Source organism: Balaenoptera acutorostrata, chromosome 9, assembly GCF_949987535.1.
Source record: "Balaenoptera acutorostrata chromosome 9, mBalAcu1.1, whole genome shotgun sequence".
Taxonomy (NCBI): domain Eukaryota; kingdom Metazoa; phylum Chordata; class Mammalia; order Artiodactyla; family Balaenopteridae; genus Balaenoptera; species Balaenoptera acutorostrata.
In genome coordinates this window covers 34718803-34790891 of record NC_080072.1, presented here as the reverse complement: position 1 = coordinate 34790891, position 72089 = coordinate 34718803, and the positions used below count along the sequence as shown (strand labels likewise).

At 35.5% G+C, this 72089-nt stretch overlaps 1 protein-coding gene across 1 annotated transcript; it reads left to right on the top strand.

The window, feature by feature from the left end:
* Positions 1–33230: 33230 nt before the first annotated feature.
* LOC130708875 (zinc finger protein 343-like) lies at positions 33231–69836 on the top strand. The gene is given in 5 exon segments (XM_057553250.1): positions 33231–33350; positions 33471–33671; positions 68185–69293; positions 69372–69523; positions 69526–69836. Coding segments are annotated over 5 exon segments (1893 nt in total).
* The last annotated feature ends 2253 nt before the right edge of the window (positions 69837–72089 follow it).

Below are 72089 nucleotides of genomic sequence, written 5' to 3'. Positions count from 1 at the left end.
AACCAACCTGAAAAATAGGGTTCTTTCTTATACAAATTTACAATCTCTTATTTGAAACACTTGGAGTGAGATAGTTTTGGAATTAAGAGTTTTTCTGATTTACAATGTAAGAAGAGGCATATACCATATTTAAGAGAGATCTTGGATATTACCCTGTAATCAAGCATAAATAATATTAGTGCAATAAAAGGTATGAATATTCTCAATAAATGGGATAAAAATCATAAGTAGCTCATGTAAGCATGTTTCAAAGCTATCCATGAAATGATTTGCAAAATCTTTGGTTTTCAGACTTGCAGATTAGAATTGTGAATTTGTTCCATCTTGGGACAGAATACAGAGCCAGCTGACTATAAAACATAGATCATTTATGTCAATTAAGTTTTCTGAGAATCAGACACAAAAATGGGATAGGATGTACAATATATTTATTGGAGGAGACACCTGTGGAGGATAGAAGGATGGAAGCAGGAGTAGGCAGAGTCTCTAGATGGTAATGTAGGTCTGACACTTGTGAAAAGAGAGAAGGAAGAAAGTGTTGAATAGGAAAATCCTCAGACAGCAGTACAATTCTGAGAAAATCTTGGTGAGTCCAATCAGGAATCCCTAAGTCAAAGGTATTCTAGAGAAATACCATCAGGCAGAAGAGCATGCTTGTCGTCCTGCACTGCAGTCAGTCACTGGCTGGAAACAGCCCTTAGGACGTGTGGCCTGGTGTGAATACCACAGTGGATGCAGAGACATGGCAGGAGGAGGGTGCCAATCAGCTATGCTCCTTGCAGTAACTCCTATGAAGGGAAATCTAAGTGGGGCATTTCCATGGCTACTAGAGCTTATAATTCTGTCTCAGAGAGAGAAAGTCCCAGGATCAACATAATATTCCTGTAACAGCAGCACTATTATCATCTCCATTTTACAAAAGAGGAAACTGAGGCAGAGAGTTTTTAAGGAATTTACTCAAGTTCACACGTCTAAATGAGTGTCAAAATATGGACCAGACAAAGAAAAGTCCAACATATGCATGAGAAAGAATATCCATGAGAGACTGTGAATCATCTTGTGCACCTCTCAAGAAGCTGTTTGGATGCAGATGTATATATTTTACAAAAAACACTCTCCATCATAATTAGAGCAAGTGGGGAACTTCCTTAAAGTATGCAACAAAAGTTAAAAAAATACTGAAAACTGTTTCCCTATGAGAATGTCCTTTTTAGGAAATAAAATTAATATAAATATCAGGAACAATTCTGAGTTAGTTACACAATTGTCTCTCCTTTCCGCCTCTGTACCATCTACTGCATCACACCCTCCCTCCAATCCACAAAGATTCTTGATCTCTTGAGATCTAGTGCTTCCACTAGTGCATTAGATTTTCCACCATCCACTCTTTTTTTTTTTTTTTACATCTTTATTGGAGTATAATTGCTTTACAATGGTGTGTTAGTTTCTGCTTTATATCAAAGTGAATCAGCTCTACATATACATATATCCCCATATCTCCTCCCTCTTACGTCTCCCTCCCACCCTCCCTATCCCACTCCTCTAGGTGGTCACAAAGCACTGAGCTGATCTCCATGAGCTATGCAGCTGCTTCCCACTAGCTATCTATTTTACATTTGGTAGTGTATATATGTCCATGCCACTCTCCCACTTCGTTCCAGCTTACCCTTCCCGCTCCCTGCGTCCTCAAGTTCATTCTCTACGTCTGCATCTTTATTCCTGTCCTGCCCCTAGGTTCTTTAGAACTTTTTAAATTTCTTTTTAGATTCCAGATATATGTGTTAGCATACGGTATTTGCTTTTCTCCTTCTGACTTACTTCACTCTGTATGACAGTCTCTAGGTCCATCCACCTTGCTACAAATAACTCAATTTCATTTCTTTTTATGGCTGAGTAATATTCCATAGTATATATGTGCCACATCTTCTTTATCCATTCATCTGTCGATGGACACTTAGGTTGCTTCCATGTCCTGGCTATTGTAAATAGAGCTGCAATGGACATTGTGGTGCATGGCTCTTTTTGAATTATGGTTTTCTCTGGGTACAGGCCCATTAGTGGGATTGCTGGGTCATATGGTAATTCTATTTTTAGTTTTTTAAGGAACCTCCATACTGTTCTCCATAGTGGCTGTATCAATTTACATTCCCACCAACAGTGCAAGAGGGTTCCCTTTTCTCCACACCCTCTCCAGCATTTGTTGTTTGTAGATTTTTGATGATGGCCATTCTGACTGGTGTGAGGTGATACCTCATTGTGGTTTTGATCTGCATTTCTCTAATAATTAGTGATGTTGAGGATCCTTTCAACTGTTTGTTGGCAATCTGTATATCTTCTTTGGAGAAATGTCTATTTAGGTCTTCTGCCCATTTTTGGATTGGGTTGTTTGTTTTTTTTGATATGGAGCTGCATGAGCTGCTTGTAAAATTTGGAGATTAATCCTTTGTCAGTTGCTTCATTTGCAAATATTTTCTCCCGTGCTGAGGGTTGTCTTTTCGTCTTGTTTATGGTTTCCTTTTGCTGTGCAAAAGCTTTTAAGTTTCATTAGGTCCCATTTGTTTATTTTTGTTTTTATTTCCATTTCTCTAGGAGGTGGGTCAAAAAGGATCTTGCTGTGATTTATGTCATAGAGCGTTCTGCCTATGTTTTCCTCTAAGAGTTTTATAGCATCTGGCCTTACATTTAGGTCTTTAATCCATTTTGAGTTTACTTTTGTGTATGGTGTTAGGGAGTGTTCTAATTTCATTCTTTGACATGTAGCTGTCCAGTTTTCCCAGCACCCACCATCCACTCTTCAGCAAAGCATTGCTTCTTCAGTTGTTCTATCTGTTCCTTGGATCATCATTTCTTATCCACTTCATATCTATTCACTTCCATGTCTTTTATATTAAAAAAAAAAAGTTCTCTGACACTTTCCAGTTACTAACTTTTCTGCCCTCCATTGTAGTTATATGTCTAGAAAGTTTTCTGTCTTACATTCCCCACCTCTTTTCCAGTTCTCTCTCTTGAACTCCTTTAAAACAGCTTTTGATCCAATACTCCATACAAACCATTCTATTTAGAGGCATTCTGAAACAACAATGTGAATACAGAACACCAACACAAAGGATTTTACTGTCTGGCAAAGGAGATGTTCATTTATCTGTCGTCTGCATTTAGAGAGCCTGCCTATTTAAAACAAATATTTCTTAAATAAATATTTTATAGTAAATTTACTGAAAGATAATAGAGAATATTCACGGTAACATATGTGGCAGTAATATATTGGAAGCACATCTAGTTAGAAAAGGGATTTTTCCCACTGAACTTTTGAATTAGTCCACATAAAAAACAAAAAGAAATAAGATGTTGCATACCTGCTTCAAGACTTCAAATCTTTATTCTTCATTCCTGTAGAAATTAAACATTATTAAATGTTATTAAACATTTAAATATTAAAACATCTTTATTTAAAGCAAACAATGTTGTTAACATTCAGGTACTAAAAGAGGTTTTAAAACCTTTATATTATTGACAGTGGTCAAGATAGCCACATGAGTTTCTGTAAATTCATTGACATCTCAATATATTTAGTTGGCCAAAATGTTCGTTCTTTTTTTTTTCCATAAGCTGGCTCTAGTAGCATTTAGTTGTCTTTAACTTCATTCAAAACAATTATGTTAGATTGTAAGTAACAGCTGTCATATCAGCGTGCATTTAAAAAAAAAAGACTTATCAAAATTGGTGAATTTTTGTGTAGCCATTTTAATATTGAAGATGGAAGAAAAAAAGCAACATTTTTGGCATATTATGCTTTATTATTTCAGGAAAGGTAAAAATGCAACTGAAATGCACAGAAAGATTTGTGTAGTGTATGGAGAAGGTGCTGTGACTGATCAAATGTGTCAAAAGTGGTTTGCAACGTTTCGTACTGGAGATTTCTTGCTGGACGATGCTCCACAGTCAGGTAGGCCAGTAGAAGTTGATAGCGATCAAATCAAAACAAACAATAATTGAGAACAATCCACATTATACCACACAGGAGATAGCTGACATACTCAAAATATCCAAATCATGCTTTGAAAATCATTTACACCAGCTTGGTTATGTGAATTGCTTTGATGTTTCAGTTATACATACATTAAGCAGAAAAAACCTTCTTGACCATATTTCCACATGCGATTCTCTACTGAAACGTAATGAAAACATTCCGTTTTTAAAACAAATTGTGACAGGCGATGAAAAGTGGATACTGTACAACAATGTGGAATGGAAGAGATCATGGGGCAAATGAAATGAACCACCACCAACCACACCAAAGGCTGGTCTTCATCCAAAGTAGGTGAAGTTGTGTATATGGTGGGATTGGAAGGGAGTCCTCTATTATGAGCTCCTTCCGGAAAATGAAACAATTAATTCCAACAAGTACTGCTCCCAATTGGACCAACTGAAAGCAGAACTTGATGAAAAGCGTCTGGAATTAGTCAAAAGAAAACGCATAATCTTCCATCAGGATTACACAAGACCGCATGTTTCTTTGATGACCAGGCAAAAACTGTTACAGCTTGGCTGGGGAGTTCTGATTCCTCCGCCGTATTCACCAGACATTGCACCTTCAGATTTCCGTTTATTTTGGTCTTTACAAAATTCTCTTAATGGAAAAAATTCCAATTCCCTGCAAGATTGTAAAAGGCACCTGGAACAGTTCTTTGCTCAAAAAGATGAAAAGCTTTGGAAGATGGAATTATGAAGTTGCCTGAAAAATGGCAGAAGGTAGTGGAACAAAAGGTTGAATACATTGTTCAATAAAGTTCTTGGTGAAAATGAAAAATGTGTCTTTTATTTTTACTTAAAAAACCGAAGGCACTTTTTGGCCCACCCAATAGATTAAATTTACTTTTGTAAGTTGATGCAATTGTTTTGGAAAACAATATGTCAATACACAGCTGGAGCAACAAAGGTATTCATACTCCTGACCCTTGTAATTACAATTCTAAGAATTCAACATATATAAATAAACAATAAAAACAAGGAATGACCAATATTTTATTGAAAGGTTATCTGCAATAACATAAACGTTAAAGATAGATAGATGATAGATAGATAGATAGATAGATGATAGATAGATGGATCTAGCAATCTATAATGTCTAGCAATTAGCATATCAATAGAAAACAAAATAAACACCCAATAAAAGGGAGATGTTGGTATGATATAAGTATATGGTTTATAACATGGTGATGTCCCTTATGTCCTTATGATACAGAAGAAATGTTCACAATATGGTTTAAAAAGCAGAAAAATAATAACGTGTGAGAATAATTGTAATAGAATGAGAAAATTATGAGAAAATTGTGAGAAGAGGAAAATTTCCTCTTCTCACAATCTCCTTTAATGCTGCTTTATTTTATTTTCAATAATAAAAAAACCCACCTTTTTATAATTGTTCAGCTTTGGCACTTCAATTTAAAGCAATTACAAATGATTTATAAAATTGTGCACACACAGGGCTATTTCTATCTTGGGTAATTTACGTTATAGTAACATTTTACCTTTTAAAAAGCTTCAAGAGAGAACATTCAATGCTCTTAATTTTGGGCTTGACCGTAAGATTTACTTTGGACAATGGAAAGAGGCAGAAGTAACAAGGTGCTAATTCTGAGCCTAGGTCTTTAAGAGGCCTTGCATATTTCCACTTACCCTCTTATGCTTCTTCCATTGCACTGAAGAGCATGCCATGGATAGCCTGTGGGAGCCAAGAGAATGACAGTCATGTGAGGCAGCACCTTCTAACCTAGTCATCAATCTGAAAATTGAAACAGAGCCTCCAACTTTAGCCCATCCAAAATCATCCAATCCTCATGCAAACCTGCAGAGAAAAGAGCAACCCTGATTCTAAGATTGAGTTGCCCCAGCAAACAAATATGTGAGTACAAATTATAGTTAATATTAAGTCACTGAGTTTGGGGGGGTCGCTCATTACCTAGTGCTAGTGTAAATAGCTAACCAATACACATGGGTATTGCATGCCACACAGGAAAACACAAATCATAAAGAAAAAAAAAAGCACCTCAAAGAAGAGTGAGCTTACAGAATGGGAAAAGCAAAATCAATAGAAATAAATCATATATTTGACACATGGGAGGTAGGTAAAACACCTCCAAAATTATGGGTGAGGCAAATCATGTGCTGCTATAATTGCCCTCCTGGCTGTTTTAGGTTTTTGTGAGCATTCCTCTTTTTTTCTGGATTTTAAAACTCAGCATGAAGCTGAATCTAAAAAATGAACACTTGCAGTGTTTTTTGTTTGTTTTTTAACAATAATGAAACATGACAGTGTAAAGTAAATTCCTTACTTCAATAGGCTTTCACTAGCTGGAGCAGGTGGAGAGAGGAATTATTAGTGGGCAACAAAACAACCTATAATAAGATTTGTGAATTTAGGTGGTTTATCAGTGAAAAAGTTTCTGAGTTAGTAGAAGTGGTCTTTTGGGTTTTATGAAAATCCTCATATAGATTTTTTTTTGTTTTAAATAACCAACTCGTTAACTTTTTAAAAAGTTCTTCAATTAAAGTAAATGTTCATTGAGTGAATGAATACACAACTGAATAAAATAAACTAATGAGCATCATCCAGGAAAGGTGATCATCAGAAAATCTTTGAATGTAGGAGAATGCAGAACCTAACTCTACAAACCAATACACAGTAATAAAATGTCTATTAAAATGGACTTTTCTTTGTTTCCCCATTAGAGTATTACTAAGACTGCTGTGGCTTTACTACAATTTTGACAAGAATTCTAAGTTTAGTCACCAGTCCATGAAAACTATAACTGTGTATGGAGATGTAGTATTTAACTAAAACGTGATTTAAAAAATAAATTTCTTGGAAACCAAACTTTTAGGTTCCCAGATAGTCTGTTGTAAAGTTTCTACATTTAAATCATGTAATTATTTTGTTGTTTTACAGGGTTTTAAGGAAAACTTCTCTTATGTTTTAATCTTTCCAAAGGAAGGGATTCTGTCACATTGTTATGATATTCAAGCAATCCTAAAGAAAGTCTCCTATATAAATTGATATATCAAAAATACAGTTGAAAAGCCAGGAGAAGATTTTTAGAAAAGCAGAGGTTGTCAGTGAACACAACATTTTTGTCTTTTCTTTTTTGAATAATTTACAATGTTTCTCATTTTGTATTATAACTAAAAATTATCTTTGGCCAATATTATGTTTTTCAAGGTAAGTTCTGGTGAAGGAACCCCCGCCAAAATGCAAAAATATCTGGCAATGATTAATCAGTCTTATAAAAATTTATTTATGTCTAAACAAATAATGTTCATAATAGCTCACAAAGGGATAATTTTCTATTTAGCAAAAATTCCTCTCTCCTTTAGTAGAACATCTTAGTAAAAATACCGGCATTTTATTCTCTTTATACTGTTAGTGGAATGGTCAGTCTATAAGTAGCTTTAGTATATTTTTTACTTGTTTTAAGTATCATAAAGTGAAATTACGCTTACAATTTTTCATTCTATATTTATTAGTTTTGAGGATCTTAGTGAGTTTGTTAATGTGTTAAAAATTGCAAATGCAATTTTATAGTAGTTAATAAAATAGGAATTTTATTGACATAGCTATTCTTTTTTAATGTCAACAAGTTTTTTATTAGGCTATTATACTACATTATGGTTTTTTCTCATTGTAAAAGAAATATACTTTCATAATAGAATGCAATAAAGAAAATAAAATCACATAATTCTACTCATACACAACTCAATATTTTGAAGTATTATAAATGAGCATATAATCATCATATTTAGAATTTCTTATACAAAATTGGTGAGATTGGTATTCTTCAACATCCCTGCCATATCTGGTTCTGATGCTTGCTTTGTCTCTTCAAATTGTGTTCTTTGCCTTTTGGTATGCCTTGCAATTTTTTCTTGATAGCTGGACATGATGGCATTCTAACTTTCTACCCTGCTCTCAACATTACTGAATTCAGAAAATAAATGGTCTACTTCCAAAATCAATGTAATTATGTTTCTTCCTTTTTAAAAGAATTTTATGAATTGAAAGAACCTTTATTAATTTATATTTGCCTAGTGAACGCAATCAGATCTCCTTATCCTTGCATGTAAACCTATCCTCAGTCTGACACTCATATATACTTTCCACCTTTATTTTACAAAATTGCATTTGAGGAACCTATTCTAACCAAGCTGATTCACTTATTTCTCATCACTACCCTAAAATATATCCCCTGATTTTGCTCATGTTTCTGAAATTCCTTTCACTTTCCTCTTTACAAGAATGTCCAGTTGTATAAATCTCATTTGGTTAACAATACACAGGTTATTTTCTTTCCTTTTTATTGAGATCTCAAGCTCCTAGAGGGAAATATTCCCATCCAGTCTTACTAGTGGCCAGAAAGCTGATCAGAAAAGAGTTTGTAATTTGTAATTCGGTTTGATACAGAGCAAATAGTTTAGAAATTATCTTATCTCTTACATACAATGAAAATGTCCTAGAAAATGTCCTAGGTTGACAGTTTGGCAGGGAGTGACCTAAAGCCGTTAAACCATAAATGTGTACAAAGTTGACCAAGAAACGCAGAAGGCTGCAAATAATGAAAAAGAGTTTATTTCGGGTTGTAAGATTGCAATTCAGGAGGTACTAATGCAAGTAGCAACTCAAATGTGCCCTGAGGGAAATAGAAAATGGTGGGGGTTATAAAGGCAACAAAGACATTCCAGAGAAGTTTTATAGGTTATTTTTACAGAACTACCATTGGTGCCCGTAGGCATCCAGTCATCTGTCAGTAGCAGACTTTTTGCTAAGCTGCAGTCTCTAGGGAATAAAGAAAACAAGTTCCAGGTGGTCTCAGAATGGCTGGGTCGAAAGTTTATATTGTGTCAAGGTGTGGACCTGTGTAGTTTTCACTTCCCTAATGGCCTCCCAGCTTCATTTTAGATTCCTTTGACTTAAGTTACTCCATTTTGTTGTTCATAGGCCACAACAACAAATATTTGTTCAGCACCAATCATGTACCAGGCACAATGTGATGTCCTTAGCGAACAAGGTTGGTAGTGAGGAGAAGTGATGAAGTGCCATCCAGCCCCTAAATATATGGGTTAATTGCTAATCATACAAGAGTCCAGGTTGGCGCGACTACGTTGAAAATATTATACAGATTTTCCTCATTTTGGAGCTTACAGAGGAAAAACCTACGGATTTCAGCACAATATTGTCATCCTATTTTCAGACAGAAAGAAGAAAATATATGGCAACTCTGAGAATTGTCTCCTTATTTTGTCAGAGTACATTTGCAAAAGGATAGTTACTTTCCATTTATATTGAATCGAATACATTTATTTTATTTGGTAAGTCTCAGATAAAATAATGTATTCTTGTGGCTGATAATTTAGTATAAAAGATACTTAAGTGGCTATAAAATAGTTCACTTGTAAAAAAGAAAGAAATCATAAAAACTATAGAAAAGGAAATGATTATGGGCAAGACAAAAATGATAAAGGTCTTCAAGCATTCCAGTGAAAGGGAGGAGAAAGATGGCTATAAAAAATAGGGTTTTTAAGATAGCATAATGTCTGGAAGTTTCTTTATTGTGACTTAAAAGCTGCAGTGGGAGGGAGGAGTAAGAAAAGAGAATGCCTTACAATTCATAACAATTTCCCAGTTGTTAGTAGGAGAGAGATGAATGGAGTTCCTTCAAGCCAATGGATCTACGAAAGAGAAGAAATGAATGATTACCAAGGGAGCTTCAAGGAAGTCACCTACTAGGAGCATGGAATTGCCAAGCCTCAAACCTCACAAGGGTTCTGGTTTGGGGGAAAGTAGAAATCTCCCCACTTAGTTTTCATTAATGTTCTGGAATTTTTACAGTGCTATTCATAGACCCAAAGACAATAAGCAATTTGTAAAATTTTTGTATTCAAAAGTAATCAGAGCTTTTTATTCTCTGCTTGATAATTAAAGTTTTATAATCCTGTGTTATATTTTCTTCACTTTAGTGGCTAATCTGTTCCCTATTCCAATGTGTAGAGGTTCTTTCCATACCAGCAAGCAATTCTCGGACACTCCCTGGTGTCCTCCTATAATTCAACTCAATTCTGATACTATCTACCTGGAGATAGCCTGAGATCCCACAGGCTAAAGGCTCAGTTCCACAAGACTGCCCCCACTTCAGCCATAAGTCAAGGTTGTCACCTGTCCTTCTGACCAATCAGCTATAGATCAGAAGTTCCAATGACCCCCTCCTTGGGTTTGATTAATTTTCAAGAGCCACCCACAAAACTCAGAGAAACATTTTACTTACTAGAGTACCAGTTTACGTTAAAAAGATATAGCTCAGGAACAGCCAGATGGAGGAGATGCCTAGGGCAAGTTATGGTGAAAGGGTTTAGACCCTCCATGTCTCTCCAGGTACCACTCTCCCCAAGACATGGAAACAACCTTAGTGTCCACTGACAGATAAACGGATGAAGAAAATGTGGTATATAAACAATAGAATATTATTCAGCCATAAAAAGAAGGAAATTCTGATATTTGCGACAACATGGATGGACCTTGAGGGCTTCGTGCTAAGTGAAATAAGTCAAGCAGAGAAAGACAAATACTGTATGATATTACTTACATGTGGAATCTAGAAAAGCCAAACTAAGAAACAGAGAGCAGAATGGTATTTGCCAGGGAATACTTTAGTTTGTCATCTTTAAGCCTTACAATAACTCTTAACATTATTTGATGTGATAATTATTAAAACAAAGGGTTAGTTCTGTTAAAGATAAGTAGCTTTCTCAAGGTCACAATTTTAACATGACAGATGCTGGAACCAAGTCCCAGTCAGAAGCACGTGCCTTTCTCACTGTTCCCGTGAATAATGAACTAATGGTACTTTTAAATCCACTAAGCAAAGACCTATCCAAATTTTTGTTCAATGCCTATTTGTCATTTGGATACCCAACTGTTTTATGTGAATACACAATTACTAGAAGAACTCCATTAAATTATTTGTTTAAATTATTGTGGTTTATATTTCTTATAATCCTAATGCACATCCTATGCATTTCCAAAGAGTTAACATTAATCATCAGAAAACCTTTGTAAATATTACTATATTGGGCTTCCCTGGTGGCGCAGTGGTTGAGAATCTGCCTGCCAATGCAGGGGACACGGGTTCGAGCCCCGGTCTGGGAAGATCCCACATGCCGCAGAGCAACTAAGCCCGTGAGCCACAATTACTGAGCCTGCGCATCTGGAGCCTGTGCTCCGCAACAAGAGAGGCCGCGATAGTGAGAGGCCTGCGCACCGCGATGAAGAGTGGCCCCCGCTTGCCACAACTGGAGAAAGCCCTTGCACAGAAACGAAGACCCAACACAGCCATAAATAAATAAATAAATAAATAAAATTTAAAAAAAAAAAATACAGAACGCCCAGTTAACTTTGCATTTCAGGTAAACCAACATTTAAAAAATATATATATTACTATATTGTCAGTGAGAAATTATCTGTAAACCGCAGACAGACATTCCAATAAAAGCTGAAATGGAGTATATACCTCCTCTTCATCAAACCAAAAGACAATATTGACTAAATTCCAGGCTGATATTGAAGCTAATGGTGAAAAAGAAGCTGTAATTATTTGCAACCTCATTTATTTGCTTACATAGACATAACTGTATTTCCCATTCCACTCATTAGACTGTAAGTCACTTGAGGACAGGAATTGTCCTTATATCATTTTATCTAGAGTTTAACATATTGTCTCGCACAGGTATTAGAAGTTTAGTAAATAAATTAAATAAATTAATATTATTTTAGATACTTTTATAATTTAACTTGATTGAGGAAAATCTATAATACTCTATGTAATAATAAGTGTTTTCTTTATTGACCCTGCTAATATTAAGATTCAGAAGCAAAGAAGTTACAATTTTAATTTACCTTAGTTTACATTTTCCCTCTATTCAGCTCAACCTTTTTTTAACTGTTATTTCCTGTGCTATGGAAACAACATTTTTTCAGCCCTCTGTCCCGTTCTTACTTTGCCCTTATCAGGACAAGACTTTTAATTCTTCTTTGTTATAATTCTTCTCCCTTTTCTTCCCCCTTGTATCTAGCATTCTCAGAATAAAACACCTATTTTTTGCTGGTCCAAAGTATAATAGGTATACTGGCAAACACTGGTTTGTCAGACAGATCCGGATTTGAAGACCAGTTTTACTTCCTCCTGGTTGCATAACCCTGGGAAAATTACATAGAGTTTCACTTTAGTTATTAACCATTAGATATAATACATGAGATTCAAGGTATTTAGCTCACAGGAGGTCAACATTTTAAGGATAAATGGTGAATATTGTATTAATAGCTATTTCACCCAGTCTGGTGGAAAAAAAGTTCAATATATTTTCCTGTATACTATTTCTACTGCTATAATTATCTGTCTTAATACTCAGTTGATACTAACTTTGCCTTGATCATTATATACTGAGATTTTTCAAATGCACCTGTTAAGGATGAAATAAACATGGCGACTCAGGTTCAAGATTCTTTTCTATAACAGATGTTATGACAAAAGAGTGAAAACAAATCACAGAGAAGTTTCTGCTTTGTGGGGATTATTCCAACCCAACCTATTCTGATGACACAGGCAATCGCAAACTGTTATGGGCACAGATGTGGATTGCGGACTTTTAGCACTGTGATAAATTCTGTTCTAGATGTCTAACCCAAAGTCTTTCAATTAGCAGATATCCCAGCAAATCAGTAACACCTTCTGTAGTGCAATTACAATAGTTTCCAGCTAAATCCTTCTTTTTTTTTTAACATTTATTACCATGGCCCATGTGTACATAGGCTCCTCAAGGCTGAGTGGCCCACACAAGATAAGCTTTACATCTGCCTTTGGATCATCTGATTCCACATGCGTTGTTCACCCTTCACCTGCCGTGATCCAGGAACCTGCAGAAAAATATCATGCCATGATTTATCTCCTTCATGTGTATGTCTCAGCTCTGCTGCTGCTGCCATCACTCCTGCCTTATACAGCATCCCAAATACGATGAAAGAAACAGCTGCAGAGATGTTAGTTGTCACTTCTGAGGCAGACATATCCTAAGTTGAACCCTAATGAGTCACCCCCATCATCAGTCATGTCCCTGTGTATTCCCCACTCCTTGAAGGAGGTCAGAATTTGTGACTTACTACCAGTAAACAGAATATGGCAGAGGTGATGGAATGTCACTTCCATAATTTCATTATATGACTCCACCTTAGTGGAGGAGAGAAAATTCTCCCGCTGGCCTTGAATAAGCAAATGGTCATGTTGTGAACTATTTATGGAGAGGATCACTTGGCAGAAAACTGCGGAGGCCTCTAGGACATGAGGGAAGCCCCTAGCTGAGAGCTACCAAAAAAACCCCAAAACCGAAAAACAACAAAATAAAACCAGGGACTGGGACTTCCTTGGTGGCACAGTGGTTAAGAATCCACCTGCCAATGCATGGGACACGGGTTAGAGCCCTGGTCTGGGAAGATCCCACATGCTGAGCAGCAACTAAGCCCACGGGCCACAACTACTGAGCCTGCCTGCTGCAACTACTGAAGCCCGCATGCCTAGAGCCCGTGATCCACGACAAGAGAAGCCACTGCAAAGAGAAGCCCACACACCACAACGAAGAGTGGCCACGCTTGAAGCAACTAGAGAAAGCCTGCGTGCAGCAACGAAGACCCAATCAATACAGCCAAAAATAAATAAGTAAATAAATTAAAAAACAAAACAAAACAAAACAGGGACCTCAGTTCTACTGCCATATTGAAATGAACTCCACCCTTGGGGACTTCCCTGGCGGTCAGCGGTTCCAATGCAGGGGGCGCGGTTTCCATCCCTGGTCTGGGAACTGAGATTCCTGAGTGCTGTGTGGCGTGGCCAAACAAAACAAAACAAAACAAAACAAAAACCTCTGAAATGAACTTTCCCCAAAATTTGAAAGAACTTGGGAGTGGATCCACATAAAAATAAAGCAAAAGACATTCTTTTTCTTTAAGCTAGCTTTTTCCTTTTAAAGCAATCATGAACTATCCCATTCAGTGTCTATTTCTCTAATGCATCATGAAATAAATATCTATGGTTTTTTTGGGGGGGGAGAAAATGTCAATAAAGGGATTGATCAGCCTCTCCAAAGCAGATAAGAGGAACCTTCACTTAGACATAAATTATGATTTATCTCCTAATCATTTAGTAAATCTTTAAGATGTTGCAACTGCTGTAATAATTTTCAGGGAAGACATCACATTATTACCCTGGGCATAGGCACAAGATGGCAGACACCATCAACACTGATCTATGGAGCTGCCTCTGGAACTTGCGTATAGTTGCGAACACTAATGTCACTCTTTGAAGAACAGACTACATGTTTTGGTTTTTTATATCACTAACTTTTGATTCAAATTTTGCAATGCATGTGATTGGAGGAGCCTGGATTTTATTTTTGAGGCTTTGTTTCAAGAGAGCCCAGGAAAGTGAGTACCTGATATTTTCTGCTTCTTTAGTGGGAAACAGACTTCACCTCATGAGATGGTTATTTCCTAAATATAAAAAGGGGTTGAATTGTGAGTGGCCAAAACATGATAGATATTCATGCAGTAGACGAAGATCTTTTTCTGCTATTCTTAATTTTTTCAGAATTTATCACTTGCTTAAATTAAAATTATCTGAGTTTTGACTAAAAACACACGTGAAGATGTAACTGACTTACAATGCACAAGGAAACACATTCAGAGATGTTAATAAGTTGCCTAAGATGAAAAAGATAAGGGGAAAGGTCAGGATCTAATGCAGGCTGACTTCAAAACTCAACCTCTTTCAGTCTTCCACATGTTTCTATTACCCTGTGGGACCAAGGACATACATTTATGGAAAAAATGGCTATGATTAAATATAAAATCCATATTTAGTACATAATCAATGAGAAATAAGTTCATAATCTTAATTTCATTGCCATCATTATGAAATCAGATGAGCTGAGTGTGTGCTGAATTTGTAGCCCACTCCTTTAGACACTCAAGAATCTCCAAACCCCCTTCCAGCAGAACTCCACTCAATGCCTTTTATGGAACTGACAGTCACATGTCTTGAGTTGAATAAATAGCCTATTATTGTAGTGTATCCTGTGTCTCCTGGGTCTGGGGTTGGAGAGGATGATGTAGCAATTATGGTATTCATAAAGGCATTCAAACTCCCTTGCAGAAAGATAAGGAAATCCATAAGAATAATTAGTGCCAGTAGCTGTAGAAGTGAAAAAGGTAATGAGGCAGCAAGATCACATTTGAGAAGTCACATGTCACACTTGCTTGGGACTTCTTGTCCCAGTGGGTAATATAAGAAAGCATCTTGTTGTGTTTTCATATGCAATTCTGACTACAACATAGCATCTTTGCCTTTTTCTGCGGGTTTAGGGGAAAAAAAAACTCTTCTCCCCATCCCCACATTATGCTATATTCACTCTTTCAGGCCCAAGATAGCACTTCTTTGTACTCTTATAGTTTTACTTAGATTTTAGTCATTTATTTTTTCACTGTAGCTTCATCTCTCTAGAACTATGGGACATAAGTTCTTAGATTAGTAGGGAGAAGATATGGGGTCTGTCTTAACTCAGGCAGCTATAACAAAATACCAGAGACAGGGTAGCTTATAAACAATAGAAATATATTTCTCACCGATCTGGGGCCTGGAAGTCCAAGGTCAAGGTGCCAGCATGGTTGGTTGAGGTCCCTTTTCTGGGTCACAGGTTTCTCACTGTGTCCTCACCTGGTGGAAGGAGCAAGGGAGTTCTTTTGGGCCTCTTTTATAGGGACATTAATCTCCTAATTACCTCCCAAAGGCCCCACCTCCTAATATCATCACATTGGGCATTAGGATTTCAACATGCAAAATACATTCCATCCTAATGGCAGCAAAAGTCTTAACTCATTCCAGCATCCACTCAAGTGTCTAAAGTCCAAAGTTGAGATATCAACTAAACATCATCTAATCAGATATAGGTGAGACTTAAGTTACAATTCATCATGAGACAAATTCCTCTCCAGCTCTTAATCTTTGAAATTAAACAAGTTATGTGCTTCCAAAATACAATGGTGGGGCAGGCATAGGACAGACATTCCCATTTCAAAAGGTAGAAATTTTTAAGAAGGTATGACATGTCTAAACCTCAATAAGGCAAACAACATCAAATCTTACGGCTCCAGAATAAACTTTGTTAGGTTATCTGATGCTCTGCCCATCAGGCCTATAGGATGGGACCCTAATGTCATCAGCCCTACAATCTGTTGTAAACTAATCATTCGCCTGATAGGCTTGTGCCCTGTGAAGTGATAAAGTGAGTGAATCTACACAGTTGTAACACTGGGAAGTGAAGTTAGTTTTTGGTGAGCTAGTCTGAGAGGAAAGAGATTCTCTTCTTGGTACCTTCAAGATCTGCCATATCCTGTGGCAATCACTGCATGATGGGCCATGGCAAGTTTTGAATACTCTAACTTCAATGACAAGGGAGGAGAGACCTGGAATCTTTGAACAAGAGTAAGTACTTGGATTTCTGCTTATATCAGGGGAAAATATTCATTGATTAAGACATACTGGATTCTTTTTGAATCTGAGTATAAGTGAATTACAGGTTCAACTGGAGTTTCCCATCTGAACCAGAGAAGAAGAAAATAATTCATAAGTTCAGACTTATTTCTCAGTGGTTGGCAGAGATTCTGCTCTTCAGACTGACTTTCCCCTCTTCCTTAGTCACAATAAGTGATTGTGTTGGTTTGCAAGGTCTCTGAGCTAAATACTACAAGACAGGCTACGTGACACAAGTTTTAAAGTGCTTCTTAGGAAAAAGCTGAAGAATCATGAGAAAAGTGGTTTCATAAAGGTGTATGGTTCAGTTAAAAACAAAAACAGAGTAATTAAGTGGAGGTATATCAAAAGCACCACAATCACCTTTAGCCCTAAGACATCTAGCAAACCCAGCCCCAGGGAAGAAGGCTCTCAGATCAACAAACTACAGATGATGTTCAACAATGAAGTCTCTAGCCGCATACACTGCTTCCTATCTATATATTTCTTATGTGAATTATATTACACTCAGACACATAGAATACTGAAAAATATTTCAGAATCTTGACTTTGACTCTAATTTGGTACTGGAAGGAAATCACTTTACTTTTTAATTCTAAGTTTTTGTATTTGAAAAATTAAGGAGTAGAAGGAGAAAAGGATGGGTGGAAATAATACAATATACTTTACAGGGTTGTGAGAATTAAATAAAATAATATATGAAAAGAAATTAGTAGAGTCAGTCATATAATAACATCTTCATAAATGATACATATCACTTTTAAAATCATGGTGACTATTATGCATTTCCTATGAACAATGCAATCAGTACATAACCACAGGATAAGCTCCATGCCCATAGAACTCACTCATTTATTCATTTTTGAGCACTCACTAGATGCATCTCTAATGGGGATTAATGAATAGAACGTGCTTCCTACTACCAATCAGTCTACCAGAGGAGAAAATATTCAAATAAATAATGATAATGTATTGTGATAAAACTACAATCAGGCAAAATATAAAGTTCAATGAAAACACAGACAAAAAGGCATGAAGTGAAACTCTGGAGAGGAGTAGCGTCTTGGTATACTCCCACTTTTATACATGAGTTGTGAAATGTTGAGAATATAGGGCAGAAAAATATGGTAGAGAAGCAGTACAACAGCAGATCCTCCTCTCTTTCCTTATCTTTCTCATCTAATTACCCCTTGTTGCCTCTGCTTTTAGTGTTATATCCAAAAACATCATTGCAAAGACCAATGTCAAGAAGCTTTTTTCCTGTGTTTTCTTCTAGTAGTTTTATGGTTTCACATTGGTCTTAGGTTGAAGTCTTTAATTCATTTTAAGTTGATTTTTGTGTATGGTGTGAAATGAGAGTTCAATGTCTTTCTCTTGTATGTGGATATCCAGTTTTTTCCAAAACCATTTATTGAAGAGATTGTCCTTTCCCTATTGATTGTATGTTCCTGGCACCCTTGTCAAAGATCGGTTGACTGTAGATGCATGAATTTATTTCTGGACTCTATTCGGTTTCATCGATCTACATATGTCTGTTTTTATGTGAGTACCATACTGTTTTAATTACTATAGCTTTATAATATATTTTGAAGTCAGGAGTGTGATACTCTCAGCTTTGTTCTTCTTTTTCAAGATTATTTTAGCTATTCAGTATCTTTTGTGATTCCATATGAAGTTTAGAATTATTTTTTTCTGTTTCTGTAAAGAATCTCATTGGGGTTTTGATAGAAATTACATTGAATCTATAAGTCACTTTGGCTAGAATGGGCATTTTAATAATACTAATCCTTCCAACTCATGAACATTGGTTGTCTTTCCATTTATTTGTGTCAATGTTTTGATCACTTTATCATTATATGATATCTTTCTTTTTCTCTTGTGACAGTTTTTGACTTAAAGTCTACTGGGGCTTCCTATTCCACCATCTTGCTGATGTAACCCACCAAAATATTCTAAATTTCTGATCATTTATCTTATTTATTGTTTATATAATTTATTTAGTTTCTTATCTTCATGGTTTAGATGAATAATTATGGAGAAGTACACTGGATAAAATAATTGGTCCATTGATTTTCTTTTTAATGTTTCTTATTAGCTCTCATAGGTGTAGTAAATGACTTCTCTTTAATTTCTTCATTTCTAGATATGCAATAAAAATACAGTAATCCAAATTTAAAAAGCTAAGAAATTAAAAGTCTGTGTGGATAGGTTAGTCATCATTGAAATTAACATTTCTGATTAGTTCAAATAAATTTTTAATTTTGAATTTGTACCTTAAAGAAATAGTTGAGAAGAAATCAACTTCCTTATACACATAGCACTCCTATTAAGCCTTGATGCCTCTGTGTGTGTGTGTGCACACACACATGCAGTTGTATGTAGAGGTATGTTGAATTTATCTTAGAAAATTAATAGATGCATAGCTGAATTAATCTTTAGCAAGTTAATAGTTATTTAACCTTACCTTTTGTAGATAATATATTCTTATTATCTGATCTTTTAACCTCTCCCAAACTTACCCTTTTCCTCCAAACGATGAAAATAAAGTTTTTCTTCATGTAAACCATGATAACTCAGAACAAACAACCAATTTATTGAATATTTACCCATGAGGAATCTAAAAAGATTTATTTTCTTGGAGGAAAAAAAGAAGAATACCCTACAATGTACATAAAATTTATATAAGCATGCACACCTGTTATTCAAATTACACTATCAGAATTCAATTTCACAATAGCTTTGAAGACTAATGTCTAGGAATAAACTTGGTGAGACTAAACAATACTATAAACAGTTTTCATTTACTACATGGTATGGAGGGAATTGATGTTTTCCTTTGCCAGTGATGTCTGAGATTAATATGAAGAGTATCAGCCCTGTTCTCAATTGCCTGAAGTCTCTGGATATAGTAAAATAGCATGCTTAAATATTACAGGAAGCAACACTACATTCAAATGTATCACACTAAGTGGAAAGATGTCAAAAGATTGAATGTAATAATTTTGTCTTATCTGAATTAAATGTCCTTTAAAATGACATACATAAGATGCAGTAAGCATGAGTACACTGCATAGACTCAGTTTTGCAGGCAAGCTGATTAAGTGCACACTGCCTTTGAACACTGAATAGATTTGAATCCCAATAGTAACTCTTACTAGCTATGTGATTTGGGCACATTTATTTATCCTTTCTGAACTTTTGTTTCCTTAACTCTAAAATGAAAATAGTAACATTGACTCTATAGGGTTGTCATGAATATTCAATAGCATAATGTATACAAATTCCACAGTACAGGTCCCAGTGTTTAGTAGGGGCTCCAATAAATTGCAATTGTTATTTTAATCTGTAAGATAAATATAAGTAAGAGTTAAGTATTTTACAATTCATAAGACATAATAAAATTATTTGGGGAAATAATCTACACCTTAAGCTTCTTTTCCTTGGTATCTGGAAAATCAATTCTATATTTTGATCATCAGGGTCATGGGAAACCATGAGAGGTTTGCAAAATGAGAGAAGAAAGACCATTCCCTCATGAAACTCAAAATCTGAGTTAGAGTTTTACATAAATTCTCTAATACACCGATCCATAATTGAGGTGTGGTATTTGGATAAATGAATGCTGGCAGAATGATCTGGTATAGTTTTACTTTAACAACACAGAGCCAGCCTGTTGAAAGACCTCTGTGATCGATAAACTCCTGCACTAGAAAAAAAAAGCCTGTTTTACTTACAGGAAAAAAAAATCAACATAAAGGGATTGCTGTGTTCTGCTAAAGATCCATAAAATCTTCAGTGTGTCTTATTTAAGGAGAGTCATGTGTGCTACATTTAACTGCATTTGCTATTCGAAAGACTAAAAAGAAATAAGCTTAAAGAACAGATGACAGATTCGTGCTCCAGTGAAATCAGGCAAAAATCTCAGTCTCATGAATATAGCACCCTAGTAAGAAAAATTGTACTTTGAGGACTTTATATGTTGGAGTTGAAGCACATGATGAGAAAATTTATGTTTGGTGTTAACTGGAATAAATAACAGTTATGTGGCTTTCATTGAAGCTGAAGTGCTTTTTTATTTTTCCAAACCTATAAACATACTGCTCTTCAGAAGCAAAAGATCATGAATTTGGGATTTGAGAATGACATTAATTAACTTAGAGAAAAGAACTAGATAATTTTAGAAGTGTATAATACCAAAATACTTCAAGATTAAAATTTGGACTGTAATTTAAAATGAGATGCTTAGCCAAGACTTTCAACTATTGAATTCTTTTTAGTCACTCACCTCAGTTTCAGTCACTTAATAGCTTTGAGCAAATATTAATTCTCTCTTTGAGTTTTAATTTATCATCTGTGAAATGGAAATATATCAGCTCAGTTAAATTCACAATGCTTTTTAAATATCAGAGAAGGTATTAACATCCATTTAGGAGCTGATTGCTATCTTCCTTAAAGATATATAGTCAGCGTGCTCTGTAAGGATCTTGCAGTTTCACAGGGAGACATCAAGATCTGGAGATGGGTTGGGGTGAATGGTGAGCCAAGTCATCTGGAACACATATTAAAATGTTAAATGTACCAATATTGTCCCGGAGGGTTTATGTCACACAAAGTCATCAAGAGTTTTCTATCAATATTCAGAAATTAAACTACTATATCCAGCTTTTTAATCAGCCCTGACTATGTCTGTGACTGGTGGTAAGTAAAGAGCTCATTTTACTTTTTCATTTATATGGATAGCTAATTTTCCTAGTGTCATTATTGGCTAGGCTTTCTCTCTGTTAATGCCATCTTTTTCTTAATCTTAATCCTTTTATGTACTGCTGAAGAATTCTTCTATCTTGGACATCTCATTTGAATTCTCACAGATCCAGTTTCATCTACAAACTGTGATGTGAGTTATAGTAATCTTTAGGTCATTTATAACATCTAAAATTCAGTAATTCTAACTTCTCTGTATTTACTCTTTATTTTCAAAATGGAAATGTACGGAAGAGTGGTATAATAGTCTAAAATTGGTCCCCCAAATTCATACGCCCTCAGAACCTCAGAATGTGACTGTATTCAGACACAGAATCTTTGACAAAAATGAGGTTATTAGGGTGGGCCCCAATATAATATGATGCACGTCCTTATAAGAAGAGAAAATTTGAACACAAACATATACAGATGGAAGACCATGTGAGGACACAGGGAGGAGACGGCCATCTACAAGCCAAGGAGATAAGTCTCAGAAGAAATCAACCCTGCCAACACCTTGATCTTGGACTGCTAGCCTACAGAACTGTGAGATAATAAATTCCTATTCTTTAAGCCTTCCAGTCTGTGGTACTCTGTTATGGCAGCCCTAGCAAATTAATATAGGTGGCAGTCTTCAAATATGCTTAAAATGTGTTTTTCAAATTATCAAGTGGTATATAAATGCAAAGCAGATATGTTTAATGCAGTGTTGATAGCAATCATGAAACTACTGCAATATCCGGCCATCTGTTTTGTCTCTTGCTCTATATTTATATACAATAAAAAGAGAGTAATTAGATTATGAATATCTTTCCTAAATGGATTCAAAACATTAGCATATCTTTCCTGAAATGAAGTCTGAAAACTGGAAACTGAATCTCTCCCTTTGGGATTTTGGACTCTTTCCTTCTGATTCATGTCCTCCTATCATTACTGCTGTGCTATAGTCTTGAGCTGCCATAAAGAACCATCTTTCTTTGTTTTCAGGTGATTTCCCTGCTGACTGGAGACACCCTTTATTTGTGGCGTTTGAAAAACCTTCCATCCCTTCCCTTTATAACTCCACTCTGAGTGACATTTGATTAGTGCTCGATTTTACGACTGAAGTCCTGGGCATGTGCAGATCAGGGTTGTCTTTGCTGGTGATAGTAAAATGGGTTGGAAGCTCATCTAATAAAGTATTTGTAGAGTTTGGAGGGTCTCCTGAAATGTTCCTGGATTTTAGTCTCAAGAAAACCTGTAGTTTAATGCAAATTCCACCTCTGTAGTGCCTGTAAACCAGTTACTTGGCTTCTCTGAGCCCCAAAGTTCTTATTTGTAAAATGAGAATTAAAAAAATTTCCATTTGGGGGTTATGATGATTAAATTAGAAAATGAATTTGAAAAAACTTAGCTGATTGCTTTTTTATGGTATATGCTTGGTAATTCTAAAAAAAATAATTCCCACTCATCTTCATTCTTTAGTCTCTTAAAATTTTAATTTACTTTAAAATTTTCTTCATAGCTTTCATCAGTAATTAAAATTATATTAATTACATTTTTTAACATACATTATCTCAATCTCCTATGAAATCTCCAAGAGTGGGGACATTGTTTTGTTCTTTGCTATATTCTCAGTAACTTGAAGTGTCATTTATTATCTTCTAAGTAGGTATTTTAAAATAAAATAATAGAAATATCATTCCCTAATTCTTAGAATAACTCTTTGAACCAAAGAATATAATATGATTATAGTTTGACTGTTGTCTCTCTGGTTATTACTAACATATCTAAAAGACCAGAATCTGTGCTGACCCATATTCACAAAACCAAGAATAATGAGGATCCAGAAAGACACTATAATGTCTTATTCTATTTGGCATTCCATATGCACTGGCATACAATTATGAGCTAGTTTAAGAGTTCTCATGTAGGGAAGAATAATACCATGGAAAAGAAACTATAATGTGTTCTAGTTCTCCATTTTGATTTTTCTTATATAATTACACTCTAAAATCATTGAATTTTAAACCTGGAAGGACCATGAATTTTTGTTTTCTCAATATCACCAATATTGTTAACCATTCACATGTTTATTGACCACTTACTTTATACTGATAGAGGAAAATCAAAGAAACACTTTTTTGTTGCCTTATTAAAGTTTATATTCTCTCAGAAAGATATAGTTTTCAAGGAAGAAATTTTTCTTTACCTTTCTAGGTTCTTCTGGATGATGTAAGACTTAAATTGATTAACAGGAGAAAATCAAACAAAAGTTTAATAACATGTGTAAATGGGGAGACCCAGGAAAACTGAGTAACTTGCCAAAATGGCTGAAAACTTCACCTTAAATACCATCTTCATCTAAAACAAAACAAAAAAGATGTTGGAGGTAGTGATTTGGAACTTCAAAAGGGAGGAAGGCAATTCACATAAGAGGAAAAAGCAAATGTTTGGTACATACATGTTTGCTGGGACAAGCAGAGACAACAAGACACAGAGTGGACCCTGATCTCTATGACGTGCTCAGTTTCTCTCACCATACCACCGAGATCGTATTCTTTGCAGATATTTCCAGTTGTAGCTCTATTCTAGGAACAGGACCTTTATCTAAATTCTTCTAGGCAGTTAAGAAGGAGTAACAAGAAAACTTCCTAAATCTTACGTTTCTTAAAAATAATCAGCCTAAATTAATCTTCATGCCAAAGAGACACATTTTGGGGTGCCAAATTTTGCTCCCCTACATAGTCATTCATTTATCTAATATACATTCATTGAGTTCTTACAAATTTGGAGGCCAGGTTTTTCTGCTAGGTGTTTGAGATATGGAGATTAAAAGACACTGTCTCTCTATGCAAAGAGCTCACAGTCTGAAGAAGGAACCATACAAGTAAGCCAGATATTATTCCACCACCAAATGGAAACAATGATCGAATACACTAAGTATTCTATCTGAATAGAACTAAATGGGGAAAGGACATTCCAGACAGAGGAATCACCATGTGTAAAAACAGAGAGATAAGAATGAGTATGGTGTGTTTGTTAAGCTGCAAGTAGCTTTGTAGGACTTTAAAAAAGTCTGTGCTCTAGATAGTGATAGCCGATGAGTCTGGAAAAATAAAGAGACCAGATCTTGGTCAGTCTTGGTGCCAACTGAATCATGATCTTATGGCCTATGCTATGGAGACATGTAGAATGGGACATGATCAAGTTAGTATTTTAGAAAAATCTTAGCAATGTGGGGAGAAGGATGGAACAAGCCATGAAATTACAGGCAAGATGATGACATAAACTCTCAAATAAGACAGATGATTTAAAAACAAAACCACAGACAAAATAATATTTGAAATTAAATATACATGTTTTAAAAGACCATATTTGGCAAATAAATTATGGAATATATTTTCCATATTTCCCCCTTTGTTATTTCTTTTTCTTTGAATCAATTCAGTTTGATTCCAGAGACAATAATTTCTGTAACATAGTACATGTTCAATTTTTATATTTCCTCATTTAACTTTCAAATGAAATTTAATAGATATTGATGCTATGGCTTTGCTGAAAAATTGACTCAGTTAATAGGAATAAGATCCTGTGCATCTACCAGATTAACAGTGAATCTATATGTAGATGCTAAAGTTCCCAAGTCATGATTCTTTCATTTCACTGTCAAAATGTAGCATGCCGAGGTACATATCATATCTCAAACTTTTATATATGATGTCTGGTGCATAAACATTATATGTGAAGTAACAAATAGTAATAAAGAAGGCCTGCATAGAAGTAGATCATATCTACAACTATTAAAATAGCTAAGGCACCAAATAAACTTCAAATTATACTAACAGACTCCTTTAAAGAATCACTCCTGAAAACATTATTGAATACTTCTGCAAAAATGGAAGAAATCTACAATTAAGTTGGCAATATAATAACAAACTTTTTTTCAAAGTATGCAAAATAATGATCTGCATCACATAGATACTGTATCAACATATAATTTGTGTTATATAACCCAAAGGAATCATCATTAATCTGTGAATGCATTTCTGATTACTTTTATATTATAGTCTTAGAATTATTAGCCTTCACAAAGTAGGTTTTTATTAGGATGAAGGAAAAGAGCTAATGAGGTAATATTTTCTATGAATGCTACATAAGCATTTCAGATTTGAAAAAATTCCAGTGCTATAGTAAAGAGTGCACAATATTTTATTGATTAATTTTATAATGTTAGGCAAGTTATTAAACTTCTTTCTCCCACAGTATCTTCATCAGAGAGAGTATAATTTGAGTAGATTTGATTCTTTTTTAGTTGTGATTACATATGAATTTCTAAAATTTATAGTATTACTTAGATACATATTTATTGTGTTCAATATTACATAAGGAAGTTTATAGAATAAAACCGTCCCTTGAAGAAAGCTCAGAGTGGAACTTAGATTTTCATGATTTGCAATATTTATGTTTTGAAAAAATTACTCTGGAGGTACTGTTGAAGGTGAATTAGATTTGGGATATCTAGAGGTTGAAAGACTGGAGACTAATGAGGAGATTATTAGAATATCCATCTAAGAGTTGATGAATGTCATTCTAATTATATACCCTTAAAGGGTATACCCTCATCCATCACACATAGTCTGAATAAAAGTAAGAAGAAACAGACATCAAATTTTAAAAACATTAAAAAAAATACAGCAGTCAAGAGTATTAGTTCAGAATTGCAAAATATAAACTTAGATGCTGTTGAAAAACATACACAAATTCTAAACCAGTAGCAGTCTGGGTCCCAGAAAGAAACAGATGACAAATTCAAACTGGATTATTTTGGTAAATTTAAAAAATATTATTTTCAATGGTTTGGGAGGTGATGGAAGTAATCATAGAATAAAATCATTGCTCCCAGGCTAGGAGCATGGGTAGAAAGCAGTTACCCGAATTCAGAGGTAGAGCTACATGGATAATGGGACAAAGGACACCTTTCAGGGAAAGGATAAGGGGAATAAATATCCCAATCTCACTTTCTTCTTGTCCCTAATTGACTGGAGGTGTTACCTAATTGCCTGGACTTTACCAGAAGCTAGATGGCAAGGAGGTCTGATATTGTCCTTAAATGTCAGACTCCTGGAGCACAGAGCAACGTAGGGAAGGTGGATAATGTGTATTAAGGGTTAAAAGAAAAACATCCAGTGAAAATCATGTAAAATAGTCATGGGAAGTGGATATTATTAGGAACATAGTCCTCTAGTAATTAAGGAAAGTACAGATGAGCATTTGCTTCTGTTATATTGCATTTTTAAGATCACAGCCATCAATAAATCAGGCTACCACTGAATTCCATGTGCCTGATACTTAGGAGGTGTACAATGAATTTTTCATGAATGAATTAATGGAACTCTTAGGGAGGAAATTTTTTCTTCCACCCTTTTAGGTTCTTTTGGCTGATCTAATAATTAACTTGACATAAGACAGATTAACAGGAGAAAAACAAATTTAACTTCATACATATGGAGGCTTCACATACACATAAAAGTCTCCCAGACAGTCAGATTTGAGGCTTATATGCCATCCTGAGCTAAGGCGAAGGGGTTAGGGGTCTGGGGCTACAAAGGGAAGAAAGACAATTCACAGGAAGATGGGAAGCACAAATGTTTGGTAAACAAAGGTTTGTCATGCCACGCAGAGACAATGGAACACAGAGAAGACTTTGAGCAAACAGGTCCTGCTAAGCTTCCCCCAGCTCACCACAGCTACCTCACACTCTGCGTAATTATTTCTGGTGGTAGGTCTCCTTCTGGACCAGGCCCCCTATCTAAATTCTTTCAGTCAGTTAAGAGGGAGAATAAAACTGGGTTTATTTGTTTGCCCAATGAAGGAGAATTCACACCTTGAAGAACTGCAGGAGTGTCTTCCTTAAGAGTATGTCAAACAAGACTGGATTTGAACTTATGTTTTAAGCTATTCTGTGGATTGATGCTGTCAGGAAGTAGGGGTAATTCTATGATTTGATATCTTTGGAATTCTCATCTAGAAGTAAAGAAGCATAAAGTAAATTTAAAGCTGTAATTTATAAAGAAACAGCAGTTACTCATATATGTAATGAATTATGGAGGTTTGGTGCTTTTTTTGGGGGGGGTTTAGACAATTTTCCTGTTTTTTGATTGTATTCATACATGATTATTGTGTAGTCTTGCTTTTGTCTTTCTTCATCATGGTCACAAATGGCCTTGACTAATGTGCTATCTTTGACATTGTTATGTTCAACAGCAGTCCACAGCCTAACTTGTGTGCTAGACCAAGTCCTGGTTGTCAGAAGCTACTTTCCTTGTCACTAGTGAGTGTCAGAGCCAACCCAAATACAGACCTCTATGGAGCAGTGGGTAATAAAGGAATTTTGGGGGGTGTATGTGAACATGACTATCTCTAACTGCTGTTATCAACATCATCATCATCAGTAGAGATTATTAGTGCACATATACTAATAATTAGTATGTATGTACTAGCAGTATACTTAGAGATTTGCAATCATTGGCTCATTTCGTCCTCACAGCAACCCTATGGACTAAGTGCTATTATCAACCTCACTTTGCAGACCATGAATCTACGTAATCCAACCACATAGCTAATAAGTGGCACTTTCTTCACTCAATCACCCTAATTTACTCCCTCTCTAAATTCAAATTCTAGCTCCACCAGCTGGGTAAAGTCTTGAAGTGTTGTAATTTCTCTGAAATTTCACAAATGTTAGGAGGCTTAAATTACCTTTAAGATATTTAGGAAATGTGGAGGATTTGGTACACTGCTTGCCACAGAGAAGAATTCACATACGCTGATTCACGGTCCTTTCCCTTTAACACAAAATATTTTCAATAATGCTGAGCATTTATGCTTTCCTAAGACACACCACCCTAATCAGAATATTATAAAAGTAAAATAATCAAATTAATTAATCTCAATAGTACATACTTTTTTGAGGGAATAATTTATTCAGTACTTTGTGCTAATATCTAAGAAAGGATTCAGGAAGAAACTTAAAAGCAAAAAGCAAACAACTTTCTGCCATCCATAATATTGAAGTAATTGAATTATCTAAGTCTGTTGGCACTATGACTCTGAACTCAATTTCACTCTGTATTCTCCGTCTAAAGCTTTTGTAATCTCTCTAGGAAAGAGGTATCTATATTACTAGCATACTGTTTTGAAATCAGCTGTAAAAAAGATCATAGCATTTCTCAAATAGAAATTGAATGAAGAGGAAATTCGAGCCTACTTGTTTAAATTTATTTATAGCTTTTAAAAAATAATTAGTTCATGCTCAAATAAACAAAGAAAGGGGGGAAAACAAAATATTCCAGGTAGCCACTATGTTGTGAGTTGCTACATGTTATTAATTCTTGTAGGCCCCATGACCCCTAGTACAATGCTTAACACACAGGAGCAAGCACTCAATAAAAAGGATGCTGGCAGAAGGGTTACAGTAGTTAGACTAGTAAATTGGATCTCATTGTTCTGTATCACAATCCCAGCTCACTGAACATGATTCAGGGTGACTTTGGGATATTACTTTAACTCCCTGTGCATTTTCCATATACTATAATACTACTTGCTTTTATGTCCTACATACTTTGAGTGTCATAAAGACCAAGTTTTATTGTCAATAACATTTGTATTCAATTTTAACCAAAAGCTCCTTCAATCGGTTCTTTTCATAGAAATACATTCCCTATTTGAACTTTCTGATTTTTCCATGAATTGGCTAATATCTCAGTATAATCCCAGCTAGCTATTTATGGTCAGCCTGATTTCCTTAGACAGCATGGAAATGAAGTACAGTGGATGTAAATGTAAGACATATAATCAAAAAATAAAGACCTGATTTAGACACGGACTTAAACGTTACATGGACTTTACAACCACTTGATAGGCTAAAATACAATAAAGGGAAATGTGCCTTTGATAATCCAATGAGGGAATGCACGGAAACATAAGAAACCCCAATGCTTATAGTCTCAAACTAAAGATCATAAAAACAAAAACTAAACTGCTAGATAAGACTTAGTATTGTAATTGAACTTTGAGGACTCTAATTGAATGAACACAAGGTTTGCCATGGCAGTGAAATCACAAGTTATAAAGAGTGGAGAAAAAGTGAAATGAATTAGACATTACTTTCAAATTTCACAGAAGCCTGAAAGAATAGAGTAAAATGGAATTTTCAATGTGGTCTGGAAAATCTTCAAAGGCTGATAGGATATCTTACATGGGCCTTTGTATTATAAATCTGCATATATTATATCTCTTCGGATCCTCATAAAAGTCTGTGCCTGACCCTATCTTTGTTGTTTGAGAGAACATCTGCCAACTGGCCAGGCTTGAGACACACATGTACCTCTAAAAATTGGCAGTGATTTTAACCCAATTTAAAACACAAGAGGATCTAATGTACAGCATGGTGTTTATAGTTAATACGGTACTACATATATGAAATTTGCTAAGAAAGTAGATCTTGAGTATTCTCACCACACATACAAAAAAAAATGGTAACTATATAAGGTAATGGATATGTTAATTAACTTGATTGTGGTAATCCTTTCACAATGTGTATGTATATTAAATTGTCACATTATATACCTTTAAAGAATCGCATTTTACAACCTAAATTATACAATTTTTATTTGTCAATCATACCTCAATTAAAGGCACAGAACAACTAACAAAAACAAAACAAAAAAAAGTAAAAAACACAAGGACTAGGAAAGGTGAGGATTATTTTTCCTCAAAGGAAAATCAGTGTTTATTTTAGAAGTAAGATAATGGACACTGGACAGGCAAAAGAAAAAAAAAATATTTTAAGTGACCATTACATATATAATTTATATTTATATTTATGTATATAGTGTATATATTTATATATTACGCATATAAAAACATATAAATATATATGTTAAAATGTAAATATGTGAATATACACATATATGTATGTATGTACGTATATACCCACACATACAGTACACTAGCTCACTTCCTTATTTCTCAGCTAAGACTATTTGGGGATCAGGCATTTGGTGACAATGATGTTTTTGTGAAGGCACCTTTGGGTTGGACTTTGCTTGAGACTTCAGCTTTCACTTTAATAGTATGTGTAGAGTCATATTTGGATGATCTGATTTCATGAGTCATATGACTCTCACACTGTGACTCAAACCCCTTGCATATCTTAGTATGGATCTGTGGAGTAAAGACCACAAAGGTCCATAGCACACATTATTTTATTTCTAGGTTTTGTGAATGTGTAAAAAGAGATGTTGAAGCAATTGTATGACTCAGTCTACCAATGGAAAATTGATATAGTAAGTATTAATGCCTTTTTTAATGCCATTGTCACTGTAGGTTTTTCTGAGTAAATTTAATTAAAACAAAATAAAATAAAAACAAAACACAAGATAGTATCTTCAGTAAAACCTGGAAATAGGCAGTTTTAAAGATGAGGACAGTGGCGAAATGCCATATTTCATTGCAAAAATGTTAAAGCAGAAGAGCTTAAGATAAGCTTAGATAAGGTCTTGATTGTGTAGCTTTATTGTTAGTAGCAAGTATTATAGTTCTAATGCTAGCCACTTATAATATTTGTTGAAGATTAGTATAACTAAGAGGCTTAATGAAATAAGTTTAGCTCACTATTTATTTTGGTTTATATTAATATAAACATATATCAATGTGTATATATATGTTTTTATATACATATTTTTGTATATATGCACATGCCTGTGCATATGCGTGTGTGTATATATATATGCATCTATGTATAGTGAGTAGTATACATAGAAAGAGTCAGTTATCTAGAAGAAGAGTGATATGTAGAAAAAAATAGGACTGGGCTGAGCACATAGAATAACAACATAAACTTGTTATGCAAACAAAAATGTATACTTTTGGTGTTATTTAATGTTATATGCATTTTCATCTTAAATACTAATGGTATATCTTTATAGAGAATGCATATCAAATGATTACCTTCTAAACTATCGTTTGAAAAAGCTATCATTAAAAAAAATGCAAAAAAAAAAAAAATGCATTTTTTTAACCTTAGAGACAAAGTTCTACTCTACGCTTTGCTTTGTTTTTACCTTTTTATTTTGAAATAATGATATTTTTACATCAACTCGAAAGATATTACAAAGAGGTCCTGTGTATGCATCACCCGATTTTCCTTAATGGCTTCATCTAACATAACTGTCCTATAATATCAAGACCAGGAATTTGACATTGGTATAATGTGTGTATGTGGTTTTGTGGTAGGTTTTTAAAAATTACCACCCAAAGATATATTTAATCCCTAATCCCCAGAATCTGAAAATATTACTATGTAGCAAGAGTTGAATATTAACTTCTGCAAACAGTGTGATTAAGTTAAGGATCTTGAAGGAAGGAGTTTATCCTGGATTACCTGGTGGGCCCTTAATGCCATCACGGTAAAAGAGAGGCCGAGGGTGATTATCTACAGAGAGGAGAAAGCGGTGGTGAAAAAGAAGCAAAAGAAATGTGATCACAAGCCAGTGAATACTGATAGCCATCAGAAACTGGAATAGACAAGTAATGAATTCTCCCCTTGAACTTCTGGAGGGAGTGCAGCCTTACCAACATCTTCATTTCAGCCCAGCGACACTGAATTTGGACTTCTGTCCTCCAGAACTGGGAGAGAATAGACTTATGTTGTGTTAAGCCTCCCAGTTTGTGATAATTTGTTTCTGCAGCCACAGGAAACTAATACACGTTCCATCTCATTTTAATCACTTGGAGAGATTGCTGTAACTACAACTGCAATCAAGATACAGAACTATCTCAACACAGCAAAGATCTCCCTCATGATAATTCTTTTGTAGTCTCTGCCTTTAAAAAGCCTTATGTATCTCTTATGTATAATGTACAGGATTTGTATTTGTATTTAGTGAGAAGAATAGAGAAAATTACATCTAAGTGTAATTTTAAATGTAAACATAAATGAAGATGAAAGTCTCCATCTTCTGGAAGCAGAAGTCTCCAGAGTCTGTTTTTAACAAAGTGTGCTGCCATTTTCCCTCCCAAATAACATGTAATTCACATGTGATTTCATTTGTATATGCCTAGCTATATGTTACCCAAAAGCAGGTATCCAGCTTGCAAAACGACTCACATACTTTTAATGGTCTAGGTTATTAAAGGCATATGTCTGCTCTGTATTTATGTTTTAAATTGAAATCTCATTAAAAGATAGAATACGATGGTTAACAAAACTGCTCCCCTTCAAAATAAAGCTTTGAAAAGGAGAGGATGTATATTTGCTCTAACAAATAACAACTTGAAAAAAGAGATAAGATTTATTTTTTCAAATTTATTTATTTATTCATTCATTCATTCAAAATAAAGGTCATTGACTGCTGCATTTTTATAGGAAGTTTGGAACAGATAAAACAAGACACAAAACATAATAACCCCAATCCTGCAATTCCACCTCTCTGAGTTAATTGCTGATGTATTTTTGTTCAGTTATTGCTATGTCACGCCTCTCACCTGAGGAAAGGACCCCCAGTTATGGAGTCGGCAAATGTCATTTTGCCTCAGTTTATATTTCTGGATGCTATTCGCTACTGTTCCCCAATTCCCTCACCCTTTAGTGCCTTGATCAAAACAGTATTTTAAATGCTCTCTCTAGAACACTGTACTTCCAAACACTGTGTAATCAGATGAGAGACAACTGCCTGCAACTCTGAGCGTCTGTCTCCCAGTGAATTCAGTCTCACGTCCTGCGGAGTACTTGGCTTCAACTACTGGCAGATTAGATCTCTCCTGGCCCCCCATCCCTTCCCCTCACTCTAGCCCTTCATTCCTCCCTACCAGCGGGAATAAATGATCAGCCTCGGGCGGGTGTGCAACCGCGTGACCAGAGCGCAGCCCTGTGAGCCGGGCGTGAGGGGCTTTCGCTGGGGACCCTTTCCATCTCCAGCGCGAGAGACACGCGCCCTCCGGGTTTAGGAGAAGCGGCGCCAAACAATCCAGGGCAAGGCTCTCCTAGGGCTACGGTGACATCACTCCCGCAGCGGATTCCCAGCTCTCAGCTCCTGGTTTCCAGAGGCGTTGGTCGCTTAGTCCGTCTGTGCCCGCCACTGGGAAGGGCGCATCGCCGCCAGGCATAGGGCCGGACACCGAGGAGCGACCCGACCCTCGTTGGAGGAGGAGGAGGGAGAGAGAAGACAGCGAGGCAAGCAGGACCCCGGCAGGCGGCAGCGTGCAGCTCAACCCAGCGCACTACTTGCTGCCTCTCCTGCCGGCGCTGGTCCTCAGCACCAGGTGCGTCCAGGACAGTGCGTGACCTGAGCCCAGGGGCGATCAGTGCGAGGTTGACCCCACCGCAGGTCACTTGTGGGGACCAAAAACACACAGTTCGGCATTATGTATCTTCTTCCTCCGTTAGAGGTTTTCTGTGATTAGGATTCTGATCTACATCAGCAGCAAAGGCCTTTTGGAGGAAGTCTCAGGACTGCTTCCTGTGCAGGGAAAAAGAATTTTCCTTACCAAAGACATGTTTCTCTGCTGCCCTAATAGTGGTGAGCACGTGGTCTCTGGGTAACAGAGAGACCAAAGAAGCGGAATGGAATCAAGGTGCAAGGAGGAAATTATCCCCAGGGAATGCCCCTACAACGGCCTCCCAACACAGGTGTCTAATCTTACGGTGCAGGGAGCCAGAGAAAGCAGATACATAGGTTCTGGGATACCTGAAACCTTGTACCAAAGGAAAAAAAACAACAACCCTGGATCCCTGAAATGACCTGTTTTAACTTCTGCTAAGTGGTGAACTAAACACATAGCAAACAAGACCACTTATGGTTAGAAACACACCCAGATGCTCCCTCACTGTCTCCACATGGGACATTTTAGAGGTATTATTTACAACTAAAAAAAATACACAGATTTTAAGTTACAAGCTCAATTACTTTGGGCCAATATATGTTAATTTAGATACGGAATATTTACGTCACTCCAGAAATTCCCTGAGTGCCCCTTTTCAGGCAACACTGCCTCGAAAGTAAACACTTTTCTCATTTCTATTACCATAGATCAATTTAGTCTGTACTTTAAATTTTTATAAAAGAACTCATACGGTATATTTGCTTTGTGTCCAGCTTCTTTCACTTAGTAAAAAGTCTCAGCTTTATCCATGTTTGCTCCTTTTTAGTGCTGAGTGATATTACATTGCATGAATAAACCACAATTTGTTTTATCCTTTTTGTTGTTCATGGGCATTTGAAATGTTTTCAGCCTTTGCCTTTTATAAAGTTGCTAAGAACATTCTTGTAAATCTCTTTTTGGATATTTGGGGTAAAAAAATATATGTATATTTATATTTTTATATATTTTTATTTTATATATATATAATAGGTATAGTTTAACATTATGAAACCTGTTTTTTAAAGTGGTTGCACCATTTTTGACTCTGTTTAGGAAGGTATGAATGATCTAGCTGTTCCACATCCTTGACAACACTTAGTATTTCAATCTTTTTAATTTTAGCAACTCTAGCCTGTAGCTTGCCTTTTCATTTTTTTTTTTTTTAAACTTTGGGTTTATTTATTTATTTACTTATGGCTGTGTTGGGTCTTCGTCTCTGTGCGAGGGCTTTCTCTAGTTGCGGCAAGTGGGGGCCACTCTTCATCGCGGTGCGCGGGCCTCTCATTATCGCGGCCTCTCCTGTTGCGGAGCATAGGCTCCAGACGCACAGGCTCAGTAGTTGTGGCTCACGGGCCCAGTTGCTCCGCGGCATGTGGGATCTTCCCAGACCAGGGCTCGAACCCGTGTCCCCTGCATCGGCAGGCAGATTCTCAACCACTGCGCCACCAGGGAAGCTCCCTTGCCTTTTCATTTTATCTATTGTGCCCTTTGCGAAGCAGATTTTTTTTTCCATTTTGATGAAGTCTAATGTATCATCTTTAAATAGTGCTTTTTTCTTCTTTATTTAACAAATTTTTGCATATCATAAGGTCATAAAACTATTTTGTATGTTCACGTCTAGAAACATCACTGTTTTAGCAATTATATTTAGGTCTATGATTCAACTCAAATTAGTTTTATTGTGTTTGATATGAAATAGGGATCAGGTTTTTGGATTATTTGTTTTGCTTTTTATTTGGATATCCAGTAAGTAATTTCAACATGAATTTCTAAAAAACTATTCTTTTCCATTGCACTAAAATGGGACCTTTTTGAAAAACACTTGATCATAATTGTGAGGTCTATATCTAGAATTATGATTTTGTTTCATTGACCTATTATTTGTTTACCCTTATGATAATTTTTCAGATTATATTTTTAATATAGCTTTACAGAAATGCTGGAAATCAGGTGGTGTAAGGTCTAAAATTTGTTCTCTCTGAAAATATTTCAATTTTTCTAACTTATTTGTATATCTACATATATATTAGTCTATTGGAAATTAATTCAGATAGCCACAGGGAAAGTTTGAGAAGAACTGACACCTTAACAATTATAAATCCTCCAAGCGATGAGCCTGATTCAGCTTCCCATTTAAAGAGATTATCTTTAATTTCTCTCTGCAATATTTTATAAATTTTAGTGAATCAGACTTGCACAGATTTATGATTAAATTTAATCCAATGCATTTTATGTGTTTTGGTGCTATTGCATATGGCATGTTTAAAATTTTATTTTCCAATTGTTTGTTGCCAATTTTTAGAAATACGATAAAATTTTGAATATTTATTTTATATCCTTCAACCTTGCTATATTTGCATATTATTTCAACATATTTTGTTGTTGAATCCTTAAAAATGTCGATATACACAATCATTCTATCTGGTAATAAATATAGTTATGTGTTTTCCTTTCAATTATTATTATGTTTTGTGGGGTTTTTTTGCCATATTTCACTGTCCAGGTTCACTAGTACAATGCTGAATAGAAGTGAGGAATATGAATGCCCTTGCCTTTTTCTTAATCTCAGGGGAAAATAATTTAACACATCACTATTAAGTATGTTGTTAGCTGTAAATACCCCTTACCAAACTAAGTTTCTTTCTTTCCTATTTTTGCTGAGTTTTTATGAATGGGTGTTAAATTTTATCATTTATTGCATCTATTATGATAATCATATATATTTTTCATTTATAGCGTTATTATTGTGACTTACACAGATTCATATTTGAGTGTTGAAACAACTTAGCATTCCTGGGATGAACTCAATTTGGTCATAATATCCTGCCATTTTTATATATTGCTAGATTTTATTTCTGGTGCCCTGTTGATAAATTTTGTGTTATGTTAATTAGCGGTATTGGTTTGTAGTTTTATTTTGTTTTAATATCCTTTCATATTTTGGTGTCAGTGTTATAGTGGTCTCAGAAAATAATTTGGAAAGTGATGTATTCTTTTCAATTTTCTGAAAGAATTTTTGTAAGATCAGTATTATTTCTCTATTAATGCTTGACAGAATATAGCAGTGAACCAATTGGCGTATAGTGTTTGCTTTGAAAGATGACTTTGACAATTCAATTTTTTAATAGACTTAGATATAGATGTTCTATTTTTTGCTGTATTCATTTGAATATGTTATGTTCATCAAACAAGAGTATCCATTACATCCTAGTTGTTGGATTTTTTAGCATATAATTGTTCTTAATATTTCTTTTTAAAATTGTAATATTTTTATGTACAATAGCCATATCCTCTCATTTATATTTTGAGTAATTTTGTTTTCTTCATCAGTCTTATTGTTGATTTTTCAACCTGTTGTTTTTTTTCTACTATTGGCAATGTTCATTTTCCTTCTTGTTTGTGGTTTATAGCTTATTTACTCCAACTCTTTTGCTTTCTTCTTCTACTTTATTTTGCTCTTCATTTCCTAGCTTCTTAAGGTAGAAGCTTTTAAACTGCTTTCATATTGTTTTACTTTCTAAGCAGTAAATCAAAGTATAAATTTCCTTCTAAACATTGCTTTAACTTTTCCCCATAAATTTTGATATTCCTGTTTGTTTTAATTCAGGTTGAAATATTGTCTATTTTTTTGTGTGCTTTCTCCTTTGACCCATGGTTATTTAGAAGTGTTCAATTTAATTTCCAATCATTTGGGAATTCTTATATCTTTTTGTTATTGATTTTCTAGTTTAATTCATTTTTTTCTACAGAATATATTCTCTATAATTTTAATTATGTAAAATATATTGAGAAATATTTTATTCCTCAGCATGTGATCTATCTTGATGTATATTCTTGAAAAAAAAGGGTGTGTGTGTGTGTGTGTGTGTGTATGTGTGTGTTTTGCATTTAAGTATTCCATAAATTTGTTAAGTATTCCATAAATATGTTAAGTAAATTAGGTCAATTTCTGTGATAGTATAAATCAAAGTTTTTATATTATTATAAAAATATCCAACTATGGGGCTTCCCTGGTGGCGCAGTGGTTGAGAATCTGTCTGCCAATGCAGGGGACACGGGTTCGAGCCCTGGTCTGGGAAGATCCCACATGCCGCGGAGCAACTGGGCCCGTGAGCCACAATTACTGAGTCTGCGCGTCTGGAGCCTGTGCTCCGCAACAAGAGAGGCCGCGATAGTGAAGAGGCCTGCGCACCGCGATGAAGAGCGGCCCCCACTTGCCGCAACTGGAGAAAGCCCTCGCACAGAAACGAAGACCTAACACAGCCATAAATAAATAAATAAATAAATAATAAAATAAAAATTAAAAAAAAAAATCCAACTATGGATTGAAGGCTTAGTACTGTCAATTTTTTTCTTCATGTTTTTTGAAGCAACTTTTTGAGGGGCATTCTTAGGTTTGTCTTCTTGATGAATTGAGCACTTTATCACTATGAAACTTCCCTCATATGGCTGATAATATTCCTTCTTTTGAAGTCTACTTTGTATGACATTAATATAGTCTTTCCAGCTTGCTGCTTTTCTTTTCAAACTGGTAAAACTTTATTTTCAGTTTCTCTTACCAATAATGGTAGGACAGAGACTATTCTTTATCTTCTGCAGTACTTTCCACATGTATTTATTTCAATCATCTCTAGGCATCAAACAGAAAAAAAGTCACATAATGCACCTTTAACTGGACACTTATTGCTTAGAGTTGGTGAGTAGGGGCACTAGGGTAGGATGAAGAGGTTCTTAACCTGCACCTCAGGAATCTAAAAGTCAGAAGAGAGGGGCTGGAATGAGCCCTTTGAAATTGTTTGCAATTTCAAAGATTTTGTACGTGTACCTTTTTCTAGGTAGGAGATATTATCTTTCTCCAGACAACTTCTGACATTCCTAGCTAAGAAAAGGACATACTTGAAGAACATTCTTAAATCTGCAAATATGACTGCTGTGGACTATTTCTTCCAATCAGAACATGTAACTCTAGCTACTTTGCACCTAGTGTTATTCATTAAAAACTAATCTGCAGGGCTTCCCTGGTGGCGCAGTGGTTGAGAATCTGCCTGCTAATGCAGGGGACACGGGTTCGAGCCCTGGTCTGGGAAGATCCCACATGCCACGGAGCAGCTGGGCCCGTGAGCCACAATTGCTGAGCCTGCGCGTCTGGAGCCTGTGCCCCGCGACGGGAGGGGCCGCGATAGAGAAAGGCCCGCGCACCGCGATGAAGAGCGGTCCCCGCACCGCGATGAAGAGTGGCCCCCGCTTGCCGCAACTGGAGAAAGCCCTCGCACGAACTGAAGACCCAACACAGCCAAAAATAAATAAATAAATAAATAAATAAATAAATAAGAAAATCCTTTAAAAAAAAAAAAAAAAAAAAAAAAAAAAAAAAAAAACTAATCTGCACTAATCCCGTAACTGTGCTTTATCATCAAAATTTTTGTTGCTACGGTTTATGCCACAGTTTTTACAGCCTCAATTAGCCTTTTTCTCTGTTATGAAAATTTTAAAATGCATTTCAGCAAAAGAAATTTTTAATAAGGCCATAATTGCCTCATGCTAACAGATACACATTAAAAATAAAATAAATTAGAAAAATACAATAATCGTCACATAGGGAGCAGTTTCTACCAAACAAAGAGCACCCGGGCCCTCTTATTTCATGCCCTTTGTAACTGTATGTTACAGTGTGTGTGCACACTGAATTGGAAATCCTCCCTGAAGGACAGTATCAAGAGGACCCCTGGTGTGGATGTGGAGTCAGGCGACTAGAATTTGATATCAGCCTTTGCACCATCTTCCCTGGTGACTGTGGACAGGTCATATTACCTCTCAGTTTCCACATCTCTGGGACCAATGCTGTCCACTGGAAATACAGTGTGAGCCACACATGCAAGCACATAAGTAATTTAAAATTTTATAGTAGCCATTAAAAATAGTAAAAAAGTACCAGTGAAATTAATGTTAACACTATATTTTATTTAACCCAATATCAACAATATCATTTCAATATACAATCAATACAAAATACTAATATAAAATTTCATAATATTTTTTAAAACTAAGTCTTCAAAACCTGTTGTGTACTTTGTGCAGCATATCACAATTTGGACTAGCCACATTTGAAGGGCTTAATTTCCACAAATGACTAGTGGCTACTGGATTGGACATTATAGGCTTGTATAAAATCACTGCTCTAATTCTATGAAAATGGAAGTTGAGAAAAAAAATCATCTCTAGCAGTTTGATTTGTGCCTTTTTTATATATCCTATATCTCTGATTAGTAAGGTCAATTATTCCTCTATATTCTTAAAGATATGAAGTACAACTGTAATAACTAATTTAATATCCTTACCTATTAATTCAATCACCTGTGACATTTCTGGCTCAGTTTGGATTGACTGAATTTCTTCTCTTTATGGGTTGTGCTTTCCTGCCTCTTTGAATGCCTGATAATTTTTTATTGGATGGCATGCATTGTGAAGTTTGTGTTGTTGGGTAACAGATTCTTAGATTTCTAAAATGTTCCTGAGTCTTGTTCTAGAAAGCTGTTAAGTTACTTGGAAACAGACTGACCCTTCCAAGTCCTGCTTTTAGGTTTTATTAGGTTGGACCAGAAGAGTGTTCAGTCTAGGCTTAATTTTCTGCATTGCCAAGGCAAGTTCTTTCGTAGTATACTACCACGTGAATTATGAGGTTTTCCGCTCTGGCTTACGGGAACTGGTGTTGTTCATGGTCCTGTGTGTGTGCTGGAGACTGTCCCCTGTAATCCATTTAGTTGATTCTTTCCTCAACATACTGTAGATTTCCAGTGTTCTCTGTGTGTGCAGCTCTCTCCTCTCTGTATTCTGCCCTGGAACTCTAGTAGTCTCAGCTTCCCTAAATTCCCAAGCTGAACTCTTTGATTTAGACAGCCTGCTGGGCTCTGCCTTGGTTTTCTGTCCTTACTCCACGGGGTAGAAGCTTTCTTCTATGGGGCAATCATAAGACTCATCTTGTGTTTTCCCCTTCTCTCAGGGATCATTAGATTTTGTTGCCTAATATTCACTGTCTTAAGAGTCATCATTCCTTATATTAAGTCTGGTTATTCAGCTGTTTCAATATGCTAGGATAAATCCAGTGTTTATTAATCCATTTAGGTGGAAGTATAAGAACCTCAGACACAGATTTTTTTTTAAATTAATTAATTAATTTATTTATGGCTGTGTTGGGTCTTCGTTTCTGTGCGAGGGCTTTCTCTAGTTGCGGCAAGTGGGGAACCACTCTTCATCGCGGTGCGCCGGCCTCTCACTATCGCGGCCTCTCTTGTTGCAGAGCACAGGCTCCAGACGCGCAGGCTCAGTAATTGTGGCTCACGGGCCCAGTTGCTCCGCGGCATGTGGGATCTTCCCAGACCAGGGCTTGAACCCGTATTCCCTGCATTGGCAGACAGATTCTCAACTACTGCGCCACCAGGGAAGCCCTCAGACACAGATTTGAGGGAAGGTTCCATAAGTCTACGGGCTTCCCCTTTCTGTGGTTGTTTCCAATCCAGGATGCAGCCTCCACTCCACTTCAATTTTCAGCAGCTTTGGAGACACCAAACTCCATCCTCTCCCTTATCAATCCAATGAGACTTTTCTTTGTGAGTTTGTCCGCTGTGCACTGGGTGGAGGGTGATTTTTGTTATTTACTGGTATTTTCTTTTAAGTATTTGGTCCAGATTTTATAATTGCTGTAATCAGAAAGCTTAGCCCTATGTAAGTTATTCTACAAAGAATGGAAGCTGAGTGTGCTTTGAAATTATTTAAATTCTGAATGCAAATGAGCTATGTTTATTGAAAATTTTAAATTCTATGACTGAAGAGCTTTGTGTTTCTTCACTTTTGATTAAGGACCAAAATTTGTGAGAAGTTTGTTTTCTTATTCAAAAGAATAAGGAATTTGACCTATTTTATTTCCCAGGGCTGAGTCTTTTTGTTTCTGTATACCTTGTTATCAACAGAAATCTCTTTTTTGTGTGGTGCTAATTTGAAACAAAATAATCTTAGACCATAGAACTTGCATGAATAGAAACATTATCTACTTGTGCACTGGAGCGAGGAAGAAGGAAAAAAATAAGGACAGATATAAATATAAAATTTGAAGATAATGAGAAAATTGTCATCTTTTAAGAAATGAGAATTTACCAGTATTTAATCCTTTCCTAATCCATATACCTGAGAAGAAGCAGAATATGCCTCCCCAAAATGTACCACTTTGGCATGTGGATTGTTTTGAGCTGAAGGCAATTAAGACCCAGTAGACTCAGGAAAGCTTTTTACCTCTTCCTTAACTGCCTAAAGGAATTTAGTTAGGGTGCCTGAACAAGGAAGAGAGCTATTACCGGAGATAACTTTCTTTACCAGAAAGACTTATCTGCATGGCAGGTAAATATTTGTTTACCAAACATTTGCCCTTCTCATTTTCCAGTGCATTGTCTTCTTCCCCTTTGAAGCCCCAGAACCCCATCCCCTTCTTCTTAGCTTAAAACACCTTTTAAAAACTGTCCTCTGCCTACTCATAATTACTGCAACTAAGAATCACCTCGTTTATTTCCACCATATTCTACCTCTCTATATCTATCTTTTTCGTGTCAGTCACACACACACACAGGCACTCTCATCCACACTCACACTCAGACTAATACTTAGGACCAACAAAGATGTTGGACAGAGGCTGACACAGGAAAAGAGTCTGGGTCTCAAATTAATTATCTTGGTTCCTAAAAAGTGCTTCAGGAGTTTAGCTAGCCAGTTACATCATTTTATGCCAAGTGATAGAAATTTTAATTGCTACATTTCATTAGGAAAAAGAATGCAATAAAGAATATTTCAAAATAAAACGCGGTTTGTACAGGCTGCACTTTGTAATGCAAGTCTCTACTACTGACCTATGACACTGACCACACAACATAATGGAATGAGCCTGAATTAACCGGGTATAGCCCAGCTTGAAGGATGATGTTTGTTCTGTTGAAAATTCAAGCTTTGTTGAAATAGACTTTCAGCAGAGCTTTCCTATACAGACGAGACCTCCTTTACAGAAAGATTCTACCCTGTCAACTATTGTGACATCTAGTTTAAAGTTCACTTATTCTATATTTTTGTCCCAATTCAGAAGTTGAATCTTTTATATAGACTCTAAGTAACTAAAGATGAAATGATAATCAATCCTTTTCCTCAGAACCACTGTACACAATAGTAGGGTAATGACACTTTTGTTGAGCAGAAAATAGCATAGTTTTTACTTTAGTTCATTAACTGCTTCATATTCATTGGTTTAGCAGTCAGGGAGGAAGCAAGCTTTCAACTGACATCACAGTTCCAAAATTAAATTTATCTACCATCTTAATTATTCAAGTTATTCAAATTTATCTACCATCTTAATTGTTATTATCATTTTTGAGATTAAAATGATAGGCAGCAAGAAGTTAGCCTTGTGAAAAGAATATGAAAGTCCTGGTCTCAAATATCATGCAATCTAAATGTATTCTTTGTAATTTGCTGGACCAAAAATGAAGAATTTCATCCTTTTACATTGTTCCAGCGTTATGATCTCAAAGCTCATTGAATTTTAGGCATTTGAACCTAAATAAATGCAGTTTACAAGGCTTATGGAATAAGTTATAAGTTATGGAGCTGGAACAATTAAGGTGACCTTGAAAAAGAGTACAGAATCTTCTTGTCTTTGCTAAACTGCAAGAATCCACATCTTAACTTTCAAGATTATTATATGAAGCCACCAATGAATAATAATCTCTGCTTCAGGGAATGTGCCCAAAACAATTGATAAATCAAATTCACCTCTGATTTAAAAGAAGCAATTATTATTGTGTCATTTTCTGAATTATCTTAAACAAATGTAGACTCTGAAAGAACTATAAAGGTTAGTGAGCTCATAGAAATTAAGGACAGCTGCAGCTACCAGCAGGGACATCCTCTCCCATTCTTCACTGCCCAAGCAATGCTCATTGTCCGCAGAGCAATTCGACAAGTAATTATTTTTTAAATTTTTATTGGAGTATAGTTGATTTACAATGTTGTGTTAGTTTCAGGTGTACAGCAAAGTGAATCAGTTACACATATACATATATCCACTCTCTTTTTTTTTATTAGATTCTTTTCCCATATAGGCCATTACAGAGTATTGAGTAGAGTTCCCTGTGCTATATAGCAGGTTCTTATTATTTATCTATTTTATATATAGTAGTGTATATATGTCAGTCCCAATCTCCCAATTTATCCCTCCCCACCTTGTCCCCTGGTAACCGTAAGTTTGTTTTCTACATCCGTGACTCTACTTCTGTTTTGTAAATAAGTTCATTTGTACCCTTTTTTTTAGGTTCCACATATAAGTGATTTTTTTCTTTGCATTTCATCTTGTCCCTATAGTTATGTATTTTATAATATACTTATGTAGTAGATGAACAAAGGCATAGATGGATAGATATATAGATAGATAAGTAAAGTTTGCTAGATGTAGTCCATAAATATGTCTCTAAAAATTATGAAGGCCCTAAAAAGACAGAAACATTTTAAATTGTATAATTCCAGCTCTCAAACAACTAAAATTCTTACTAACTTATTGATAAAATTTAGAATCACTTTCCTTAAAATGTAGTGCTATATAATCTGAGCTTTCAAATGTAAAATCTAGAGTTATTTTAATGTAGAAAGTTCAAATATTACAATGGTATCTCACAATTTATTTTGGTTTTTCCTTTTTTGATTTGCAAGCATTTGAAATTACATACACACACACACACACTGTCTTTTGCACTATTGCTTCCCATGTATTCACCATTATGATTTTTGGCTTTTATTTTTCTTTATAATTACTCAGGTTTTGATTAATATTTCAAAGATTTAACATTTAGAACACTTATTTATAATAATTACAATTCTTAAAGTTTTTAAATTAATGTATGAAATTGGATTTATTTATTCAGAGTTTGTTTTTCCACATGAGCATAATTTATTAGTACAAATAGCATTTTCCTATTTTCAAGAATACATAGGTTGAAACACTGAACATTTTTTTATCTTTTAGCTTTATTTTATTATTTTAGTTTTATTTAGTCTACATTTTGTTAATCACACTGAGTAAAAGGATTCAGTTCTAGTGATGTCTGATTCCAAGTTGATGCATAATAATTGCTGCTACCCTATCATTATACAAAGAATTATATTACTTATATTTCAGAACTCTTTCAGCTTAAGTAAAATGCTTTCAAAATTGTGTTTGACTGAACTGAGCCATTTTCACACCTGAAAGTTCTCCTATATATTAGGTCCTTTTCTTTCTTTGAGTCTTTTATATTTGGACTGTGTTAAGAAGTGGCGACTTCAGTATTGCCTTAAATTGGATTCCCCTCAAAACCTTTATTAGCTTAATAGATTTCAGTTTCATTAAGTCTTACCCAGATCCCGTTTCCCCTTTAGAATACTGTCACAGATAACTGATAATATTCAGAGTATTATCTGTTCTTGTTCCATAATTTTTTCCTGATATATGTATTTTTTTCAAATATAGGAGAATTTTTTCTACTAATCAGTAAAGTAAAATATGAACCTTCAATCTGGATTTCAGACTACTAGAAATGTATTTAAAGAGGCAAATAAAAAAACTTGCACCAACTTGGAAAAAAATCAAACAAAAACAGGAATAATTTAAGTAAAATGGAATATTAGGCAGTATTAAAAATGATGATAGGTACTGAAATGAGATTCCACAGTGTGAAAAGCTAAATAAAAGCATATACAAACATGCATTTTACATATTTTATTGAGCATTAAAAAGGTATATTACAAAAATGCATATGTCCATAATTAGAAAAAAATTCAAAATTGTGTTTATATTCCTGTATATTTCAATTTTCAGTATTAAACTTGTATTTCTGCATAATATAAATAGTAAAGATTAAAAAAATTAAAGTAATTTTCTTTCATTCTGGAAAGCTTGGATTATACAGAAAAATTCAAACAATGAAATTAAAATTAACCTAGTATCTAATAGTATAAGACCTTTTGACTTTCATCCACAATTGAGTTCTAGTTTTTCAATTTTTTCCAGAGTTTAAAAGTAGAAAAATAGGGCACACTAAATCAAGACAGGTATCTCTGGGAAAAACCTTAGTCAATGTAGTAATTTTACTTTGTCACACAAACCTGCCAGAATGACTTGTTTTTAAAAATTTTCCTACATATCTTCATTTATAAGAGAGTTGACATACTAGATGGGTGTAGAATAGTTGTCTAAGAAAATTGATTAATCTAATATGAACAAAAAACCTGATGTGGCTTATTTTATTTTTAAGTAACACAGTTCTGAAAAGCTGGTCTTGGATTACTCTGCTTTGAAAACCTGCTAGAAACCACTCCAGGCTATGAAAATATTTGCTAAATACTAAACATACATCTATTTTATTTTCAAATTGGAGTAACTGTGTCCAATTGACCATGTCTTCTGGTAACAGATGTCCCAGCCCTCAAGGACCACCCTAAATCTAGTTGGAAGCGTACAGAGCTGGCTTACCATTTCATTTGGAAAACAGACACAGGCATAGACACAACAGAAATAGCAATACTTCTGTAAGCCTTTCCATCTTATATTAAAGTAGATGTCTGTGAATGAGAGCAGTTATAGGACTTTAAAACTTTTGGCTAAAGTAACTGTTTATATTGCTGTTAATGGCAGTTTTATGTGTATCAGTTGGAAAATTCAGAATAATAAAAGAAACAAAATTGCCTCTGCTCAGAAGAGGGAGGATGAGAAGAAATCCAAGCACTGGTTTAGAAAATTCTATGAATACTATTCAATAATTGAACTTCTAAAATTGTGTCTGAATGATTTTTTTAACATTCAAAATATTATATGAAATATTTTCAATGATTTAGGGTTTATGGATACCTGTGAATCAATTGCTTTGATGTGCAATATATCAGTCTCATTACACTGACTCATATGTGGTATATCTGCTGTTAATAATTCCTATAAAAGTCACTGTGGAGGAAATGTTTTCAAAAAGAAGCTGCATACATTTCTGATTTAAAAATATAAATCGAAACTATTCTTAAGATGTCTCATTGAAGAATGCTTTTTGGGTTTTATTTTATATTACAAATTTTAAAACATTTACCAGTATTGAGATAAAAAGTTCATGATTCATATTATTTTTTAGAATTAAATTAAATAATTATCAGATACCTAATTTTACTAAATAGACAAAATTAAGTAGTGAAAACTACTCTATTACAGCAAAGTATTTAGACTCAAACAGTGTTTGAATTCATTGTTCCCCAACTTCCTACCCATTATGGAGTCCCCTCTATGGAAACCAAAGATCCACAAAGCCTCTATTTGAAACTCTTGGAGAATTTTAAAGTAAGTTGAGTTTTTAATCAGCTACTAATTTGTTCTAATTTTTCATCTGAAGCAGGACAAATACTACTTTACTCCTTACGTGACGTTTTTCAGTATACATTCTTAACTGGTACATTGATTTTTCTTTATAGATATCCCAAAATAAATCTCAGGGTCCATTAATACTTAAAACTCAAAGATCTTTTTTTCCTCACCCAGTGAGAAAACTGAAGAATAAATTACAATTTCTTATCACTTCATTTCCCCGTGAGCTTTTGAATACAATTGTTCACGGAAAGTCTCCCTCCAGAATTGTAAGATTACTTTTATTGTGACTTGGTACTTGAATTGATGCCAAAGAATCATATTTAGATCAATTTTAAAAGCTATGAGAAAGATTATCAGTATGTGGTTGTGCCTCTATTGCTTCTACAGATATAAACACTAAGGAAAATTCAAAGATTTTCCACAGTTGTATCCTAAGAGTGAGTCATTTGACACCTGCTGTCATACAGCTGAGACTGGCTGATTTTGGCTCTCTCTCCACTTTAAGTCAAAGAAAGATAGTTTGGACATGAGTGACTATGGCAATTGTTGCAATACCAGAAGGTAAATTAAGATTTTTTGACCCAAAGCAACATGAAACTTTTGAAAAGGGTAGATTGCATCTATGTTTATTGTATTGTAAATAGAGAGAATTATTTTAAGGAAGGTTCATGCTAAAGTATTCTTTTCGCTTTTTAAAGCCTTACAAAGGAAAAAAAATAGAACTGTTGATAATGATAAAGTAAAAATGTTGACATCTTATCTCAACTTGAATGGCATGCCAGTTGCTTTCCTATAAGATGAATCATAGGGTAAAAATATTTCTTGTTGGATTCAAATATGCTATTGTGTGTATTTTTTAATGTTTCAGATTGAGGAGGAATAATCAAGGTTGCAGAATGTTTGATTTCTCACAAAGGTAAGTATTATATTGGCAGAGATGAGAAAATGTTTCTTTTATCAGTCAGGTCTTCATAGAAGGAAACAGTGGTCTATTATTTAGGGGATGGACATTACCTCCATATACAGGATTCCTGAATTTAATGAAATTTTACTTATGGATACACTAAATGCAAAAAGATGTGAGTAAAGGCTGACATAACTGGGTGAAAAAATTAGTTATCCCTACTGCTTTATGTTCAGCCAAATTCTCTTTCATGCGTGATTAACGGAATTTTATATATATATATATATATATATATATATATATATATATATATATATATATATATATATATATAATATCTTGAAACTCATATCTGTGTGTATATCTTTGGAAAAAATCATTTGGATAGTAATAAAATATTAATAAACTAAATAATGAATAAAAGCTTCTATAATGATGGAAAATTTTTAAGTAATAATTTAAAAAAATTTTTATGTTTTTGAGAAACTATGCAAAGGAAAAATTCCAAAATATGTCATGTGCTTAAGATTCATTGAGTTTCACAGATCTGTGGGTTTATAGTTTTTATCAAGTCAGAATATTTTTTGTGTTATTTCTTTAAATACTTTTCCTGATCCCCTTTGCTTGGGAACTCCAATTACGTGTATGTGCATTATGCTGTTTGAAATTGTCCCATGGCGTATTGATGCTGTGTTTATGGTTTTTTCCTAGTCTTATTTTGCTCTGTATTTCATTCTAAATAGTTTCTATTGCTATGTATTCAAGTTCACTAATATTTTCTTCTACAGTGGCTGATCTGCTTTTAATATCATCTATTGTATTTGCTATTTCATACAGTATTTTTTCCATCTCTAGAAGTTTGATTTAGATCATTTTTTATATTTTTATATTCTTTGTTCAACATGTTCAATCTTTCCTCTAACTTCTTGAACTATATGTAGTTCAGGTTATAGTTGTATTGTTATAATAATTGCTTTCATCTTTCTGTTTACTAGTTCTATCATCTGTGTCATTTCTGGGTCCGTTTCCATTGATTAAATTTTCACCTTCTTATGGACTGCCTGCTTCTTTACATACAGGTCATTACATACAGCTGCCGTGAATTTTGTTTTCTTGGTGTTGGGTATTTTCATAACCCTATAAACATCCTCAATCTTGTTCTGAGTCACAGTTAAATTATTTTGAAAAACGTTGAGCCTTTGGAGGTTTGTTTTTAAAATCTGTTACATGAGACCAGAGCAGCCATGAGTTTAGGACTAATTTTGCCAAACTACTGAGTCAAAACCCTTTTGAGTACTGTACTTAATACCTTGTGAGTCATGAGGTGTTTTGGTGGGTTTTTTTGTTTTTTTGTTTTTTTACATTTTGGCTTGTAACAAAAATACTAATTTATGATTCTGGTTTTGTTTCAGATTAAGTGGCAATGCAGTTGATCCTTGAACAACCTTGGGGCTAAGGGGGCCAACTTTCTGTAAAGTCAAAAATCTGTGTATAACTTTGCAGTCAGCCCTTCATATCCATCCATGGTTCTGTGGATCCAGTCAACTGTAGATCCTATGGTACTATAGCACATATTTATTGAAAAAAGTCTGATACAAGTGGACCCATGCAATTCAAACCTGTGTTGTTCACGAGTCAACTGTACAATTCTTACCGGCTGTTTCACTGGCCTGGGATGGTTTCCTCACCATTACCTGCTGATCATTTCTCAGCTAAGGGCTCTAAGGTGACCTTTTTGCAGATCTCTGGAGCTCTCTCTGTATAGCCTTCTCTTCTATGGTATTCTGCAAAGCAAACTCTAGTGACCTTGACACCCAGTTCTGACTTTCTCAACTAAGCAAGACCACTAGGATCTACCTAGGTTTCCCCTACCTCTGTTGCAGCCTGAAACTTGCTCCAGGCAATAAAATGGGACAGCATGACTTATTTCATTAGTTTCTGCTCTCTCAGGGATTATTCTCTGCACTACATGATATTCAATGTCTAAAACACCATTGTTTCATATTTTGGTTTTCAGTTGCTTCAGGTTAGAGTATAAATAAAGTCCCTTTTACTTCGCCTTGGTCTGGAGAGAAAGAATATTAATAGCGACTTGACAATATCTCCTATGATCACGCCATAATATGAAGCAGTCTTTGTTGAAATTATGTGGTTCTTTAGATTCTAAATAATTACATTTTTACCACAAGAACTTTTAAAATTTCTTTTCTTCATGTTGGTTACATGTCCCTGATATCTTTTAATTTTAGTTCACTATGGATATTGTCTCTGTTGGGTTCCTGTTACTTTTTAATTCAATGCACTACAGCCACTCTCTTGAAACGTGCATAATCCATAGGTAAAATATTACAAAGAGTTTAGGTAGTTTGTTATTCTGTCCTTCTAAAACTACTGCTTTTCTCTTGCTTCTCTATCACACAGTTATTCCTTGTTACATTATGTTAACATTTTAATTACTTTTTTATGATATTTTAAGCCAAGGGTAGGCAAACTACCACTCAAGAGGCCAAATCTGGCCTTCAAACTTTTTTGTAAATAAAGCATTATTGGAACGCAGCCATATTCTTATGTTTACATATTGTTCATGGCTGCTTTCACATTTCAATGGGAACACTGAGTTGCTATGACAGAGAAATTTTCACTTTATAGAAAATGTTTGCCAACCCTGTTTGAATATGTAAGTAGTGTGTGTGTATGTGTGTGTGCACACACGTTTGTATTTATTTTTCACGTATCAGAGCCAAAATTGTTTTGAGAGTTAGTATCAATGTATCTGAATCCAAATTTCAGCTCTAAAGCTTATCAGCTATTTGATTTTGGCCAAATTATTTTACCTGTTTCAAACAACCTAAATTCAAAATGGGAATATTTATACCTTTAATACTTATAATTAAGAATAAATGATAAAATGTGTAGAAAGTGCTTCATTCATAGTACACATTCAATAAAGACTCTTATTACCTCCATTACTAGAAAGAACCTCATGAAAAACAAAACAGAAAATATATACGTTTCATCATCATTAGAAGACTGGAAGTTTGTCTTCTTTCCTTTACGTCTAAGTGTATGATGTTAACCTCTGAATTCTTAAATTCTTGTAAGAAGCAAGTTTCTCATAGAAAATATTAAATATGGACCTAATGTTTAGATTGAGACTTTTGGGCAAATTAGATCACTTATAGCTGTGGGGTATTATGAAGAGTCTCCCTATAAGTCCAGATATGATTTATAGCAGGAATCATTTTTCAAAAATCCTTTGTTTAAATGTAGTCTTCTTTCTCCCTCTTTTTTTTTTTTTCTCCCTCTTTTTTTGAGGTTTATTTATCATTCAGTGTACATTGTGTTAGGTACCCAGAGACATAACAAGTGAAAATGTCAGTTGTGAGCTGAGCTATATCATATCCATGCCTACACCATTTTCTGTACCGTCACCCACCTTCACCTTTTAAGTGCTAAAAATCCATTGTCACGTGAGTTATTTAAGCAGGACATTTCCCTTAACGGCACCTTCTCTCTGTGTGAGAAAAGATGGGTAAAACTGCCCTAGTCATGAGTATCCTCTAGCTCCCTTGGGACTCAAAAGACTTTGAAAGTATTTCTCTCTACAGTTCTGAAGAAGAAAGGTTTGGGGCAGGCCACACAGGCAACTGTTTTTCCTCCTGGCACGTTTGTTCTGTAGTGCACAGAAGACTGGAAGTTTGATGTTTCCTTTTCTTTGTAAACGTGATGCTCAGGTGCTTATGGCCGAGCTTTTAGCTTCTGTATCCAGTCTAAAGTGCCAACAGGGAGACCATGAAAAGCTAAACTGAGAATTGTAACTTCAGAAAACTGAAATCATTTGGTGGGGAAAGCTTTATTTTCTCCTATGCTGCTTTACTTTCCAATGTTCTAAAACTGTGTGCATGACATGATGTCAGGCATACTCTGCAAAATATATTTGTAGAAATAAAGACAATATTTTAAAATATACATTTATATTGCTCATGTATTTGGATCCAGACTAAGAGAAAACAAGAGAATGAATAGGTTGATTTGTTTAGTCATGGGATGGTGACTTTTTTTTTTTCTTATTTTGAAATGCCTTACTATGTTTCATAATTTAAAAAAAATATTTTACAAAGTGTACTTTTAAGATGAAATGATAAAATGTGAAATTGTTTTCTAAACAAACATTGTACTCTATATTGTGCATATAACTTTAAAATACCAATTTAATTTTAATTAATAGGATTTATTTTTAAAGTTTTCTTTTTAAAGTTTTCTCCTCAGTTTCAATTCAGCCTGTTCGTAAATCCTTGGAAAGTAAAATTTGATACCTATTTTTTTTCAATAAAAGACAAAAAAAAAAAAATCTTGACTTTGTTTCTTTAAAATATTTTACCAATTAACTGCTCACTTATTATTGATTTAATGAATGTCTGGGAGGATATCTGGGGTTGTGTACCAAAACCCATAAGCCTCAGCCATGGCTGTTCATTGCTTTCAATCAGGGATTATTAGATTCAGAACCCAAAGGGATGTTAATAGACTAGTAATTCCCTTGTCTTGCATCTTGTCAGAAAATCAGCAATAATAGCCAAGGTAGAAGATGTGGCTTTGCATGTAGCATATACTGAAAACATCTTAGGCACCTTAACTGTGGATTTAGTTACACTTCAATGCAATTTAGTTGCAAAAAACAAAAAACAAAAAACAATTATAATCCAACTGGGAATTAATAGATAAAACAGTGTCTCAGAAAAGAAATTGGGACTCACTTCGCCGCCAAAGGTCCGTCTTTAGTATCCCATTCAGCTCTGGCTGATGAGTTTTAAGAATAAAACCAAAGCTGAACCCATTCAGGACAGTGAGGGCATTTTGAAAGTATCATTTCGAAAAATAAATGTGGGAACTAGGCATGTCTACCCTGAAAAAGATTAAATGACAGGAGGAATAAGTTGTTGCCTTAGTCTCAAATATTTGAAGGATTACATGTAGCATAAAGTTGAAAACTGTTCTTTCTGGCTTCAAGATGGTATAATCAAGATCATATGGCAGAAGTTTAGGTAAATGAATTGTACTCAATAAGAGCTGGAATTCCTCTGCTAGCCAGGGGCAAAAACCGTAGGCTTTGATAAGTAGTAAGTTCCCCATCTCTATTAGATCATCTCTTGTCAGGGATATATGTTCAGAAGAACTGAGAGATTGTCAGCTACTTTAGATTCTTTGAGATCCTTTCAAACTCATGGAATATGTAATCTTGAAATTTGTTCATCAAAAAAGAGCAAAAACTTAATTTATTTCTGCATAAAGTCACAGGCCCTGATTCTTCAGGTTTTATGCTTATTCCACCTTCAGTAGTAGAAAGGCACTAAATAAGGACATAATCACAGAATGAATGTCAATCTGATTGGATCTTGATTTTTAAAAATGTAATTCCTTGACTTTTCAAAAAACTCTGTTTTTGTGATACAGTAAAGGGTGAAAAGGAAAATTGAAGGGGAGCTGGAGGCTTTAAAGGAGAATACAGGCAGGGTAGCTGGAGGCTTTAAAGGAGAATACAGGCTTGGATAGAGCAGCACCTCTATTCACCCCATGATGCTGTTGAGCCTAAGGTTGCGGCAGATATTGGTAAAGAACTTAGATTCTGAAGTCATAATGATATGAATTCACATTCTAGCTTTGCCTGTTTCTCACCGTGTGTTCTTAAGCAATCTGTCTCAGCAGTCTTAGCCTCAGATTATATTCGTCTGCAAAACTGAAGAAGAAAATGTACTTCTGTATTGTTATTTAAAAAAAATGAGATATAACATAAAGGGCTTGGCACTTTTAGTCCTCAATTATTATTGCTATAGTACTCTTACACATGAACTATACTTGCCTTTATACCAATAAATTCTCAACTTTGATGATACAAATACAGTATTTACATTGGGGAGTGTGTGTGTGTGTGTGTGTAGACCAGATCAATAATTATGAATTTTAGTGCATGCAGAGAGTGGAAATATACATTTTTTTTTTTTGCTGTTGGTAAGGGAACTTGAACCTCTGCTAATCAGCAAGGAATAATCATTATCTAAAAGAATTACCCTATCTAAGTGGAAAATAAAACGATATTTTTCATGTTCCCAAAATATGCTGAATGCTTATTTTCAATTATTTTGAGCCAAAGCATTCAGATTAAAGAAATGCATTCGTATATATGGCTAACCTCATCTTCCTGAGAAAGAAATGCTGTTTAAAAGTAGATATGATTACTTTTCTTTGAGTTTGTTCTTCCGTTCAATCCATCTACAAGCTCCTGTTTCAGTCGTTTACTCAGTGGTGAATGGTGCTCTTTCAACTGACAAAATACATTCTAAATTACAGTTTCAGCAGCACCAGCAAAACTAACAATACGAATCAGCTGATTGTAAAAAAAAATCTTATATAAATGTCCAACCTCCCCCCAAAAAGGGTTAAAAGTTTGATGAAATAATGTTCTGTTATATGTAAGTCCTAACGAAAAACCATAACGTTTGTCTTTTTAAAAAATATTTTCCCCTGTGCCTAATTAAGCAGCGTTGTTTAATTTAATAAATTATGAATGACCATATTACAGGGGATTCTAAAATGGCTAAGACCTGCCCTCAAGAAGTGAGTCTAGCGAGAGGGGAAGATAGTTTACAAATATATACAGTTCAAGATATTATATCAGAAGGGGGAAAAACTAAGCAAAGTTATACAGATTCAGAGAAAGGAGGCAATGCATTTACTCAGTTAATTTAATGGAAGACTTCACGAGGGAGGCAGCAGAGGATGGACACATGAAAGAGAGTGTGAAATTTAGAGAGAGATGAAGGAATGCACTCTAGGAAGAGTTGAGTCTGAAAAAAGGCTTTAATGGAGAACTGTGTTTAGGTTACATCAACCATTCTGTGGCTAGAAAGACTTTGGGAAGCCTGGAAAATTAGCGGCCCATACCAAACCCCTCTCCTGATTTAAGTAACGTTCATCTCTCTCATTAACCTTGTTTCCCAGGCCCGTTGAGGTTTTATTTTAGCTCACTACCCACCCTCTTCTCTTAGAGCATTCCTCCTGTGCTTACTCTACACAAACATAACCACTCCTCCCTCTCTCCCTCTCTCTCTGTCTTATTTATCCTCTCATTTTCTCAATCTCTCTCTCAGGACATATACTATTAATTTCACTTTCTTTCTGATCCTTCTGCCTGCAATGCTTTATATCCCTATCTATCCCACCAGCCTATCTTTCCCCAGTTAATTGCTTTTTATTCTCTATGTTGTATGTTGTAGCTCCCGTTTGCCTGACATCCCATCTTAGATACCTCCTGTGTGCTTCAGTCTATCAGGAATTCCATGATAGCATTTATCACACTCTTTTCTGATTTTCTTCTTTCCTGTCTGTATTCTCTATCAGCCTATAAATGCATGAGAGCAGGAACCCTATTTCGCTTTTGTTTCTATATTACCTAGCACTGTAGTTGCCAAGGCGTGTGTATGTGCAGAGCAGTTTTTCTTAGTTCAGTGAATGGGTGACTAAATGAGTACTAGAGTAATTAGTATCTTAGTGTATTGAGAGTTATTAGCATTTAATATGGACTATCCAAGCCAGTGGCATAGGGATAGCATGGCTAGAGTTCTTGGGGCTGCTGAAATGCTGTCTTGATTACACACTGGTGACTAGTCAGTGAGACAACATCTCTTTGGAATTCACTCAAATAGAAGCAAGTGGTGAGTCTAAAATGTGAGAAAAAAGATTAATAGCAATATAATAAAGGAAAAATATTTCTTCCATATTTTGTGCCAAATAAAAGTACATATATGGAATGTGATTAAATAAAGAATGAGCCTGTAAATTGCCTGAGTGCAGGGTTCCTGTCTGTTTCATCTTTTGACTCATGTCCTAACATAGAAAGAAAAGGAGTCCTATAAAGAAATGGACTAAAAATGTGCAAATAAAGAGGTTAGGGTTAGGGTTAGGGTTTGCAACAGATCTCATAAGTTCAAAACACTTGGCTTGAGCTTCTCCCAAAACTAAGATTCCTTGCATAGACCTTGGTGGTACAAGGCAAAGACACAGGGGCTCTTGGGGAGCTTGCACCTGAGATATGTCTTGGCCTTCAGATAGAAAAAAACCTGCACTCTATTTCTCTTGCTGCACTGTATTACTTGCCTTTAAAAATTTTATACAAGAATGCCCTGAGTTGGTATATCTATGAAGAAGCCAGGCTTCATTTCAAAGACTTCAACAAGATTTTGAAAGTATGATAATCAGTTTATGATAATACTAAATTGGACACAGTTCGTATTTTTCTGAAAGGTAGGGAAAAAAGTCAAGACAGGATTGAAACATGAGAAAAGTAGTCCCATATATGGAGAATGAATTTTGGTGGGAACATAGTCATGATATTATGCTTACAGACAAAAGTGTGTGTGTGTGTGTATTTGCAATAACTGTCTAGGAATAAAAACAGTAGAAAAACAAACACATAAACACACAAAAAGTCTGAAACCAAAATATATAAAATTGTAAAGCTTTATGACATTTCACAATAATCATAATCTCTGTGAGAAAACCATTTCCAGATAAGAAGCAGAAAAATTATTTGTTCTAGTTGTATTTATAAGCTGTTAGTGCTAGAGTATAAAATTCTGAAAGACTGCTATAACTAGAGAAAATAGGGTAAGAATTGATTGTCACAATGGGAAGATGGAATGGTCCATGTAAAACTAGATGTCAGATAGGAACTCTCTCTCTACAAGTGAATAAGAAACTAGCATAACATTTTTATATACTAACAGGGGATCTGAAGGCACTAAACTTGACCATAATCTTTGTCTTTTTCTTTGTCTGCTTCAGAAAGAGAACCCATTTCAGGACAGACACCATAGGTGTAAGGAAGGTCTAAAGTGAATGAGCATTCATTTCATGCTGAGTTACCAGCAAGTGATTAAAGCCTCTTGGTTTCACGCAGTTCTGAGATTCTAAAGATGAAATCCTGATATCAGTGGGCTTTTCTCCTCCTAAAAAATACATGAGGAAAGTTCAAAATTTCTCCTTCAAGCAGAATAAAGAAAAATCTGGTAGAGAAGGGTTGATGTTCAGTGTGAGAAACGGATGCCTTCAAACTAAGGGATGGAGTTAAAGTCAAGCTTCCACTGACTGTGAGTCACCATGTAGGTGCTGGGGATACTGAAGGAATGAGGCACAGTTCATGCCTTCAAGATAGTTGAAGAAAGGTTCAGTTCCCACATCACTATTTTTAGGTAAGCAGATACTACAGTTATCTTAATATCTTTTGATAATTTTTCCATATTTTACAAATGTATCAACTCGCATTTGACTCAGTACTAGCTTTCTTTTTTTCTGTAAACCAATACCTTTATTTTACATTATAAAGATTATGGTGACACATTTTAGATTTTGTGCACTGGGTGTCTAGATAAGAAGAATAAGAATCAAATTGGGAAAATTTGAGAATTTGGTGGGGAGAATTCACATTTGAATAAGTCTGTGTCTAATCAATGTCACCAACTGCTGTTTGGAAGTGACTGACAATGTGAAAATTACAAGTGCAAAAATCAAACATGACAACAGCTCAACCAAATAAACCAGGAAAATACTTTTGTTTTTCTGGTGGATAACAGATAATGAACTTTTTGAGTGAAATCTAGAGAAAGAATTGGCATAGCTGAAAAAGGAGAAAAAATGGTGGCAAATGCAGTTAATTAAGTAGTTGATTAGTTATTTGCACAGAGGTATGGTTTGGTTTGAAATGTTAAATACAAGAATTGTAATAAACATTCTGTTTTGAACTTCCGCGGTTTCTTTGAAATGTAAGTGAAAAATATAGCTGTTTAAACATAAACTAATTATATAATAGCTCACTAGAAAATAATGATTCAAGTTGAGAAAAGACCACTGAAAGTACAAGGATGAAGCTCTTCACAGAGCATGTGAGAGTCATACTTCAGACTCATTGTTTTCAGTTTGATTTGTTTTCTGAGGAGTCTCTTCAAATCATTAATACATTTACTACAGTAATTCTTTTTAATGCTTTGTTTATCTTAACGGACACTACTTGTGCCTTTCTAGAGCCTTGTAAGAAGCCAAATATTCATTTAAAAGTCATGGTAAACTCATAATCTTTTTCCTTCCCTCCTTCCTCCCTCCCTCCATACCGTCCATTCTCTTCCTTCCTTCCTTCCTTCCTTCCTTCCTTCCTTCCTTTCTTTCCTTCGTTCTTTCCTTCCTTCCTTCCTTCCTTCCTTCCTTTCTTTCTTTCTTTCTTTCTTCACTTTCATGATAGCTTCAGCTTATCCAGTTTTAATAAACTTTTTTTTTCATTATTTTGAGATAAACAGGAAGGCTCACTAGAGATTTCTCAAAGGCCAAATTACAGAGCAAGTTTTGCAAAAACAAACTTTAAAAGCAATGCATCATATATGCCTGCCAATGCATCCAGCAAAATAACTTTATAATTCTTATATATTCATGGTTATTTGTATTGTTAGATTTAAGAATAAAAAGACATGTGAAGACACATAATTATACTTATCTTAAAATCGAGTCATTAAATATTTAGTTGCCTGATTCGTTTCTCAGGTGTAACATATCAAGTGGAAAAATTACAAAAAAAAAAGAAACAAAATCACTGCCTTTCAGACAGCACATACCAATAATTATTGTGATTCACAGACTGCAAATTTTGTGACAGGCATTGTGATAAGCCCTCTACATCTCTGTTCTTACTTGATTCTCTCACTTATTAAAATAATTATTGGTTTACTTATTTCATGAATGAAACTCTTCTAATTTTAAACTGAAATTCAGATTGGATTTAATATCAAGCTAATGTATTAATTCACCACTGCATTCAGCTAAAAGGAATAAATGAAGTAGCTTAAAATAAGGATGTCATTTGTTATCATAGAAAAAGAAGTCTGGAAGTAGGCATTTTGGGACTAGTACCGTGGCTCCCTGCTGAAATCAGGATTCAGGGCTTTGATTTTTCTATAAACGCATCCATGACTACTGTGCCCATTGTTTCATAGTCAGAAAAGTATTGCTTAAACTCTAGAATGTAGTCTTCCTTTCAGACAGAAAAAGGAAAGGGCAGAATTTGGCAGTTTCTTGCCAACTGAGTCCATGCCCCCATTTTAAGATCCTTTCTCCAACTTTTTCTAAAAACTTCTACTTAAGTATCAGCAGCCAGAAATGTATCACATAGATGTAATTGCGAAGAAGGCTGGGAAATACAACTTTTTATCTGAGCATTTTGCTACTACAGAAAAAATCAGGATTCTAGAAAAAATTTTTTAAAAATAAAGGGAAACGATATATTTTGTAGCAACCAGGAATCTATATTTATAAAAGAGTAGAACTAGGATTTGAAGCCAGGTTTTCTAATATCAAACTCAGGGCAGATAATCACCACGTTACAGAACTTCCCTTGGTTGCTCTGGTCTCAGGCACATGATAAAACTGGAATGAAATGGAATGGAATAGAATTCACTATTTTGTGAATCTAATAACTGTCACAAATATCCATACATCTACAAGTAGGGAGTGGAACAATTGGGGAAAGCTGCGTAAATATAGTGGATCATAAGAGACATATGAAGAACTTCTTTCTTTTCCATTTTATTCTCCTAGAAGTCTTATAAAATATTTTCTCTTTGCCAGACTGACCTTAGTTGACTGAACTAGTTTTACTGTCAAAGAAGACATGTCAAGAATGAGAGAAATATTCTCTTGTAGGTGAAAGATACAATTTATTTTAGGTCCTTGCATGAAGTCCAAGGCAACTACAGCAATGTTAATTTATTAATATTTCCATTCCCAATTTGTATCAGGCATAAAAGCATATTTCTGCAAAACTATAGGAGCAAGCTTACTATAAATGCTCAAATTGCTCTGGTTTTAGCTTTTGATTCCTTTGCCCTACAAATCCATATTCCTGAGCTTGATCAAACCCTAAATCATGGTGGTACTGAAATCATTACAGGATCATTAGGGCTATTTGTTTTTTCTTGGCCCTTGCTTGTAAATCAAGCCACTTACATGATGTATTGAAAAAGTACACTAAGTAGCAAAAAAGTCATGTGGAATTAAGTTAGCTAAATGTATCCTAACTGCAGATAAATACATTTAAAAGAAAATAATTTATTTTTTTAAGAAAATCAGTTGTATGTTAGGAATATGGCAGTTTAGAAAATCAACTTCGAATGTTTACTTTAAAAAATATGAAGAATGTGGTCAATAATGAATGTGGTCAATTCCAAAACTAATTTATTTTATTCTAAAATAAAGAAAAAAACCCTGAGAAATCTCTCAAGCACATGTTAAAAAATTAGAAAGCTATTAGTGGTATTCATTTAAGCCACTGATATTGTTTTTTTTTAAATGTATTTATTTTATTGATTTTTATTTTTGGCTGTGTTGGGTCTTTGTTGCTTCGGGCAGGCTTTCTCTAGCTGCGGCGAGCGGAGGCTACTCTTCATTGCGGTGCACGGACTTCTCATTGAGGTAGCTTCTCTTGTTGCGGAGCATGGGCTCTAAGCGTGGGGGCTTCAGTAGTTGTGGTGCGTGGGCTCAGTAGTTGTGGCTCGTGGGGCCTAGAGCACAGGCTCAGTAGTTGTGGCGCACGGGCTTAGTTGCTCCGCGGCATGTGGGATCTTCCCGGACCAGGGATAAAACCCGTGTCTCCTGCACTGGCAGGCGGATTCTTAACCACTGTGCCACCAGGGAAGCCCAAGCCACTGATATTGTTTAAGCACCATTCTTCTGTCAGGCAATAGACATATCCTAACAGAGACAGATTCTAAGTTATAAGTTCATATCTACTCTACTCATCTACTAAATTCTCAGAAATTTTCTATAAAATACATTACAAGGAAAGGTTTGAGGCAAGACACATATGCTGTTCCTCATAGTTATGTTCGTAGCACTTAGCATAGTGGCTGGCGTAAAATAGAAATTCAATAAATATGAATAAATTAATAAATAAAAATATTAAAAGAAATTGGTGACAGCATGTGTGAATGGACATATTAAATGATATTTAAAAGAAGCACAGGATAGCCTAGTTGTTTCCATTTTATGTCTGTTTTATGATTTCAGCTGCCATATATCACCTAACATTTAATCATGTTTGAGTACAAGTTACATATGCACATATCTTGAAATTTTTTCTTCTTTTTATTTAGTTCAATAAAACTAGTCAACTTATTGAAATGAAACTAACTTTAGGTTTTATTATATTCTTGTTCAGTTTAAGGACAACAGTCTTTATATCTTCTCTCTTTGCTTCAAAACTTCTCAATAAGACAGAAGTAAGACAGCTGTGCGTCTGTTGCCTACAACATTGGGAAGATTTATTTTCCTTACCCATTAACTGTCATATCAGATAAATAGGCTGAGAGCTTATCCATGATAAATGTACTCTGTTTAATGCAATGAGACAGTCTCTTAATTTGAGCACCTAGCATAGTGTCAGCAAAATCCCCTCTGCTGATTTAATTAGCAAGAGCTCAATGTTAATTAATTTGCATTTAAACATTGGAGTCTCACAGATGAAAAAAATATATAATCCATTTGCAAAATGAAAAGTCCAGTAATACAGTTTGCATGGTTTTTAAGAGTGTGTAAATGTGTTAAACAGTTAATGAATTATTCAACACTGTACATTCTTGGAAGATATACAGATTTGAATAAGCCTCTCAAATTTGACTTTCATACCATCTTACATGATTTTATCCCAAGTTGTTTTTATTGAATAGTGTTCATTAGAAAGAAGTATTCATCAGTTTACCATATTTTGCAAATGAAGAAACTTACAATATTTATTTGTCAGGAATTCTTAGTGTAGTTTTTGTTCTAGAAGTCCTTCTATTGATAAAGATTTTTAAAACTAATTCATTTTACTGCCCTATATAAGGTAAGCAAAACATAAGTGGAAATCTCCTCATTTTGGTTGTGCTTTTATCCAGAAGCTACTTGTCAAACAATTACATAGAGCCCAATTTCAAATATGTGTCAACACTCTAAGCAATTTTAGTATGCCTCACTTTTGAGCTCCTGGCTTAGACAAAGCTCAGTAAGAAAGAATGCTGGGTGTACAAAACTTTACTTTATCAAATTTTTTTTCAGAATGACAGAAAGCATCTCTTGTTCTTTATACTGGCAAAGTGATATTGGGATGTATTTGGATGGTTCTAGCCATTCAATGCCAGGAAGAAAGGTTTTTGTTCTGCTTTTGTTTTTAATTTTGCTTGAAAAAAATTAAAGAAGGACAACCTCAAAATAACTGTGTTTAAGTATGTAAAGAGCTGTCACATCTCAGAGGATAGAGATGTACTCTCACATCAAAGGATCTGGAAAGCAATGCACCAAGGGGTTTGCAATGGATGTCTCCAGGTAGGAAGAATTTGGGGTGTCTCCTTGCTTTTTCTTTTTGTGTATCTACATTTTCTGCAATATACATGTTTTGTCTTTTGGAATAATATAGATTTTCAAAAAGGCATAATCAGAGAATTCTAGAGCTAAAGGGTTGAGGAAGAATAAGTGAGTGTCTAAGAGGTACTATTTCAGAGCACAAGATCTCAATATATTTTACCCTCAAATCCTCCTTGGTGATTATATCTCTGTGTTGGTTGCCATTTCTAAGTCGACTATTAAAAGGTCAACTGGTAGCGTATATATGTCAATGCTACTCTCTCACTTCGTCCCAGCTTACCCTTCCCCCTCCCTGTGTCCTCAAGTCCATTCTCTATGTCTGCGTCTTTATTCCTGTCCTGCCCCTAGGTTCATTAGAACCATTTTTTTTTTTTACATTCCATATATATGTGTTAGCCCATATTCTACCAAATGTAAAATAGATAGCTAGTGGGAAACAGCTGCATAGCACAGGGAGATCAGCTCGGTGCTTTGTGACCACCTAAAGGGGTGGGATAGGGAGGGTGGGAGGTAGATGCAAGAGGGAGGGGATATGGGGATACATGTATACATATAGCTGATTCACTTTGTTATACAGCAGAAACTAACACAACATTGTAAAGTGATAATACTCCAATAAAGATGTTAAAAAAATAAAAAAATTTAAAAGGTCAACTGGAACCAGTTAATGTCATAGTCTATCCTGGTGTAGAACGTGGACCTGTGGGGAATCAGTACTAAAAACTAGGAGCAGGAATTCAGAGACATCTTCAAGAAAGAAGATACATCTGGGAGGGTGAAGATGGTTTAAGATGGGAAACAAGCAAATGACAAACTTTGTCCACTTAGTTTGGCTGAATTCAAAAGACTTTCAAGGAAAGTCAATCCAGTGTACTTAACACTAGCCCAATGCTGTAATACTCCAATTTATTTTATTTTAATTTTGGAATTCAGTTTCTTGCAGTAGTTTAAGGTCCCTATTAGGAACACTAACTCACTTTGCATAATGAAAGAATTTATTGTATAAGAGCTATATGAAGCAATGTTATGAAGTTATGAGGTAGCAGGTAACAGATTGATAATCTATGGGTTCAGTGTTTTGGTTCTGACTCTACTACTATAGTAAGGTATACAGTATAAATTTTCTTAAATGTCATTATCTATTATTTATCAGTAAATTTACAAGATGGAAATATAAAGACCATCTATTTCTTTAATCATGAGGAAATGGAAAAGGAATATTTGAAGCTTGCCCCAATTCTTCCCGTAGATTTATGGTTGACAGGTAGTGAGGATGTGAGAGCAGTTGAGAAGGCTGACCACATACGGCCATTTCTCTGATTTGATCAAGGGGGCCTAGGACAATAATGGCATGAAGAGCACTGAGTGTGCTTTCATAGAATCCTCTGTGGCCAGCTCTAGGCCATCTTCCATCCTTGGTTACTGGCCTTATTCTACAATTGGCAGAATAACATGTAAGCAAACCTCCTTAAAAGATACTCACTGTATCTAGATTGTATGTTCCTACAGATACAAGATATTACTATGTCAATTCAAAATTAAAGCAAACACATAATCAAACAAGCTGAAATTTCTTAGCTAACTGTTAAGAAATGGTTTACTCTGTCCGCTTATTCTCTGCTCTGCATGGGCTCAGTTTCTTCTTATATAGTGGTTTGGACCCGTATTAGAGGGTTTATGTTGAGAGAGATAGTACATCATTTGATGAAGGTCCAGACACTGGAACCAGACTGCTTTGTTTGAATCTTTAGCCCTGTCTTTTACTCTAAGACTGGAAAGTAACTTAACCTCGTCATGTTTCAGTTCCTCATCCCTCAGATGGAGAAAATAATAGTATTTACTCTATGTATATATGTGTATATATATAATATATGTATATTTTTATAGAAAATTTAGGATAGCAGATTTCACATGGAAGGTACTGTGCGTTAGTGTTGCAAGGATCTTTGTCCAGGATCCCTATGATTCATTCTCAAATATTAATAAACTTTATTCCTTTGCAGATATTGTTATGAGAATGTGAACACTAGTTTCATTCTGTATTTTTACTTTCTTTCATTTTTATTCATTTCAATTTGACCTAGCTTCTACCTCTTCCCATACCCTCATCTCTCACCAGCCCCACCAGTGATCACTCTGGTCCCCTAGCTGAAATTCTGGTGCAACATCCATATGTCCTCCAGTACCTGAAATATATGTAAGCTGCTCTTTATATTTAATCCTCAAGTCTTGTGCCAAAATTGACATTCACTTATGATTGTTCACCTGCAAAGAAAACCACTAGTCTCTACCCATTCTGTAATGATACATCTGATATGTTGCTCTCTAGGTGGTTAAAGGTGAATAAATATCTTAATTTCTCTTGATCAAGCAGAGAGTCCTCAGTAACCTAAGAGCTGTTGCAGCAGCAGCTTTTCCACAGTTGTTTAGGTCTCATAATTGAAGTTACTAAACTCAAACTACCTCCATATTAGGAAATAAATTGTGCTCCAATATTTTGAGCTCCTTGATAAATGGACAGTGGTAATAGAAGAGTCCTTATTAGCACTTAGCCTATTGACAGACTGTATTTGGTACTTAATAAATATTTAAGTACCAGAACTGTAGAATACAAAACACACTGATTTGAAAGGGAGCTGGATGAAGTGGTTCAAATACTGCTTATTTTGATGCTCCTCTTTGTTTTATAGGCACAGTTATAGGTCTGGAAAACAAAAGTTATAATAGCTGGTCTTTTCCTTTGTGGAATTCACTGCTTAGATTCATTAAAGTCTCTAAAACTCACTCACAACACAGAAACACAGCACTATCACAAAACATCCTGACAAGGGTATGAAGCTTGTTACACTTTGTGAACATGGGAAGAAAATGTCACTATTTCATGATTTACCTCCCATGATACCAACCAAGGTCAAAGATCAGTCTGTTATGAATGCTCTACTATACACTTTTCTCCATAAATCCTGAGTTCCTCCGATTACTTCTTATCAAATAAATGCTTCAATTATCATCAAAATCTTCAAGGAGCTATGAATGCAATAACACATTTCCTTTTGGACAAATTATTTTATTTTTGGATAAAAGGAATTCCAGATCTTGCAGGGCTTTGAAAAAATCATAAGGTTTATTGAAATTAGACCAGATTTTTCTGACGCATGTTTTCAAGGCAATTGAAGATATTCCTGGAAAAAGCATTTCTGAATCAAATAATTTCAGAAACACTACATGCCATGCCCCTACCTTGGAGCTTGAGAGTGAACTTAGACATAAGCATCTGAGAAGAGTTTTAATAAAGAAACGTGTGTAAGATGAATTAGCCAAATGATTCTCAAGCTTACCGGAGCACAGAACTCCATTTATTCCTTTTCTCTTGTTTGCAGCTTGAGTACCACTGATATTTTGAGAATCATCTTGCTGAACTTATATTAATTCTATGAAACTCAAATGCTGAGAAGATACATTTTACTTTTTCATAATAACCATAGAGGATTCTAGGGTGAACGTTTAGATTCTAAAATGATCTCTAGTATTTAGTACTAGGAATGCTTACTGGCTTGGCTCCTACATAAAATATAAAGAAAAATTTTTTTTATTATTTTCAATACTTAATTATGCCCCTCTGTGTGAAGAGTGTTGTCACTGTGTAGTCTGAATGCTAAAACATCACAAGGGGGGTGTAACCATGAGTAAAGAAGTGAAAAACAGGAAAAGGACATAAAAAGACTTTTTTTCGTCAGATCATCTATTCACTTGATTTTTATACCTTGAAAGACAGTAGGAGCACCACAGTGAATACTATCTTTGAAAAAACAAAAACTGTTTGAAACAATCTGTACATCCAGTGAAACTGTGTTTGACCGGGTCTGTCCAAATGCTATCAGCTAGGATCCAAGACTGAGGCTTACTTGTGAGTCAATAGCCAGTGTCAGGTCCAGATTAATTTTTATTGCTGTGAGCTTCTTGAGTCTTCATTTTAAGTCTCACTGCATCATTTAAACCAACAGAGACAACTTCTCTAACTTACTTTAAAAATTTATCTTATTTCTACAATTCATAATATGTTGTATTCATCACCCTCTTTTCTATTCAAATGGTAAATATCCTGTTCCTTTCAAATTGAGAAACAACAAACAAACTTCTAGCCTTCTGTGTTCTTAGTCTCTGCTGGAAAGGACTTTCTCAAGGGTCATTGAGAAAGCCTTTTTGGATAACATAGTCAATGATCAAATAAAAATATGAGGAGGAAAAGTTGCTACGGTGACTCCTGTTCTTTTGATTGTCACATGGACCTATCTCAGCCCGTTTTTCTCCTGCTCACAAAAGGAAGGTAAAACTTTGACATTGTATTCTAAAATAATATTGCTAAAGTTAAATATTAGATGGTGCTAAAGACTTAAGAATACATTTTAATGGCTGAAGACAGAAACTAGCCATTTGTGATAATCACGGTAAAGAGAAGAAAAAAGAATTGGTAGCACAAAAGATTCAAAATGCAAGTTCTTTTATTTTTGAAAAATTCTAAACTTTCCCTTTATTTTTTTTTCCACCAGGAATACTTCTGCTGCCAGTTAGACTATAAAAGAACAGAAAAAAGCTTTGTTCCAATGGTAACAAGTAAAACAGACAAAATAAAATAAAAATCATACTTTTCTACGAAGGTACAGCAGAGTGGTGGATTTAAGAAGCAAAAGAAACTGAATTCCATAGAGAAACAAACCCTTCAGAGAGGAGGAGGGCAGCTGCCACCTCCATCTGGGGGTCATTGCTAAGCTTGGCTTCGGACTCCGATGCCAGGACTGAGGCCAGGCCAGGCCAGTGGAATGGACTATAGGTTGGAAGAACCCCAACTCAGCTAAGCAATTATACCTCTCCACCCAGCCCACTCTCGTGTTTAACTAAGAAACCTGGTAAAAAAGCCTGCTACGTAAAGAGAAGTCACCTAGTCTTGGGCATTCTCCAAATGATTGGATTCAAGGACTTTGTGAGATCAAAAGCAGTAATGAAGCAAACCTATCTGAAACTTCAGCCAAGTCTTCCAGCTCAAATGCAGACAATCATATAAAGCTAGCAGAACAGAGCAGAGATCAGAATAGAGTCAAGAAATCGATTCATACTTGTATAACCCATTGGTTTCAACAAAAGTGCCAATGCGATTCAAAAGGGAAAGAAAATCTTCTTGAAGAAATGTTGGAACAACTTGACATCTATATGGAAGAAAAATGAACTGACCTCTATCATACACCAAACACAAAAAATGAAGTTGAGACAGATCATACCCTTAATGGAAAAGTTAAAATTATATAACTTCTAAAAGAAAGATAGGTGATATAGCAGGCTGCTTCTAACTCGGCATCCCTTACCATTGTCACACTTGCCGTGGGATAGACTTTGCAAGCGTGTCCCCAAGACTTTAGCCTCACTTTTCTCCAAGGAGAACATTCAGGGGACCAGAATAATGGCCTTGGGGCTCTTGAAAGCCAGGAGAGAAGAGACATTCGTGTCATTCCATGAAGTGGCTGTGGACTTCACCCAGGAAGAGTGGCAGCTGTTAAGTCATGCTCAGAGGACCCTGTACAGGGAAGAGATGCTGCAAAACTACAGCAACCTAGTCTCCTTGGGAATTTCATTTTCCAAACCAACATTTGTCATTCTGCTAGAGTACAGAGAAGAGCCCTGGAAAGAGGAGAGAGGACATCAGCCCAGCCCCTGTTCAGCAGATCCAAAGCCAGAAATTCCATCTTATTCCTCCTCCGTTCTGGTCTTCTGTGGTCAGCAATTACATCAACATGTGCTGCATGACCATCACCTTCCAATCTGTCCAGGCTTGTTTGCAGGAACCCCCCAAAGAGCAGATCTCTGCCCAGCAGGTCAGAAGCAGCAGCTGCAGCTATTCTCTTAACGAAAGCTTCTGGGGCGACAGAGTGGAAGGTGAAGACAGAGAAGATGGCTCCAAATCTTTGTTTGGGAGGACAAGGGAGAGAGTTACTTCAAGAACTTTCTCCAACCCATCTGAAGAACAGCTATTAAGCTCAAGGGCAAGCAAGACAGTGATGGAAATAAGGTTCAGCTCATCTGGGAAGCCAAAACCTTTAGAAACAGACAAAGCATTAAAGTGGGTAGAAATCTCAGGATTTGAGGCAGTCATTTGTGGAAATTGCGGGCTCGGCTTTAACCAGAAATCGACTCTCTTTAGTCGTCAGAGGACTCTCTTAGGAGGAAAGCCTTGTTTCTGCAGTGAGTGTGGCCGAAGCTTTAGCTATAAATCAACTCTCATCACACACAAGAGATCACACACGGGGGAGAAGCCTTACCTCTGCAGGGAGTGTGGGCAAACCTTCAGCCAGAAGTCAAACCTAGTCACACACAAGATGTCACACTCTGGGGAAAAGCCCTTTGCATGTGAGGCTTGTGGGCGAAGCTTTAGCCAGAAGTCAATCCTCATCAGACACCTTCGAACACACTCAGGGGACAAGCCCCTTGTGTGCCAGGAGTGTGGGCGAGGCTTCAGGGATAAGTCAAACCTTATCACACACCAGAGGACCCACTCCTGGGAGAAGCCTTACGTCTGCAGGGACTGTGGGAGGCTTTTTCGAGATAAATTCACTCTCAGCAACCACCAGAGGATTCATTCAGGGGAGAATCCTCATTTGTGCAATGAATGTGGCTGGAGCTTTAGTCAGAAGTCATATCTCGTTAAATACAAGAGGACACACTCAGGAGAGAAGTCTTTTGTGTGTCAGGACTGTGGGCGAGGCTTCAGTGATAAGTCAAACCTTACCACACACCAGAGGACACACTCAGGAGAGAAGCGTTACGTGTGCTAGTAATGTGGGTGAGAATTTAGGCCTAAGCCTACTCTCATTGCACACCAGAGGACACACTCAGGAGAGAAGCCTTTTGTGTGTGGGGAATGAGGGCAAGGCTTTCGACAGAAGTCACAACTCATCAGTCATCAGAGGACACACTCTGGGAAGAAGGCTTATGTTTGCACTGAGTGTGGACAGGCTTTAGCCAGAAAGCAAATCTAGTCAGACACAAGCTGACCCACTCCAGGGAGAAGTCTTTTGAGTGCATTGAGTGTGGGCGAGGCTTTGGCCAGAAGGCAGCCCTCCTAAGCCATCAGAGGGCACACTCATGGGAGAAGCCCTATGTATGCAGGGAGTGTGAGCGGGGCTTCACTGATAAGGCGACCCTCAGCACTCATCAGAGGACACACTCGGGGGAGAAGGCTTATATTTGCAGTAAGTGTGGGGAAGGCTTTTGGCTGAAATCACTCCTCATTAGACACAGGAGGACTCACTCGTTGTAGAGAAGTTTCATGCCCAGGGAATGTAGACGAGGCTTTAGCAATAAATCACACCCCATCAAGCAAGAAAGGACAACTTCAGGGGAAATCTTATGTGGACAACGAGTGGTCTTCAGAGATATGAACTTTCACCAGAAGATAGGAGAAGACCTACATGTATAAAGCAGTGGTTCTCGGCTAGAAGCAACTTTATCCCTTAGGTAACATTGGTGATGTTTAAAGATACTTTTCGGTAATCACAACTGGGAGACTGCTACTTGCATCTACTGGGTAGAGGCCGAGGCTGCTGCTAAGCATTTTACACTTCAAAGGACAGCTCCCCACAACAAAGGACTATCCGACCCTAAAACACTTGGCCCCTCTAAGGCTAGCTCTGGCTCCAGGGCCACCCATTGGCTTGGCGGAAGGTTTCTTAGACTGTGCTTCAGCTGACAGCCTTCCCCCCAGCCTCCTTTCTTCCCCTTCTCCCCCATATCTAGATCTGAGGTCTCTCCTTGCCTTCTCTGTCTCCCTTTCCATTTTTTTTTCCTCAAATATGATTTTCCCAAAAGTCTCTTGAACATCTAATCCTATCTGCTTTCTCAGAAAACTCCAACTGAAACAATTACCAAGAAAAAATGGTAATTTTATAGTGAAGCAACTTGGCCTGTATCACCTTAACAAAGTTAGCCACAGTCCTCCTACTAGGATTCACTGGAAAGGACACCATGTCTTTTTTTTTTTTTTTTTTAATATTCCTGCCAAAGAATGTGTAACCTAAATATTGCCATAAGAATTAGACAAACAACACAACACTGTAAATCAACTATACTTCAATAAAAAGACATTTGTTTTTAAAAAATTTCCACACAAAAATGAAACAGACAAACAGAAATTTAAAAATATTCTATGAAACTACTGCCCTGCAAAAATATCAAGGCCAGGAAAGACAAAGAAAGGTTGATAAACTGCTTTATACTTTAGGCAACTACAGACACATGAACACTTAACACAATGCTTGGTATATGATTGGATCGTGGACAGAAAAACATGTAGTTACAAAAGACTATGGATTAGAGAATAGTGTTTAATCAATATTGGGTCAGTGATAAATGCAGTGTAGGGTGGTCATGGAAGTCATGCCCTCAGCCTGGAAGTGCACAGGTGAGTTTTTAGAGGTAAAGGGGCCCAGTGACTCCAGCATATTCACAAATTGCTCAGAAAAAAATGGTCTCAAAGTGTTCATAGAAAACAAAATGTATATAAAATATAAATACATTTTCCAGGAGGAAGGGAGGAGAGAGAGCGAGTGATCAGAGAGAGAGAGAGAACAAATGGAACAAATAGAAACCATTGGTTAAGTCCAATTAAAAGGTATACAATAATGCCTTCTACTTTTCTTACAATTTTCCTCTACGTGTTTTATTATACCAAAATAAAAATATTAGCACAAAATAAAAAGGAAGGGAGGAAGGAAAGAAGGAAGGAAGAGTAAGGACGAAAGAAAGAAAGGAAGGAAGCTCTTGTGTTGTTAGGTTGGTTGGTAGTTGGAGTACTAATCACAGTTAAAATTGGACTCGCAACACAGCCCAGAATAACTCAACTCCTGCAGAAATTAGAAAGATTAGCTCATATCCTGACTGTCAGATAAAAGAAAGGGCTTGCACTCTCTTGAAATATCCATACAATAGTCTCTAACTGTTCTTTTAAAATACAGTGTTCTGAATATAATTAAAAATTAACAGATATAGAATAAAGTAGGAAAATGTAACCTTATTCAAAAGAAAATAATAGAAGTAGACCAAAAGATCACCCAGTTATTGGAAATGGCAGCAAGGGCTTTAAATCAATTATTATAACTAATTTAAAGAATTTGAAGGGGGGAAGGATATTTCAAAAGGAAAATCAGAACTCCAAGAAAAGAACCAAACATGAATACTAATATTAAAATATGCAACATCTGAATTTTTTTCTCCAAATTTGCGAATGCAGTAAAATTAACTGTCATTTTTCTTCCATTTCTTTCTGAAATAACTTTCATGGAGATTCAAATGAGTGATTTAAATGAGCCCAGAAATAACATTAGAAGGGAGTTGTTGCTTTGAAAGTTACTCATCACCTCATTCTTTAGAACTGGGAAAACCAGTCACTAAACCCTGATCTAGTCCACAATATTATGAAGAGGCACTAAATTTAAAATTTTTTCTCATATTTTGGACTCTAAATAAAAATGACACTACTGAACTCTGCCACTTGCTTCCAAAGCAGATGTGCTTC